This window comes from Pristiophorus japonicus, chromosome 12, assembly GCF_044704955.1.
Source record: "Pristiophorus japonicus isolate sPriJap1 chromosome 12, sPriJap1.hap1, whole genome shotgun sequence".
NCBI lineage: Eukaryota > Metazoa > Chordata > Chondrichthyes > Pristiophoridae > Pristiophorus > Pristiophorus japonicus.
Genome location: NC_091988.1, coordinates 130,879,138 through 130,951,226, shown reverse-complemented (window position 1 = coordinate 130,951,226; position 72,089 = coordinate 130,879,138).

Here is a 72,089-nt window from a genome sequence, read left to right as displayed (position 1 = left end):
ATCAAGTGCAGCATAATCTGATACAGACCCCGGCCATCTTGTACCCTCTCTGAGTCAGACTGCCAACTACCCTACATAAACTTCAGGTCATCCAAAACTCGGCAGCCCAGGTCCTAACTCGCACTTCCCGCTCACCCATCACTCTGTGCTCATTGACCTACATTGGCTCCCGGTTAAGCAACGCCTCGATTTCAAAATTCTCATCCTTGTTTACAAATCCCTGGCCTCACCCCTCCCTATCTCTGTAATCTCCTCCAGCCTCACAACCCCTGGAGATCTCTGCGCTCCTCAAATTCTGCCCTCTTGAGCATCCTTGATTATAATCGCTCCACCATCAGTGGCCGTGCCTTCTGTTGCCTAGACCCCAAGCTCTGAAACTCCTTGCCTAAACCTCTCTGCCTCTCCAGCTCTCTTTCCTCCTTCAAAACGCTCCTTAAAACCTACCTCTTTGACCAAGCTTTTGGTCATCTGCCGTAATTTCCACTTATGTGGTTCAGTGTCAAACTTTTATCGCATAACACTCCTGTGAAGCGCCTTGGGACGTTTCACTACATTAAAGGCGCTATATAAATACTTGTTGTTGTTGTAGTGCGGAATTAAGAAGCAACTTTGTGCTGTGAGCCAATGGAGTACATGGAAAGAGATTGAGATTGCCCAACTCTGTCCACAGGAGGACCCTTACAGCTTGCTGAAATGAGGCACTTTCACCACACCTGCACAGGCTGCATCTGAGCCCAGGTCCCAGAGGTGCGTCCTACATTAACCTCGGGGAGCCCAGCCTCCGGGATTGTCCTGGAGTTAACTTGCTGGGCACTGCTTCCAGCAACAGAAGGTGCGTTAAAAAAAAAGTGAGTATTTTTTTCCATTTACTTTGAACTTTTAAAAAATTAGTTATACAAATATTGGAGGTGGTGCTGGGGGGAAAGGCTGTTCGACAGATAGTTAAAGTCTCATCCAACTGGGTAACACAGTGTCTGTTCACTTTTAAATTGGCTGTGATAGTGGACGTGTCGGGTAACCGATGGTGGGAGCCTGGACAGGGACAGTCAGGGGCGGGAAGGTCATGTGTGCAAACAACAACAACTTTTATTTATATAGCGCCTTTAACGTAGTAAAACGTCCCAAGGAACTTCACAGCAGTGTTATAAGACAAAACAGATAAATTTGACACCGAGTCACATAAGAAGAAATTAGGGCAGATGATCAAAAGGTTGGTTAAAGAGGTAGGTTTTAAGGAGCGCCTTAAAGGAGGAAAGAGAGGTAGAGAGGCGGAGCGGTTTAGGGAGGGAGTTCCAGAGCTTGGGGCCCAGGCCACAGAAAGCACGGCCACCGATGGTTGAGCGATTATAATCAAGGATACTCAAGAGGGCAGAATTTGAGGAGCGCAGATATCTCGGGGGGCTGTGAGGTTGGAGGAGATTACAGAGATAGGGAGGGGTGAGGCCATGGAGCGATTTGTAAACAAGGATGAGAATTTTGCAATCGAGGCGTTGCTTAACTGGGACCCAATGTAGGTCAGCGACATGTTTAAAATATGTCCAACCAATTATGAGGGGCCTAGATACAGTGTATAGTAAGGACCTAGTTCCCCAAGCAGAGAGGTCAATAACCAGGGGGCATAGGTTTAAAGTAATGAGTAGAAGGATCAGAGGGGAGTTGAGGAGAACCTTTTTCACCCAGAGGGTGCTGGGGATCTGGAACTCACAGCAGAAACACTCATCACATTTCAAAAGTACTTGGAAATGTACTTGAAGTGCCGTAGCCTGCAGACCAAGAGCTGCAAAGTGGGATTAGGCTGGATAGGTCTTTTTGGCTGGCAGCGACACGATGGGCTGAATGGCCTCCTTCTGTGCCGTAAATCTCTAGGATTGTTCCAGGCAATGGCCCAATGCTGTTCGGCAGAAGATGGCTAGAAAAGATTAGATGGAATTGGAATGACATCAAAGCACTATCTTCAGTGAATGACGCCTCATGTGCTCAAGGGCTGAGCAAGTCTCCCTCACTATTCGGCAACTTCACAGGCGCCAAGGTACAGATCCATCTTGGCCGCGATGCACGGCCCATCCATCACAAGGCTCGGATGGTTCCGTACATGATGAGGGAGAAAGTCGAGATCGAACTGGACAGACTCCAACGTGAAGGAATCATATCACCAATCGAGTTCAACGAGTGGGCTAGTCCAATTGTTCCAGTGTTGAAAGGCGATGGCACAGTCAGAATCTGCGGGGATTACAAGGTAACAATTAACCGAGTCTCACTACAGGGCCAGTACCCGCTGCCCAAGGCGGATGACCTGTTCGCAACGTTAGCAGAGAGGGAGAAGTCGTTCACCAAGTTGGACCTAACCTCTGCCTACATGACACAAGAGCTGGCTGAATCTTCGAAAAGACTGACATGCATCAACACACACAAAGGGCTGTTTATATACCACAGGCCCTTTCGGGATTCGCTCGGTTGCAGCCATTTTCCAGAGAAACATAGAGAGTTTGCTGAAATCTGTTCCGCGCACCGTTGTGTTTCAAGACGACATCCTGATCACCGGTCGTGACACCATCGAACACCTACACAATCTGGAAGAGGTTCTAAGTCACCTAGACAGAGTGGGACTCGGGCTGAAATGCTCCAAGTTTGTTTTCCTGGCGCCAGAAGTCGAATTTTTGGGGAGAAAGATTGCAGCAGACGACATCAGGCCCACGGACTCAAAGACAGAGGCCATCAAGAATGCACCCAGACCACAGAATGTGACGGAGCTGCGTTCATTCCTGGGACTCCTCAACTATTTCTGAAACTTTCTACCCGGGTTGAGCACGTTGTTAGAGGCTTTGCACATGGTGCTACATAAGGGTGATGACTGGGTTTGGGGCAAATCTCAAAACACAGCCTTTGAGAAGGCCAGGAACCTGCTATGTTCAAATAAGTTATTTGTACACTATGACCATTTAAATGTTTAGTGCTAGCTCGTGACACCTCATCGTATGAGCTCGGCTGTGTGTTACAGCAAGCCAAAGTATCGGGCAACCTTCAACCGGCTGCATACGCGTCTAGAAGTCTGTCTAAGGCTGAAAGAGCTTATTGTAGGGTCGAGAAAGAGGCATTAGCATGTGTATATGGGGTCAATACCTATTTGGACTTCAGTTTGAGCTTGAAACTGACCACAAGCTGCTCATTTCGCTGTTTTCAGAGAACAAAGGTATAAATACCAATGCTTCATCCCGTATACAAAGATGGGCACTAACATTATCCGCTTATGACTATGTTATCCGCCACAGACCAGGCACTGAAAACTGTGCCGATGCTCTCAGCCGGCTACCATTACCCACCACTGGGGTTGAAATGGCGCAGCCCACAGACTTGCTACTGGTCATGGATGCTTTTGAGAGCGGGGGATCACCCGTCACCCAGATCAGGACCTGGACCAGCCAGGATCCTGTGCTATCATAAGTGAAGAGTTGCGTCCTAAATGGGAACAGGTCGGCTGTTCCCGGGGAAATGCAAGATGAAATTAAGCCGTTTCATCACGCAAAGGTGAAATCTCCATCCAATCGGATTGTCTCTTATGGGGTAATCACGTGGTTTTGCCAAAAAAAGGCAGGGAAACGTTTATACACGACCTACACAGTACCCACCCAGGCATTGTCATGATGAAGGCAATTGCCAGATTGCATGTTTGGTGGCTCAGCATTGACTCGGACTTGGAGACATGCGTGCATCAGTGCAACACTTGCTCGCAACTGAGCAATGCACCAAGGGAGGCTCCACTGAGTCTGTGGTCATGGCCCTCCAAACCGTGATCCAGAATCCACGTAGATTTTGCCGGCCCCTTTCCAGGAAAGATGTTTTTAGTAGTTGTGGCCGCTTACTCCAAATGGATTGAATGCGTAATCATGTTATCCAGCACGTCCACAGCCACCATTGAAAGCCTCCGGACCATGTTTGCCACCCATGGCTTGCCCGACGTCCTTGGCAGCGACAATGGACCGTGTTTCACCAGCTCAGAATTCACCGAGTTTATGACCCGCAATGGCATCAAGCATGTCAGGTCTGCTCCGGTTAAGCCCACATCTAACGGTCAAGCGGAGCGAGCAGTCCAAATAATCAAGCAGAGCATGAAACGCATGACGGACGGCTCCCTGCAGACCCGCTTGTCTCGCATTCTGCTCAGTTACCGGACACGACCCCACTCGCTCACCGGGGTTCCCCCAGCCGAATTGTTAATGAAGAGAGCATTCAAAACCAGGCTCTCCCTAGTCCATCCGGATCTTAATGATCACGTGGAAACCCGGCGACATCGGCAGAACATGTACCACGATCGTGCGGCTGTTTCACGTGCCATTGATAATGACCCTGTATTTGTCCTGAATTACGGTCATGGTCCCAAGTGGGATGCTGGCACTGTTTTGGCGAAGGAAGGGAACAGGGTGTTTATAATCAAACTGTTAAATGGCCAAACGTGCAGAAAGCATTTAGATCAGACCAAATTGCGATTTACTGACAACCAGGAACGACTTGAAGAGGACATCACCACCGACGATCCACCAACACAAAGCTAACCAGCGATCAACTTCGCTGTCAATCACGAGGATGAACCCACTGTTCCTGACAATCTGGTCAGACCAGCCGCGGTGCAGTGCAGCAATGGTCCGACCAACTCACACACGCCAGGGTTTGAACTTAGACGATCAACCAGGGAGCGAAGGGCTCCGGATCGCCTCAACTCGTAAATAACTTGTACCGAAGACTTTGGGGGAGGTGGGGGGAGTGATGTTATGTATGTAAATATGTAATACTTGCCACTAGAGGGCGCGACTGTTGGAGTCCTAATGGTCACCTACACACGTGCAGGGCCAGTATAAAAGGTTGGTTGCCATGTTGTTTATGCACTCTGGAGTTGTAATAAAGAAGACTAAGGGGAATAGATAGGCGTTTCTGCGGCCGCAACCGAGACTCCAGGATGGTATGTTGCCTCCCTGGTGCAAGGGTCAAGGATGTCTCGGAGCGGGTGCAGGACATTCTGAAATGGGAGGGAGAACAGCCAGTTGTCGTGGTGCACATTGGTACCAACGACATAGGCAAAAAAAGGGATGAGGTCCTACGAAACGAATTTAAGGAGCTAGGAGCTAAATTAAAAAGTAGGACCTCAAAAGTAGTAATCTCGGGATTGCTACCAGTGCCACGTGATAGTCAGAGTAGGAATCGCAGGATAGCGCAGATGAATACGTGGCTTGAGCAGTGGTGCAGCAGGGAGGGATTCAAATTCCTGGGGCATTGGGACCGGTTCTGGGGGAGATGGGACCAGTACAAACCGGACGGTCTGCACCTGGGCAGGACTGGAACCAATGTCCTAGGGGGAGTGTTTGCTAGTGCTGTTGGGGAGGATTTAAACTAATATGGCAGGGGGATGGGAACCAATGCAGGGAGACAGAGGGAAACAAAAAGGAGACAAAAGCAAAAGACAGAAAGGAGATGAGGAAAAGTGGAGGGCAGAGAAACCCAAGGCAAAAAACAAAAAGGGCCACTGTACAGCAAAATTCTAAAAGGACAAAGGGTGTTAATAAAACAAGCCTGAAGGCTTTGTGTCTTAATGCAAGGAGTATCCGCAATAAGGTGGATGAATTAATTGTGCAAATAGATGTTAACAAATATGATGTGATTGGGATTACGGAGACGTGGCTCCAGGATGATCAGGGCTGGGAACTCAACATTCAGGGGTATTCAACATTCAGGAAGGATAGAATAAAAGGAAAAGGAGGTGGGGTAGCATTGCTGGTTAAAGAGGAGATTAATGCAATAGTTAGGAAAGACATTAGCTTGGATGATGTGGAATCTATATGGGTAGAGCTGCAGAACACCAAAGGGCAAAAAACGTTAGTAGGAGTTGTGTACAGACCTCCAAACAGTAATAGGGATGTTGGGGAGGGCATCAAACAGGAAATTAGGGGTGCATGCAATAAAGGTGTAGCAGTTATAATGGGTGACTTTAATATGCACATAGATTGGGCTAGCCAAACTGGAAGCAATACGGTGGAGGAGGATTTCCTGGAGTGCATAAGGGATGGTTTTCTAGACCAATATGTTGAGGAACCAACTAGGGGGGAGGCCATCTTAGACTGGGTGTTGTGTAATGAGAGAGGATTAATTAGCAATCTCATTGTGCGAGGCCCCTTGGGGAAGAGTGACCATAATATGGTGGAATTCTGCATTAGGATGGAGAATGAAACAGTAATTTCAGAGACCATGGTCCAGAACTTAAAGAAGGGTAACTTTGAAGGTATGAGGCGTGAATTGGCTAGGATAGATTGGCGAATGATACTTAGGGGGTTGACTGTGGATGGGCAATGGCAGACATTTAGAGACCGCATGGATGAAGTACAACAATTGTACATTCCTGTCTGGCGTAAAAATAAAAAGGGGAAGGTGGCTCAACCGTGGCTATCTAGGGAAATCAGGGATAGTATTAAAGCCAAGGAAGTGGCATACAAATTGGCCAGAAATAGCAGCGAACCTGGGGACTGGGAGAAATTTAGAACTCAGCAGAGGAGGACAAAGGGTTTGATTAGGACAGGGAAAATGGAGTACGAGAAGAAGCTTGCAGGGAACATTAAGGCGGATTGCAAAAGTTTCTATAGGTATGTAAAGAGAAAAAGGTTGGTGAAGACAAACGTAGGTCCCCTGCAGTCAGAATCAGGGGAAGTCATAACGGGGAACAAAGAAATGGCGGACCAATTGAACAAGTACTTTGGTTCGGTATTCACTAAGGAGGATACAAACAACCTTCCGGATATAAAAGGGGTCAGAGGGTCTAGTAAGGAGGGGGAACTGAGGGAAATCTTTATTAGTCGGGAAATTGTGTTGGGGAAATTGATGGGATTGAAGGCCGATAAATCCCCAGGGCCTGATGGACTGCATCCCAGAGTACTTAAGGAGGTGGCCTTGGAAATAGCGGATGCATTGACAGTCATTTTCCAACATTCCATTGATTCTGGATCAGTTCCTATGGAGTGGAGGGTAGCCAATGTAACCCCACTTTTTAAAAAAGGAGGGAGAGAGAAAACAGGGAATTATAGACCGGTCAGCCTGACCTCAGTAGTGGGTAAAATGATGGAATCAATTATTAAGGATGTCATAGCAGTGCATCTGGAAAATGGTGACATGATAGGTCCAAGTCAGCATGGATTTGTGAAAGGGAAATCATGCTTGACAAATCTTCTGGAATTTTTTGAGGATGTTTCCAGTAAAGTGGACAAAGGAGAACCAGTTGATGTGGTATATTTGGACTTTCAGAAGGCTTTCGACAAGGTCCCACACAAGAGATTAATGTGCAAAGTTAAAGCACATGGGATTGGGGGTAGTGTGCTGACGTGGATTGAGAACTGGTTGTCAGACAGGAAGCAAAGAGTAGGAGTAAATGGGTACTTTTCAGAATGGCAGGCAGTGACTAGTGGAGTGCCGCAAGGTTCTGTGCTGGGGCCCCAGCTGTTTACATTGTACATTAATGATTTAGACGAGGGGATTAAATGCAGTATTTCCAAATTTGCGGATGATACTAAGTTGGGTGGCAGTGTGAGCTGCGAGGAGGATGCTATTAGGCTGCAGAGTGACTTGGATAGGTTAGGTGAGTGGGCAAATGCATGGCAGATGAAGTATAATGTGGATAAATGTGAGGTTATCCACTTTGGTGGTAAAAACAGAGAGACAGACTATTATCTGAATGGTGACAGATTAGGAAAAGGGAAGGTGCAACGAGACCTGGGTGTCATGGTACATCAGTCATTGAAGGTTGGCATGCAGGTACAGCAGGCGGTTAAGAAAGCAAATGGCATGTTGGCCTTCATAGCGAGGGGATTTGAATACAGGGGCAGGGAGGTGTTGCTACAGTTGTACAGGGCCTTGGTGAGGCCACACCTGGAGTATTGTGTACAGTTTTGGTCTCCTAACTTGAGGAAGGACATTCTTGCTATTGAGGGAGTGCAGCGAAGGTTCACCAGACTAATTCCCGGGATGGCGGGACTGACCTATCAAGAAAGATTGGATCAACTGGGCTTGTATTCACTGGAGTTCAGAAGAATGAGAGGGGACCTCATAGAAACGTTTAAAATTCTGACGGGTTTAGACAGGTTAGATGCAGAAAGAATGTTCCCAATGTTGGGGAAGTCCAGAACCAGGGGTCACAGTCTGAGGATAAGGGGTAAGCCATTTAGGACCGAGATGAGGAGAAACTTCTTCACCCAGAGAGTGGTGAACCTGTGGAATTCTCTACCACAGAAAGTAGTTGAGGCCAATTCACTAAATATATTCAAAAGGGAGTTAGATGAAGTCCTTACTACTCGGGGGATCAAGGGTTATGGCGAGAAAACAGGAAGGGGGTACTGAAGTTTCATGTTCAGCCATGAACTCATTGAATGGCGGTGCAGGCTAGAAGGGCTGAATGGCCTGCTCCTGCACCTATTTTCTATGTTTCTATGTTTCTATTAAGTTTAGATCACAGTACTCAGGCTCATGGAATTCTTCTATACACAACACTATGAAACAGAGTTGGCAGCCCTGCATTCAACCTTTTTATTTTCCTGCTTTAAAGTGATCTGATGGTTTTCTGAGAACAGTGAGGAGAGTGTGTCATTCAGTGCTGCAGTTGTTATACTCAGCATACTGTTCCAACCAGTACACAGGAGACTGAGGTACGGTAAAGGTTTAGTGAAAGAATCGTCCACGCCTCTGCTCCATACAGGAGGACCATGTACAGCAGACACCTCAAGTCGCTGGAGAAATGCCACCAACGATGTCTCCACAAGATCCTGCAAATCCCCTGGGAGGACAGGCTCACCAACATCAGTGTCCTCGCCCAGGCTAACATCCCCAGCATTGAAGCGCTGACCACATTTGACCAGTTTCCCTAGGCAGGCCACATAGTCCGCATGCCAGACACGAGATGCCCTAAACAAATGCTCTATGCAGAGCTCCTTCATGGCAAACGAGCCAAAGGTGGGCAGCGGAAACGTTACAAGGACACCCTCAAAACCTCCTTGGTAAAGTGCGACATCAGCACTGACACCTGGGAGACCCTGGCCAAAGACCGCCCTAGGTGGAGAAAGTGCATCCGGGAGGGAGTTGAGCTCTTCGAATCTGAAAACCGAGAACGTGAAGAGGTCAAGCGCAGACAGCGGAAGGAGTGTGCGGCAAATTAGTCCCACCCAATCCTTCCCTTGGCGAATATCTGTCCCAGCTGTGGCTCTCATAATGGAATGTTCAGCCACCAAAGAACTCACTTCAGGAGTGGAAGCACGTCTTACTCGATTCCGAGGGACTGCCTATGATGATGATGAGTGAAAGAATCAGTCAAAATGGAGCCTGGATGCTATAAAGATAACAAGCGTGCTGGAGACATGCAGCTCCCAGCAATACTACACTGAGAATCTCATCAGGCTCCGGGTTACTGAAGCTTTATCCTGGCATCGGACACAGAAGTAGAATAGGCAAATTCCCAGGGACAACTCTTCAAGGGCCCACCATTTTCCTTGAAGAAACACCAGGAAAGGCTAATGCCAGCAACCAACATTAGCTTTCGGAAATAATACCACTTTGTGCCAGCTGTATAACTGTCAGCTGGCCTGGAACAGCCCGGAATAGCTGTGCCAATCTAAGCTGATGACCCTCACCAGCGGATATGACATGAGGCATCACAAGCAAGATTAAAAATAATTGGCCAAAGAACCAGAGGGGAGAGGTGAGGAGAATCTTTTTAACGCAGTGAGTTCTTATGATCTTGGAATGCGCTGCCTGAAAGGATGGTGGAAGCAGATTCAGTAGTAACTATCAAAAGTGATTTGGGTAAATACTTTTAAATGTTGGTGTTGAGAGAGGTTTGGGTGTGCTTGTGCAAGAAACACAGAAAGCTAGAATTTAGGTACAGCAAGCGATAAGGAAGGCGAATGGCATGTTGTCCTTTATTGAAAGGGGGCTGGAGTATCAGAGTAAGGGGCGGCTGAAGTTCACCCCCGCTGGAAACGAGTTGCACCTACCATTTTCCTTGTGTTTTGGCCGACGCAATGGAGGCGGCGGCCCATCTTGCGAAATTCAGCTCTTTGTCATTTTTTTTCAAGCGCGGCGGAAGTCGGTCACAGTGGGGGCGGAAGTGGGAGCGTGCAGAGTGTCCGGCGCTGTCAGTCATCAGCGTAGCGCTGATGACGTCATCACGGTGCCACGTCACCATGTCTCTCCCGTTCATTTAAAGGGGAGGACCGCTGCGAGCTCTGTGATTATTTTAGTTCAGTCCACTGGGCCACCAGGGAGGGTTTCTGCTGGGCCAGCGGCCTGGCACCCAATAGGGGGTGCCAGGTTGCCTGTTGGCGGCCCGGCTGAACCCGGGGGCATAATTGTCAGGCCGTCCTGGCAGTTGGCCGACAAAAAATATAAATGGTGGCCTCGGCAGTGCGCCCTCCCCTTTTTACACCGCCATTTTACACACATTGCAAACACAGAGCACGCACAGAGAAAACTGTCGGGGGCACCGAGCAGGGGCCGGAAGATTTTCTCCGGTGAATTTTGCTTGTGGGGCAGGACATCGGCAGTGCACGCTTCGATGACGCACTTGGGAGGGTTCAGTAGCAGCAGGGAGGAAGTGGCGACCTCCGGAAAATCACCGGGAGAATTTTGCCAGCAGCAGCCATTCGACTAAAAACCGGCGACCATTCGACACCGCCACTTTCCAGTGGTAACACACCTTATTGGGAGGCTGGATTTCATCCCCTGGATATCTTGCTACAATTGTACAGGGCCCTGGTGAGACCACACCTGGAGCACTGTGCACAGTTTCGGTCTCCTTATCTAAGGAAGGATACACTTGCCTTAGAGGTGGTACAACGGACGTTCACCAGATTGATTCCTGGGATGAGAGGGCTGTCTTATGATGAGAGATTGTGTAGAATGGGCCGATACTCTCTGGAGTTTAGAAGAATGAGAGGTGATCTCATTGAAACATATAAGATTCTGAGGGGGATTGACAGGGTAGATGCTGAGAGGTCGTTTCCCCTGACTGGAGAGTCTAGAATCAGGGGGCATAGTCTCAGGATAAGGGGTATGCAATTTAAGACGGAGAGGAGGAGAAATTTCTTCACTCAGAGGGTTGTGAATTCTCTGCCCCAGACAGCTGTGGATGCTGAGTCTCTGAATATATTCAAGGCTGAGATAGATAGATTTTTGGAGTCTAGGGGAATCAATGGATATAGAGATTGGGCAGGAAAGTGGAGTTGAGGTCAATGATCAGCCATGATCATATTAAATGGTGGAGCAGGCTCGAGGGGCCATAGGGCTTGCTCCTATTTCTTATGTTCTTATGAAAAGGGAAAATGTGCATGTCATGTATTCAACTATCATTGCAACCCATGTATAAGCTGACCTAAGTTGTATACATTGAGAACATTGACCACAAGGGGCGAATTTGTGGGAGACACGCCTAACCTGGACTTTCAGGTATAAAAGGGGAAGCTCCACCCACCTTCATCACTTGAGATCTTGGCAATAAAGGTAACTGGTCACAGAGTGACCTTCTCTCAAGTATGGGCCTTGTGTGCATTTATGCTGTGTAGCAAGGACATATCATTGGCGACGAGGAACTGGGATTTAAACCACGCGAGCATGGCCACTAGCAGCACAGAAGAGAGGTACTGTGTTGGTGATGATTGGGACGACTTTATTGAGAGACTACAGCAAAGTTTTGTCACTAAGGAATGGTTGGGACAGGATTTGGCCGACAAACGCAGGGCTCATCTCCTGACGGTTTGTGGATCCAGGACGTACTCCCTGATGAAGGACCTTCTAGTGCCAGAGAAGCTGGCGGACAAGATGTTCGAAGAGCTCAGTAAGTTGATCGGGGAACACCTTAAACCGGCGAGCAGCATGCACATGGCAAGACACCGGTTTTACACGCACCGGCGGCGAGAAGGGCAAAGCGTTCCAGACTTCGTGGCAGACCTCCGCCGACTGGCGAGCCTATGTAAGTTCCCAGGTGCATGCAGAGCGGAGATGCTGCGAGACTTTTCAATTGAGTGCATTGGGCACGCTGGGATTTTCAGGAAACTGATTGAGACCAAAGACTTGACCTTGGAAGCGGCGGCTCTGATAGCCCAGGCATTTATCTCAGGGGAGGAAGAGACCAGAATGATGTATGACAAAAATCTTGGCTCAAATGCGGCAAACGACCAGGGAGTCAACATTGTTAACGTGGCACACTGTTCTCTAGGCAGACAGGGGCAATCGGACATGCCCCAGCATGTAGTCGAACCCAAAGGGGGAATTCAACAGAGACAATGGCGAGCTGAACGGCGATTCATGCCATCGCAAGGGACAATGCGGCCAGTAATGAGGCCATCAACACCTGCTAATGGTGCACTTAAGGACAGTTACAGAGACAGTCAGAGACAATCGACTGGTAATGAACCTTTTGTTTCCAACAACGGGGCCTTCAGCTCATGCTGGAGGTGTGGAGGCAAACACCCAGCCAGAGCTTGCAGGTATCAGCAATATACCTGCAGAAACTGCAACGTCAGCGGTCACTTGGCGTGTATGTGCAGGAAGCCTGCAGCCAGGTTGATGTACGAAGAGGACGGGCCCGATGTAAGCCCTACGAGGCCAAATGAATACTGGGGGAAATTGCTGGAAGCTGAAGTTCCGCGAGTTCATGTGGAGCAAATATATAGTTCATATACCAGGACACCACCGATAATGATGAAAGTGCTCCTCAGTGGCGTCCCAGTATTAATGGAGCTAGACACGGGGACCATCCAGTCCCTGATGAGTATCAAACAGTTCGAAAGGTTGTGGGTGTCCAAGGCCAGGAGGCCAAAATTATTGCCGATTGACGCACAGCTACGGACATATATAAAGGAGATCATTCCGGTGCTAGACAGCGCCACGGTAGTTGTGACCCACAAGGATTCGGAGAACAGGTTGCCACTCTGGATTGTCCTGGGGGACGGTCCCGCACTACTGGGGAGGAGTTGGCTTGCTGTCATGAACTGGAAATGGGACGATGTCAATGCAATTTCTTCTGTGGAGTGAGTATCATGCTCACAGGTCCTGGACAAATTTGACTCATTATTTTAACCCGGCATCGGCACTTTCATGGGGGCCAAGGTAGTGATTCACATAAATCCAGACACCAGGTCAGTACACCACAAGGCCAGAGCGGTGCCGTACGTGATGCGGGAAAAGATAGAAGGCGAATTGGACCGCTTGCTGATGGAAGGCATCATCTCGCCAGTCAAATTCAGTGACTGGGCGAGCCCAATCATGCCGGTGCTCAAGGCGGATGGGTCGGTCAGGATATGTGGCGATTACAAGGCCACCATCAATCGGGTGTCACTCCAAGACCAGTAGTCGCTACCGAGAGTGGAGGACCTCTTTGCGACACTATCCGGTGGCAAACTTTTTTCAAAATTGGACCAGACCTCAGCTTACATGACCCAGGAGCTGGCGAGTGAGCTGCAGAAGCTGACCACCATCACGACATTCAAGGGGTTGTTTGAGTATAACAGATATCCGTTCAGGATTCGTTCGGCCGCCATGATCTTTCAGCGAAACATGGAAAGCCTCCTCAAGGCGATTCCAAGGACGATGGTTTTTCAAGACGACATCCTCATCACGGGTCGCGATACTGAAGAACACCTCCACAACCTGGAGGAGGTGCTACACAGACTGGACCGGGTAGGGCTGCGACTGAAAAAGGCGAAGTGCGTCTTCTTAGCTCCAGAGGTAGAATTCCTGGGGAGGAGGGTAGCAGCAGACGGGATCAGACCTACTGCGTCCAAAACGGAAGCGATCCAGAGAGCACACAGACCCCATAACACGACGGAGTTCGTTCCTGGGGCTGCTGAACTATTTTGGTAACTTTCTTCCCAAATTGAGCACGCTGTTAGAGCCGCTACACATGCTCCTACGCAAAGGTCGCGATTGGGTCTGGGGGGACAGCCAGGAAAGGTCTTTTGATAGAGCACGCAATTTGTTATGCTCCAATAAACTGTTAACGTTATATGACCCATGTAAGAAACTTGTTTTAACGTGCGATGTGTCGTCCTATGGGGTCGGGTGTGTGTTGCAGCATGTGAATGCCAAGGGTCAGTTACAGCCGGTAGCTTATGCCTCCAGAAGTCTGTCCCAGGCAGAAAGGGGCTATGGGATGGTAGAAAAGGAAGTGCTAGCATGTGTATATGCAGTAAAAAAAAATGCACCAGTACCTGTTTGGCAGGAAATTTGAGCTGGAGACAGATCACAAACCCCTAACGTCCCTTTTGGCTGACGACAAGGCCATAAATGTGAATGCATCAGCCCACATACAGAGGTGGGCACTCACGTTAGCCGCGTATGACTACACAGTTCGGCACAGACCGGGCACTGAAAACTGAGCTGATGCACTCAGCAGGCTCCCACTAGCCACCACTGAGGGGGCAACTGAGCATGATGCTGAGATGGTCATGGCTGTTGAAGCTTTCAAAAGCGAAGGCTCACCTGTGACAGCCCATTAGATTAAAGTCTGGACCAATAAAGACCCGCTACTGTCTTTAGTTAAGAAATGTGTCCTGAATGGGGACTGGGCATCCACGTACGGGGCAAGCCCTGAGGAATTTAAACCGTTTCATAGGCACAAGGATGAACTCTCGATTCAGGCCAATTGCCTACTGTGGGGAAACCGAGTAGTCATGCCCCTGATGGGCAGAGAGGTGTTTATCAGAGAACTTTACACTGAGCACCCGGGCATTGTCAATATGAAGGCAATTGCCAGGTCACAAGTTTGGTGGCCAGGGATAGATGCAGACCTGGAACTTTGTGTTCGCAGGTGCAACACGTGTGCTCAGCTGGGCAACACACCCAGGGAAGCCCCCCTTAGCCCCTGGCCATGGCCCGCCAAGCCTTGGTCACGCATCCATGTGGACTACGCAGGTCCTTTCATGGGAAAAATGTTTTTGGTTGTACTAGACGCCTACTCCAAATGGATCGAGTGTGACATTCTCAATTCAAGCACATCCTCGGCCACGGTAGAAAGTCTACAGGCAATGTTCGCCACCGATGGTCTACCTGACGTCTTAGTCAGTGACAATGGCCCGTGCTTCACAAGCACTGAATTCCAGGACTTCATGGCAGGAAATGGTATCAACCATGTCAGAACGGCACCATTCCAGCCGGCCTCAAACGGCCAGGCGGAACGAGCAGTGAAGATAATCAAACAGTGAATGCTCAGAATCCAAGGGGGTTCCCTACAAAGCCACTTATCACGCCTTCTGTTGCTGTGGGGAAAGAGAAAGTGTGTGGGGCTAATTGGATAGCTCTTTCAAAGAGCTGGCACAGGCACGATGGGCTGAATGGCCTGCTGTATGATCCTACGTATACTGCCTGGTCGGAACATTACCAGACCAATGGTGATAACCCGATGGTGATCTCGGATGGCCGGTCTTTGGGAGCCGGCCTCATGCTATAATGCGAGGCTAAGAATTTCTCAGTGCTGCTGGCATTTTGCGCAGGGAGCAGTAGGAATGCCCAGAGGGCAGAGAGCAGCAGGAATGCCCAGAGGGCAGGGAGTAGCAGGAATGCTCAGAGGGCAGGGAGTAGCAGCTGCCCACCGTTAATTGGGAAATGGAGAGAATGTTTTTTTAAATTGAAAGAAATAAAGTGCCAGGGCAAAGCAATATCATAATGTTGCTATGGAGGTGCTTCTGTGTTTTTGATTTGTTCTTGGATGTGGGCAACATTAGCAGGGCAGTATTTAGTGCCCATCTCGAGCTGGCCCGAGGGCATGCAGACTCAATAACATTGTGTGGGACTGGAGTCACATGCAGGCAGGTTTCCTGCCCTGAAGGACATTAGTAATTGGGGTTTATATTGGGGTCTATATAAATACAGTCTTTCTAAATCTGGTGCCAGCCCAGATTTATTGAATTCAGTTTCCACAACCAGCCACGATAGAATATGAACTCGTGACTTTGGGTTGGTCATCCAGTATCATAACCATTGGGCAACCGACTCCTTTCTGCAGGAGCTGCACTACAGAAAAGTGGATCCTTTTGGAGGCGAGGGCCAGTACTGCCAGCGTAGTCTAGATGGAGATCACAGTAAGAGTTAATTCTGTCTCACCTATGGGCAGAACCTGGGTGCGGGTGAGAAAGAAGGTTCTCGGTCTCTGCAAGACTGTCAAAGTAGGTCTGCTCGCACTGTGCATATTGTGACAGTGTTATCTTACAAGACATCTTAATAGCACCTCACCCACTCCTTCCCTCCCACACTGCAGCACTGTAACCTAACGTACTGCAATCTTTTGACAAGGGATGTCTTACTTTGGCATTCTCAGATATGTTCTTCCCTCTGTTTCTTTAGAATATAAGAACATAAGAAATAGGAGCAGGAGTAGGCCATTTGGCCCCTCGAGCCTGCTCCGGCATTCAATAAGATCATGGCTGATCTGATCTTGGCCTCAACTCCACTTCCCTGCTCGCTCCCCATAACCCTTGACTCCCTTATCCTTCAAAAATCTGTCTTCGATATATTTAATGACTCAGCCTTCATAGCCCTCTGGAGAAGAGAATTCCAAAGATTTATGACCCTCTGAGCGAAGAAATTCCTCCTCATCTCCATTTTAAATGGGCGACCGCTTATTCTGAAACTTAGGAGGCAATTTCTGAGCACAACCGGGAACCTCAGGACAGTCAGCAGCACTCCTGCACCAGAGCCATGGGGTCAGTTAATGGGCACTCCTGCACCAGAGCCATGGGGTCAGTTAATGGGCACTATTGCACCAGAGCCATGGGGTCAGTTAATGGGCACTCCTGCACCAGGGCCATGGGGTCAGTTAATGGGCACTCCTGCACCAGAGCCATGGGGTCAGTTAATGGGCACTCCTGCACCAGAGCCATGGGGTCAGATAATGGGCACTCCTGCACCAGGGCCATGGGGTCAATTAATGGGCACTCCTGCACCAGGGCCATGGGGTCAGTTAATGGGCACTCCTGCACCAGGGCCATGGGGTCAGTTAATGGGCACTCCTGCACCAGAGCCATGAGGTCAGTTAATGGGCACTCCTGCACCAGGGCCATGGGGTCAGTTAATGGGCACTCCTGCACCAGAGCCATGGGTCAGTTAATGGGCACTCCTGCACCAGAGCCATGGGGTCAGTTAATGGGCACTCCTGCACCAGAGCCATGGGGTCAGTTAATGGGCACTCCTGCACCAGAGCCATGGGGTCAGTTAATGGGCACACCTGCACCAGAGCCATGGGGACGCTTACACCAAGGGGTCAGTTAGTGGGCACTCGGCAGAGAACGTGGTACGAGGGAGGCGGAGAAAAGTTCAGATGGAACTAATACCGCATCTGAAAGACAGCACCTGATAGTGCATGCCTCCTTCAATACTGCACTGGAGTGTCAACCTGGATTATATGCACAAGTCTCTAGAGTGTTGCTTGTGCCTATATCCTTCTGACTTAGAAAGTGTGAGTGTGATCACTGAGCCACGGCTGACGCCTGCTTAATATAAGCCAGTTGAGGCTCCTATATATGTTCTATAGATGAAGTGTGTGTGTGTTTGTTTTGAGGGAGCTTTATTAGTCCACTGGCAACAGTAAGTTGCTTCAGAGAGGCACCTGCCTTTAATTTGCAAATTTATTTGCAAACCAGTGGAAATACTTCAGCTGTATTCAAGCTGAAAATTCCTTCCGGTAATGCATTGGGAGGTGTGAGAAAGGGATTATATTTAAAAGGCCATTAACTCATTAAACAAATGTCAAACAAATGCCCATTTTTTCATGTGATGGAGTGCACTGGTCTGTAATCTTCACAAGCTATCAATAGGCTTCCCTCCATCGACTGGATCACGGTCAATTAATTCTCTTAATTACACACTGTAGTTTTGTTTTGCTCACATTTATAATATTGAGACACTGAGGCCAAGCCTAGCACACATACCGCTGCCCTCACTGAGATCAGCTAACTCAGTGCTCCGCAGGGATCAAACCTTGCAACTTCCCATCTGTATTATCCAGCTGCTCGCTGAGCCACGGACAGTCATTTGCATCTGCTTTCGGACGTGCTGTATCGCAACCATCATTTCTGGTTTGGATGTAGGCAGACATCCCAGTCAGCTCTTGGTCCAAGGAACCAAGCATTCGACGCGAACTGATCTTAACCAAACCTACAAAGGGAGCCACAGACTCCTGAGATTCTGGGAAAAAAATCATCTTTTTTTACGTGACCTCTCTTTTCTGCCCCTCTGGCCTTGAAATATTCGTACAGCTTCCATTTTACACCAGCGATTCTCCACTGAGCCACAAGAGAAAAATTGTTGCCCAATCCACTGCCAGAGAGAGAGTCAACAAGAAACCTGGATATGTTGCAATTCTAGAGGAAAGCCGATAGAGCTGTAAACAGGTAGTTGGCCCATTGACATCCGAAAGAAGAAAGTCAAGTTAATGTTCCAGGTCATCATCATCGTAGGCAGTCTCTTGAAATCGAAGAAGACTTGCTTACACTCTAAAAATGAGTTCTTAGGTGACTGTACAGTCCAATATGAGAGCCACAGACTCTGTTACAGGTGGGACAGACAGTGGTTGAGGGAAAAGGTAGGTGGGACTGGTTTGCCGCATGCTCTTTCTGCTGCCTGCGCTTGGTTTCTGCATGCTCTCGGCAATGAGACTCGAGGTGCTCAGCGCCCTCCCGGATTCTGGGGTCAGCCTGGATTATGTACTCACATCTCTGGAGTGGGACTTGAACCCACAACCTTCTCACGCAGTGGCTGAGAGCTCCACCAACAGGGCCACAGCTGACACTCATGGGTTTGACCTGGAACCTGAAAAAGTGCAACATCCCCACTGACACCTGGGAGTCCCTGGTCAAAGACTGCCCTAAGTGGAGGAAGTGCATCCGGGAGGGCGCTGAGCACCTCGAGTCTCATCGCCGAGAGCATGCAGAAATCAAGCGCAGGCAGCGGAAAGAGCGTGCGGCAAACCTGTCCCACCCGCCCTTAACCTCAATGACTATCTGTCCCACCTGTGACAGAGACTGTGGTTCTCGTATTGGACTGTTCAGCCACCTAAGGACTCATTTTTAGAGTGGAAGCAAGTCTTCCTCGATTCCGAGGGACTACCTATGATGGTGATGATGACACTCACTATCTAGGCTTACATGCATGGTGAAAGGCCACTTGGGTGAAGCCATAGAGGGCACCATGCTCCCATGGAACAGTATTTCAGCAAGTGTCAGCACCCGCAGGAGACATATGGGGAAGATCAATTGGCCCACTGCAGGTGTAGCAGCCACTACTGTCACCACGGTGACAGTATAGCATAAGAGCAGCATAGATATTCTTCACCGACCGCTCTCGGCTATCCAAGAACCAAATCTTCTACCTCCCTTCCCCAGAAAGGTCCTAACAATGATCCCAATCTTCTTTAATGATCCCTTTAAAAATAACATTGGATAAAGCAATAATAAAAAAAAACTTGGGTCTTACATAATGAGGAACAGAGTAATTACAGCCCTGAAACCCCCGCGTCCCCTCCCCTGCTCACCTTGCGACCTGATTCTAAGAGCAGAGGTTTGTTGGTCCTGATTTAATTACTGCAATCTCAATAATCTATCAATCATTTAGCAAGTGTCTGAGAGCGTGAACTGCTCTTCGTTATCTGAGCTGATTGTTAACAGAGACGGAGCTGAAGGAATGATGAGAAGAACTGTTAATGGTGTCAGTGAGTGACCTGTCAGCTTCTGTAATGTATTTATTTTGTGGGATCTTTGCTTAAGAATTCATAGCAACACATTTCTATTAAGAACTAGTTGGTTTATTAGCAAAAGGTTCAACAATCACACTACACATTACCAGTTCATCCACCAGGCTCACAACCACCTGCCCCATCGTGGATCCCCCAAACCCAACTGGCTGAGGTTTTTATTGAGTCTTGTGAACATCACATGACTGGCTAAGCCACTCCCAACTCAACAACTCTACCAACCTGTGAGCATACTCTCAGGTGCATGCATTACAGCTTCACTCGCATGATCCCCAAGGCTCCCCCCGGGATTGGGGTGGGCAAAGGGGGGGGGGCTGGTGGTGGGCGGAGGGGGCTAAGGATCTGGTAAAAGTCCAAGCAGCGGGTTGCGCAAGTGCTTGTGACCAAACGCTCCCAATGATCTCTTCGTGGAAGCCTGGAGTCACTTGTGGGGGTTGGGTAAGGAATGAAAGGTTTGATCACAACCGAGCTTGTGAGATGACAATTTGAAGAAAGAGTTGCACTTATACAGCAGCTTTCACTATCCAAAGAGCTTTACAGCCAATGCAGTACTTTTGACATGTCTTCACTGTTGTGATGCAGGAAACCCGGCAGCCAATGTGCGCACAGCAAGCTTCCACAAACAATAGGATAATGACCAGATAATCTGTTTTAGTGATTGTGATATCTTCACAGAGCACAGCACACACAGCTTCTAACATGACAGGCAGCTCTCACGGAAACCTCCGGAATCTGCCTGGTTCTGTTTATTATTAACTATGCACTTGCAGTACACAATACGTCCACATCCACAGTGTGGAGCTACAAACATTACACGCTTACAGACATTACAGTGATGTTGGCTGAGGAATAAGTATTGGCCAGGACACCGGGGATAACTCTCCCGGTCTTCTTTAAATAATGCCATGGGATATTTTACGTCCACTTGCTTCTAAGCACTATCCAGAGGCCACTGCTGGAAAGTGCACGTGTGTAAATATCAGGTGAGAACAGGATGGCCCATGCAGTTGAATAGTCTGCTGACACTCACTATCTAGGCTTACACGCATGATGAAAGGCCTCACCCGAGGTCATAGAGGGCACTGGGCTCCCATGGAACTATATTCCAGTTCCTACAGGCTTTCTCTGCAGTCTCTGTGTTCCATCCCTTCCCCGTTCCATGACATCTGAGTGTTTTGTAATTGTCTCACAGATTGGTTTCGACTGGCCATGATTTATATTGGCTATTTGATTTGGGTCATGAATCCATTTTCACAGTCGATCTCAGTAAAGCTGTATCCAAGTGATGATACTGGGCCTCGGCTGCAAAGGTACCAAAATTCAGAAGCTGTGAACTTGAAGCAGGTCTGAGAGATGGACAAGCCATACTGGCTGGGCAAGAGACTTGAGCAAGTGATATCACTGGTCTGATATGATCTCAGAGGTGTCACATCTTCACTAGTTCCGCCATGTCTCTGAGCCATTCAGGAGGGTGGGTATTACTACAGCCCTGTAGACCATGAGCTTGCATTTAGGGTTAGGGCAGATTTGAGGGCCTGGTCTTCGAACACTCTTTTGCTCAGGCGGCCAAAGGCTGCGTTGGCACACTGGAGACGGTGTTGACTCCCAAAGCAAGCGCTCTACTTGGAACTCCTTCATGGCAAATGAGCCAAATGTGGGCAGAGGAAATGTTACAAGGACACTCTCAAAGCCTCCCTGATAAAGTGCAACTTCCCTACCAACACCTGGGAGTCCCTGGCCAACGACCGCCCTAAGTGGAGGAAGTGCATCCGGGAGGGCGCTGAGCGCCTCGAGTCTCATCGCCGAGTGCTTGCAGAAAACAAGTGCAGGCAGCGGAAAGAGCGTGCGGCAAACCAGTCCCACCCACCCCTTCCCTCAACGACTGTGACAGAGACTGTGGTTCTTGTATTGGACTGTTCAGCCACCTAAGGACTCATTTTAAGAGTGGAAGCAAGTCTTCCTCGATTCCGAGGGACTGCCTATGATGTGGGTGGTGAGTTCCGACATGGGCTTGGGTGCGGAGCCAATCCTCTGTGGACCTCGGCTTGCACGCAGCTCAGCACCAAGGAGTCAGGGAAACATTCCAACTGGAGCAGAAGTGAGAGTACGGATTTGAAAATATCCTCCTGAGCAAAGCAACGGTGACATGATCAACCAAAGGAAGGCCATGACCAGACTCTGGAGGGGACCATTGGGTTGAACAGGTGAGAACGGAGCCCTCATTGCTGGAAGCAGCAAAGTTTGTGAGCGGCAATCCATTCCCAACACACCTCGTACACCCTGAACCTTCAATGCTGTGGGATCAGGAGGAGGCCGTGCAGCCAACATTCTATCGGAACCTGGCTTATCTGTACCTCAATTCCATTTACCAGCCTTGGTTCCATATCACTTAACACCCTTACCGCGCAAAACTGTATCGATCTCAGTCTCAAAAATGTCAATTGACCCAGCATCCACAGCCCTTTGGGAGAGAGGTTCGGATTTAAACTACCCTTTGAGTGAAGGAGTGCTTTCAGATTTCACTCCTAACCATTCTAGCTCTAATTTTAAGATTGTGCCCCTTGTTCTGCATTCCCCTAGCAGAGGAAATAGTTTCTTTCTATCTGCTCTATCAAATCCCTTCATCATGTTAAGCACTCCAATTAGGCCACCCCTCAAGTCGTCTAAAGTCAGGAGAATACAAGCCAAGCTTCACAAACTGGCCTCATAATTTAACCACTTAAGCCCTGGTATAATTCTGGTGAGTCGAGGGAAGGTGGGAAGGATTGTCTCGGAGCAATCAATGAGATTGTAAACCCTCTTTCATTCATGAAATGTTCCTACTTTTAGGTTATCCTGTGTTGTGAAATAAGCAAAGCAATGTCAAAATGGCAGCTGTTGTGTGGATATCAGTCGGTGAAAGGTTCAACCAGGAGGCAACACACTAGAAAGAGAAAGTTAGGAGCGAGGCGGAGCGATTAAATGAGAATTTTGACAAAAATTGTAAAATAAGCAGACACTATAAATGGGATCAAGAGACAATTGGCCATGTTTCTGGAGATGGAAGGTATTGAGGGATGTGGTGAGAAGGTGGATAGATGGGTTTGAGATTAATCAATGGTGGGGCTTGTTGGGCTTAATGGCCTTTTCCTACCCTGAAAGTGCACACTTATTTAGTTTTAATCAGCATGTCTGGTTAAGTTAGATTCATCTTCTCGTGCCCATATGGAATTAGCTCTGCCAGGAAACAGTGCTATCCAACAGGGTCAGAGGCCAAAGCCATGATTGAAAACATATATTAGTACAATTTTTAAATAATTACCAGTTAGAAGGGCTAATTACTGTTGGAATGAATGATCACGCTGTGTGTGTTAAAGTCTATCCACCTTTTCTCTGCAGAGGCTGTGGTTTGAACTGTTTGTATCGACACACTATTTCCCAGATGGGGCTGGTGTGGGCGGGTGTGTCAGTGCAGCGGGGGATTGTGGCATATTTAAAATCTCTCAGATACAATTGCCAAAACCTAAAGAGGGAAATGTTCCTCAGCTGCCCCTAATTGTACGGTTCAGTACTCCTGCGGTTGCTGTGACCTGAACACAGCAATGTGTTTGTGTACCCGTGTGGCCCATGAACACATGTGTACGTGTGGATGTGTGTGCCTATGTGTGTGTGTCTGTCTATGTGTGCCTATGTGTATCTGTCTATGTGTGTGTGTGTGTCTATGTGTGTGTGTGTCTATGTGTGTGTCTGTCTATGCATGTGTGTGTGTGTGCTCATGTGTGTGTGGTGTATGTGTGTATCTGTGCGTGTGTGTCTATGTATGTATGTCTACGTGTATCTGTCAATGTGTGTCTGTCTATGTGTGTATGTGTGCTCATGTGTCTCCATGTCTCTCTCTCTGTCTCTCTCTGTCTCTCTTCCTCTGTCTCTCTCTGTGACTCTCTCTGTCCCTGTATCTCTCTCTCTGTCCCTGTATCTCTCTCTCTCCCTCTTCCCTGTGTCTCTCCTCTGTCTTTCTCACTGTTTCTCTCTCTTCCGTCTCTCTCCCCGTCTCTCTCTCTCCCTGTTTCTTTCCCCTGTCTCTCTCTTGCTCTTCCTCTCTCTCCCTGTGTTGCTTCCCTCTGTCTCTCTCTCTCTTTCTCTCTCTCTCTCTCTCACACTGTTTCTCTCCCCCCACCCCCCCGCCGCCGTCTGTCTCTATCTTCCTCTGTCTCTCTCTCCCTCCCGTTCTCTCTCCCTCTGTTTCTCTCTCACAACCTCTGTTTCTCTCTCTGTCACTCTCTCTCTACCTCTCTCTCACTGTCTCTCTCTCTCTCCCTGTCTGTCTCTATCTATCTATCTACCTTTCTCTCTTCTCTTTAAGTTAACCCTTTCTCTACTACTCTTGTGTCTGTATGCTTTCTCAGATACACAGTAATATGCATGAAAGAAAGAGGTACAGCTATCCGATCACTCCGAACACATTACAAAATAAGTAAGCGCCCAGTAAAATGAGTGAACATAAAATAGCAAGCTGTGCAGGGAGTTAGCCTTCCTATGAAGCTCCTTGCCAGGAGCACCAGAATACGGAATCACCCCAATAGACTGAGACGATCATAACCTCCGCGGGACATGAGATCTCAGGGTGCTGCCGTAGGGCAATGGGGTGGCCAATCAGAGAGTTTAATGTTGTAATATATATAGCTCCACCTGTGGACTCCTGTGGCACTGCAGCCAGTGCTGTTTATAATAAAAGGAACAGGTCACCTGACTCTGGTGAGTTCCAGATTGTTCTGCCATCTTAAGGCTGTGTGCATCTGTGAGTTGTACTGAAAATATAACAATGGCGAGGAAGATGGGTTTATTAGGAAAAAAAGCTGACATTTTTATTGGTGGAGGATTCAGCCAATCGACAGAGAGACTTTGAGAGCTTCTTTATTTTGATTAACAGCTACAAATCCGAGATAAATTACAAGCACACTTATTTGAACTGCCAGAGTGCAGATGGATGCGCATATGGGGGTAATAAGGCATTTGGGGGAGTTTCAACATGACCGTGAAAGTTTCAGAGCATATGTGGAGCGGCTAGCAATGTTTTTCACTGCAAATAATATCATCGAAATCCCCGATGATGAAAACCATAACCGGGTGGTGTTGGAACGGTAAAGGGCTATTTTCTTAACTGAAGTGGGGCCCGAGGTGTATGAAACCTTGAAAAATTTGCTTGTGCCTGTCAAGCCAAAGGACACAACTCTTAAGCAGACAGCACTACAGTCCCGAGCCCCTGGAAATTGCTGAAAGTTATCGTTTCGGAATACGAGATCAGTTAACCGAAGAAAATATCAGTGAGTACATTGTAGCATTAAAAAAGCTATCTATTCACTGTAATTTCGGAAACTTTCAGGATTGAGCATTGCGTGATCATTTTGTTTGTGGGATGAAAAATGATGCGATCAGAAGAAAGTTATTGACAACGCCTAACTTGACTTTTGATTTAACGTGTCAGACAGTTATGTTTGAGTCTCTGGGCCCCAGAGACTCAGAAACTGGCAATGGTAACTGAGTATTGAAGTCCTGCTATCGGTGCTTGGGACAACACATTGTTCAAAGTTGTCCATATGTGAAGGCAGTGTGTTTCATCTGCAGGAAAACTGGGCATCTTGCAAAGGGTAAACCAGCTTTCAAAGCTATGAGTCCAGCGTTCAAAGCTATGAGTAGAAATCCCCAGAGACTACATAGCATGGAAGAACAACAACTGGATGAAGAGATGTCAGAGTTAAACGTCATCAGGTGCATGAGATTAACGGGCAGCGATTCAAAAAGTATCATAATCCACATAGACGTTGCAGGAACCAAGTTACTCATGGAAATCGACACTGGTGCATCCGTGAGTGTAGTATCGGAGTCGCTATACCTCGACAATTTACGTGATTTCCCATTGGAGAAATCCAAGAAAGAGCTGCGAGGCTACTCGGGAGAGAACATTCCTGTGGTAGGTCATATCACCGTACCAGTGAAATACAAGGATCAATTTCAGAACATGCCTCTATTAGTAATGGCAGGAGACAAGCCTGCCTTATGAGGAAGAAATTGGTTGGGATCACTAAAGCTGGATTGGAGTGAGATTTTTTGTGTTGAAATGAGATTTGCATCAAAGGATGATGTCATCAAGAATATCCAAAGGTGTTCTGCGAAACAGGCAGTCCGATCCAAAGCTTCAAGGTGAGTGTCAGGGTACAGAAGGACACTAGATCGGTTTACTGCAAGCCACGTTCCATACCATATGCACTCAAGAAGAAAGTTGAGCAAGAACTCAAAAGACTAGAGACTGAGAACATTATTTCTAAGATAGATCTATGTAATTCGGCTACACCCATTGTTGTTGGACCTAAGTCCGATGGTAAGGTAAGATTGTGTGGTGATTATAAAGTAACCGTCAACCAGGTTCTAGAGGGTAATGTCCCCAATACATTGCCAAATGTAGAAGATTTGTTCACAACACTGACAGGTGGTCAGATCTTCTTAAAGTTGGATTTTACAAATGCCTACTTACAGCTTGAGCTAAATGAGGAGTCCAAGTCATGTTTGACTATAGATACTCATCTAGGCCTATCTCAATTTAATAGGCTACTATTTGGAGTGTCTTCCACCCCTGCCATATTCCAAGCGGTGATGAACCAGATTTTGCAAGGTATTGAAGGTGTAGTATGTTATTTAGATGACATACTAATTTCAGCACCAAATAAGCAAATTCATAATAACTTATGGAATGAAGTCCTTAAATGGCTAGAGAAGCACAGAGTACGAGTGTCTGCTTGCAAGTGTGAGTTATTTCAAAACTCAGTGGAGTACTTCGGGCACAGAGTAGACAAAGATGGTTTAGATCCAACTAAGGGAAAGTTGGATGCAATCAAAAATGCACCCACTCCCAAGAATGTCACTGAACTTCGATTATTTTTGGCTCTTTTGAACTATTATGGGAAGTTCCTACCAAATTTGGCTTCAGTATTACATCCACTGAATGAACTACTGAAAAAAACAGGTCCATTGGAAGTGGTCAGAAGAATGAGATACAGCATTCAAGGAGTGTAAAAGCAAATTGGTAGAGAGCATCATGTTAGTTCACGATGACGTATCTAAGGAGATCAAGCTAGCATGTGATGCCTCTCTGTATGCAGTTGGGGCAGTAATCTCTCATGTATTACGTAGTGGGGAGGTGAGACCAATTGCTTTTGCTTCACGCACTCTCGTGCCAGTGAGCGTAATTATGCACAAATTGAAAGGGAAGCTTTGACATTAATTTTTGAGGTCAAGAAGTTCCACAAATCATCATCATAGGCAGTCCCTCGGAATTGAGGAAGACTTGCTTCCACTCTTAGAATGAGTCCTCGGGTGGCTGAACAGTCCAATGCGAGAGTCACAGTCCCTGCCACAGGTGGCACAGACAGTCGTTGTGGGTATGAGAGGGTCGGGCAGGTTTGCCGCACGTTCCTTCCACAGCCTGCGTTTGCCTTCCGCATTTACTCGCCGACGTGTTTCGAGGCGTTTAACACCCTCCCAGATCCACCTCCTCCACCCAGGCTGGTCTTCAGCCAGGGACTTCCAGGAGTTGGTGGGGTTGCTGCACTTTACCAGGGAGGCTTTGAGGGTGTCCTTGTAACATTTCCTCTGTCCACTTTTGGCTCGTTTGCCATAAAGGAGTTCCGAGTAGATCGCTTGTTTCGGGAGTCTCGTGTCTGGCATGCGGACGATGTGGCCCACCCAGCGGAGCTGAGCAAGTGTGGTCAGTGCTTCAATGCTGGGGATGTTGGCCTGGTCGAGGACGCTAATGTTAGTGCATCTGTCCTCCCAGGGAATTTGTAGGATCTTGCGGAGGAATCATTGGTGGTATTTCTCCAGCGACTTTAGGTGTCTACTATACATGGTCAATGTCTCTGAGCCATACAGGAGGGCGGGTATTACTGCAGGCCTGTAGACCATGAGCTTGGTGGTAAATTTGAGGGCCTCGTTTTCGAACACTCTTTTCCTCAGGCGGTCGAAGGCTGTGCTGGTGCACTGGAGGCGGTGTTGAATCTCCTCATCAATGTCTGTTTGTAATACTTGCATGGTTGTAAGTTTACCATCATTGTATACTTGTATGGTCGTAATTTTACCATCGTTACGGACCATAAGCCCTTGACATCAATCCTCCATCCAAAGTCCCTACTTCCAACATTAGATGCAGCCCGAATGCAGAGATGGGCTTTGATTTTGTCAGCATATACATATAATATTGAATACAGACATTCAGCTGATCACAGTAATGCTGATGCTATGTCTAGATTGCCTTCCCCATCACAAGTTGCACCCGATAGGGAAGAAGTGTTCTATTTTTAATACATTGATGAACTGCCAATCACACCTGTAGAGATTGGTAGAGCAACCAAACGTGACGCAGTTATGTCAAAGGTGTATGATTATATTGCAAATGGCTTTCCAAACCAGGTAACAGACAAAGATATTCATCCATTCTTCATTCGTAGGAATGACTTATCAGTCGATAAAGATTGTATCATGTGGGGTGCAAGAGTGGTTATACCAAATAAATTTAGGGGAAATCACAAGAGACTGCTTTTGAGAAAGCCAGAAATCTGTTATGTTCCAACAAACTACTTGTTCTGTATGACCCATGTAAACATTTAGTGCTAGCCTACGATGTGTCTTTATACGGGGTCGGGTGTGTGTTACAACAAGCAAACGAATCGGGAACATTGCAACCAGTCGCTTATGCATCCAGGAGTTTGTCCAAGGCCGAAAGGGCCTACAGCATGATTGAAAAAGAAGCTCTGGCATGCATTTACTGGGTGAAAAAAATGCACCAGTCTCTGTTTCGGCTTAAGTTCGAGTTAAAAACTGACCATAAGCCGCTGATATCGCTATTCTCAAAGAGCAAAGGTATTAATACCAAGGTCTCTGCTCGCATCTAAAGATGGGCGCTCACGCTGTCTGCATGTAACTATGTAATTCGCCACAGGCCAGGCACAGAGAACTGCGCTGATGCTCTCAGTCGGCTACCATTGCCCACCACCGGGGTGGAAATGGCACAGCCTGCAGACTTACTCTTGGTGATGGATGCTTTTGAAAACGACAAGTCACCCGTTATGGCCCGCCAGATCAGGGCCTGAACCAGCCAGGATTCTTTACTCTCCCTTGTAAAAAACTGTGTCCTCCAAGGGAGCTGGTCTAGCGTCCCAGCGGAGATGTATGAAGAGATCAAGCCGTTCCAGCGGCGCAAAGATGAAATGTCCATACAGGCGGACTGCCTTTTGTGGGGTAATCACGTGGTTTTGCCTAAGAAAGGCAGGGAAACGTTTATACGTGACCTACACAGTACCCACCCAGGCATAGTAATGATGAAAGCTACAGCCAGATCCCATGTGTGGTGGCCCGGCATCGACTCAGATTTGGAGTCTTCTGTGCGCCAATGCAACACTTGCTCTCAACTGAGCAATGCACCTAGGGAGGCACCACTAAGTTTGTGCTCATGGCCCTCCAAAGCGTGGTCTAGGATCATAGAAACATAGAAAATAGGTGCAGGAGTAGGCCATTCGGCTTTTCGAGCCTGCACCGCCATTCAACAAGATCATGGCTGATCACCCACCCCAGCACCTCCCCGCCACGCCCCCTCCACACCGCCCGCCCCCCCCCCCCCCACAGCTGCAAGGACCACATCCAACTTCCTCCCGAACACATCCAATGAACTGGCATCAATAACTCTCCGCGGCAGGGAACCCCACAGGCCAACAACTCCCCGAGTGAAGAAGTCTCTCCCAATCCCAGCCCCAAACAGCCCAGCCCCCATCCCAAGAGTGTGCCACCGCCCACCCCCCCCCCGGCTCCAGACCCACCCAACACCGGGAACACTCCCCCCGCACCCATCCCACCCCGTCCCGTCAGAATCCTTCCCAAATCGAGCCCCCAGCCCCGGCCAACCCGGAGCCACGCCCCTGCGACGCCAACCACACCACATCCACCAACTGCCATCTGCGCAGTCAACCCGTCCACCCCACTCTGAACACTCCCCACACCGAGGCACAGAGCCTCCAAGCCCGCCCCTCCAACACACTTCGCCCCCCCCGCCCCCAGACCTCCCCTGCAATGTGGCCCCTTCTGTCCCCTGCCCTGGGTTTCTCCGCCCCCCCACCTCCACCACTCTCCCCTCCATCCCCCGCCCCCGTCTCCCCTCCACTTCCCTCTGACTCCCCGCACAGGCTCCCATCTTGGGGACGGTAACCTTCTGGGGCCGGGAATTTTAGCCCCCAGTGTGGAAGACCTGCTCCCGTCACAGAATTGGCCTTACCACCCATCAATGGAAAAGGTATGCAATGTCTCACACTCCACTTCCCTTAGGGGCAGTTATCGGGGCATGACTGGATGTTCCTGTGACAGTTTGAACTGGTGCTCTCCACTCTCTGTCCTGCGACAGTTTGAACTGGTGCTCTCCACTCTCCCATCCTGTGACAGTTTGAACTGGTGCTCTTCACTCTCCCATCCTGTGACAGTTTGAACTGGTGCTCTCCACGCTCCCGTCCTGTGACATTTTGAACTGGTGCTCTCCACTCTCTCTGGCCGTGCTTCACCAGCTCTGAATTCAAGGAATTCATGACCCGAAATGGGATCAAGCATGTCACATCTGCCCAGTTCAAACCCGCATCCAACGGCCAGGCAGAACGGGCAGTCCAAACCATCAAGCAAAGCTTGAAACGCGTGTCAGAAGGCTTCCTGCAGACCCGCCTGTCTTGAGTCCTGCTCAGCTACCGTACAAGACCCCACTTGTTCACCGGGGCTCCCCCTGCCGAACTGCTCATGAAAAGGGCACTCAAAACAAGGCTCTCTCTAGTCCACGTTGATCTCCATGATCATGTCGAGGGCAGGAGGCATCAACCAAGCGTGTACCATTGCGTAAACTTGTCACGTGATATTGAAGTCAATGACCCTGTATTTGTACACAACTATGGACATGGTCCCAAATGGCTTGCGTAGCCAAAGAAGGGAGTAGGGTGTTTGAGGTCAAACTTGCAAATGGACTAACTTGCAGAAAGCATTTGGACCAAACCAAACTGCGATTCACAGACAGCCACGAGCAACCTGAAGAGGACACCACCAACTTCGACCCTCCGATACACACACAAGTGGCAACTGACATCACGGTTGACCACGAAGCTGAACCCATCATCCCCAGCAGCCCAGCAAGGCCAGCTGTGCAGCAGCCCAGCGAAGGCCCAACCAACTTACCTGCACGTGTGTTTGTACCAAGACGATCAACTAGGGAGCGGAAAGCCCCAGATCGTCTCACCCTGTAAATAAATGTACTATTGACTTTTGTGGGGGGAGTGATGTTATGTATGCAACACCTTGTAAGCAGCATTCTACCGCCACCAGAGGGCGCATCTGTTGGAGTCCCAAGGGATCCCAGCATCCGTTGGGAGCACGGCATATAAGCAGGCCTCCCATGCTGTGCCAGCACTCTGGAGTCAGAATAAAGAGACTAAGGTCACACTTACTCAAGTCTACAGTACTCAGTCACATTGCTTTAGTTGAGACATAACACTATCTTTTTGTGTTTCATGCACAAGTACCCCAGGTCCTGCTGTACTGTGGCACTTTGCAATCTTTCTTCATTTAAATAATAACTTGCTCTTTGTATTTTTTTCTGCCGAAGTGCATGATCTCACACTTTCCAACATTATACTCCATCTGCCAAATGTTTGCCCACTCACTTAGCCTGGCTATGTCCTTTTGCAGATTTTTTGTGTCCTTCTCACACATTGGTTTTCCTCCCATCTTTGTACGTCAGCAAACTTGGCTACATTACACTCAATCCCTTCTTCCAAGTCGTTAATATAGATTGTAAATAGTTGGGGTCCCAGCACTAATTCCTGAGGCACCCCAATAATTATTGGTTGTCAACCAGAGAATGAACCATTTATCCTGACTCTCATTTTTCTGTTAGTTAGCCAATCCTCTCAAAGAGCAGGCCACCTGACCAGTAGGTCAGGGGTCACCGGAACCTGCAGCCATTTTACAGGCTGTGTGATGTGTGTGCTCTCTAAGATATGACAGGGGTGATAGTCAATTCTGAGGAGGACTGCAACAAATTACAGGAGGACATTAATAAACTTGCAGAATCGGAATATCATTGGCAAATGAAGTTCAACACAGATAAAGGTGTTAAATGAATTACATTTTGGTAGGAAGAATAGGGAGGCCACTTATTACTTGGAGGGTGCGAGCCTGGGTGGGGTAGAGGAACAAAGGGAACTCGGATACAAATACACACATCATTAACAGTTGCGACAAGGCCATAAAAAAAGCAAACCAAGCACTATGATTTATTTTTAGAGATATAGAATTGAAAAGTAGGCAAGTTATGCTAAACCTGTATTGAACCTTGGTTAGACCACACTTGAGTACTGCGTAAGTTCTGGTCGCCATATTATAAAAAGGATATCGAGGCACTGGAGAGGGCACAGAGAAAATTTACAAGGATGAAACCAGAAAGGCGAGGGTATATATATCATGACAGGATAAACACGCTGGGTCTCTTTTCTTTTGATGAAGATGGCTGAGAGGTGACCTAATAGATGCCTTTAAGATTATGAAAGGTTTTGATAGAGTGGCTACAGAGAGAATGTGGGGAAGAGCAAAACTAGAGGCCATCAATATAAGTCACCAACAAATCATATCGGGAATTCAGAAGAAACTCCTTTACTCAAAGAGTGGTGAGCATGTGGAACTCGCTACCACAGGGAGTGGTTGAAGCGAATAGTATAGACACATTTGAGGGGAGGCTGGACAAGCATGAGGGGAGAAGGGAATAGAGGGTTACGCTGAAAGATTTAGATAAGGAAAGATGAGAGGAAGCTCGAGTGGAGCATAAACGCTGGCATGGACTGGTTGGGCTGAATGGCCTGTTTCTGTGCCGTATATCCCGTGTAATCGATCATTATTTACCTCATCATGTTGAGTGAAACAAGGTCTAACCACCTTCTGGAGGATGTGCCCAGGAGATTGAGACAAAAACTGCTGTTGCCCCCCCACCTCCACATATTCCCCCATGCAAGGTCCTCTACCATTTCCTCGTCGTTAGAGAGTTCCTATCTCTATGTTCTCGCCTTCAAGCACAAGAGTAAATGTTCCGCTTATTTAAATTAATGGACCGAAAACTATGATCTGGGGGTGCACAGTTTACCGATGTATGCTCCTGTTATGCACCAATACCTTTCTATTAGTGCGTTATAGAGGGGTCAAAATTCGTTACTGCCATGTTGAGGCGGTGTCACCGCCAGAGTGTTGATTTTAGCGGCGGACATTAGGTGCAGCCTCACAGATGGGAGAGCAGCGCGAAAAAGTGGCGTTGCACACTGATCCTCGGGCAGGAGCTCAGGAGGCCGATTGAATTTCCCCACGGGAGGCTGCCGCGAGCTAGAGAAAGAATAGGAAATAAATATCTGAAACGTCTCCGATCCACACATACACACACACACACACACACGTCCCCACTCTTAAAACTAATGCAAACATGCAGAAATAAATAAAGGGAAAAACTTACCTTCCTTTCTGGGCGATTCCGCCCGTCATCCGCTCTTCGATGACAACTTTTCCCTGGCTGTATGGCCGCCTGTTTGTACAAAGCAAATGTCGCGACAGAGGTGTCAAAGCACGCCGGATGATGTCACCACGTGGGGGGGCGTTAGCCGGCACAGCGTTGCCTCTTGGCGCCTCTGCCAAAGAGCCGAATGAACCTAGGGCGAGGTGTCGGTGCCGCTTACCGTCAAAGGACGGCCTTTTCCTCCCGGTTGCCGCCCCCTGCGTGTGATAACAGGTGGCGTACACAACCCAATTTCAACCCCATAGTTTTCAACAAATAAATAACTTCATAAAACACTGAAAGTTTGTCATATGTCCATCACTAGTTACCACATCATAACCCTTCAATCGATCGGGTGCGCGTCCTTCAAAGTTTACCGGGTGATGTAGAGCATCTGGAATGTGACAGACTCATGCTCGATAAGTACATGCCCTGGAGAGTAGGAGGATCTGCTGTTTTATAACAATGGGGGGGGTGATGAACAAGTGTGATAGGGAAGGTGTTACAGGAAGTAAGTGTGACACTCACAGGAAGTGTATGCCGTGGTAAAACGTTTCATGTTTTACAGCTAGCTGGAGCATCTGGATCCATAGCTAGTGTGTAAGATATTTTTTAAATTATCTTTTCAAAAATTGATTCCTTTTAATTTAGATTTTTGACAACTGACAGACTAGAAATGACTGCAATTAGCAAAAAACACTTTAGCTTCTGAAGCAGAATTGCAAAAATCTGGCTAATCAAACAGCATGGTTTATTTATAATCTTTTTTTTGAAAGCAGGGAGGATCAGACTGTGGAAAACTGTCAGGTACTCAGAAAGCATCTTCGGAGGTGAAATCTGTCATTATCATCATCACAGGCACTCCCTCGCAATGGAGGAAGAGTTGCTTCCACTCTAAAAATAAGTTCTCAGGTGACTGTACAGTCCAATGCAGGAATTACAGTCGCTGTAATTGAAGGAAAGGAAGGGTGGGACTGGTTTGCCGCACGCTCCTTCCGCTGCCTGCGCTTGATTTCTGCATGGTCTCGGCCACAAGACTCAAGGTGCTCAGCGCCCTCCCGAATGCACTTCCTCCACTTAGGCCGGTCTTGGGCCAGAGACTCCCAGGTATCGGTGGGGATGTTGCATTTTATCGGGGAGGCTTTGAGGGTGTCCTTGAAATGTCTCCTCTGCCCACCTGGGGCTCGCCTGCCGTGTAGGAGTTCCGAGTAGAGCGCTTATCAGTATAAGAGGAAGTACATTCTTATCTGATGGTGTTGTACATTGATCCTTAGTTAGCGGATTGCTCAAAACAGGGCAGATAACTTAACAGGAACAGGAGAAGATTATACCACATAATACACAAGAACGTAGGCCGTGGACTGCGTGCGAGAGTGTAAAATGGGCAGTAGTGAATCGCCAGCCTGTTTTACATCGCCTCCAATTTTTGTTGACTTCAATGGCAATGGAAATTGGGCTGCCGACTCACTGTGACCCGTTTTACACTATCACACAAGTCAGCACCCAAGGTATTATTCTGCTGCTGTGTATCACTGTGTGTATCACTTTAAGGTCACAACGTGTCATTGCTATATCTTGCTGGGGCAATTAGAGCTTAATTGTCCTCAGGTAGATACACAGGTCAACTGGAGGTCCGAGTGGATTTCTTTTTTTTTAAGTAATACATCTGACTCCAGAAGTCAAATAGAAAGTATTTTCTGTTAAGTGATTACATTTCTCTCTAGATTGGAAATAACTGGCTCTCTTTTATTTTAAGATGTGCACATTGGTTTGCCAGTGTGACAGTATGACGTGTGAAATGTGCCGGGTGTGTGACAAAACTTTTATATACGAGATCTCCTGTGGCATTGCTCACAGCGTTTTCGAAGAAGCCAAAGCAAAAACACTGCGCATGCTGGAATCGGAAATAAAAGCAGAAAATACTGGAAATCTCAGCGGGTCAGGCAGCATCTGTGGAAAGAAACAGAGTTAATGTTTCAGGTCTGTGACCCTTCATCAGAACTGGAAAAGTTTGAGATGTAACAGATTTTTAAGGAAGTGCAGGGGAAGTGAAAGGGGGAGGGGGGGGGGTGGGGGGGAGAACAAAAGGGAAGGTCTGTGGTAAGGTGGCAGGCAGGAGAGATTAGAGAGACAAAAGGAATGATGGGCAAAAATGAGATGGTAATGGCACAAGTTAGGAAACAAAAGATGAGTCTAGATAGGGTGTGAATGGTGGAATCACCAGCTGCGGTGGGAGAGATAAAAAAAAGGGGGGTTTGTAAAACAAAAGGGAGAAAAGGGAACAAAGATGGGCAGAGGTTCTGGTCTGAAGTTGTTGAACTCGATGTTGAGCCCGGAAGGCTGTAAAGTGCCTAATAGAAAGATGAGGTGCTGTTCCTTGAGCTTGCGTTGAGCGTTGTTGGAACAGTGTCGGAGGCCGAAGACGGAGAGGTCAGAGTGGGAATGGAGCAGAGAATTAAAGTGACAGGCGATCGGAAGCTCAGGGTCATGCTTACGGACTGAACGGAGGTGTTCTGCGAAGCGGTCACCCAATCTGTGTTTGGTCTCCCCAATGTAGAGGAGACCACATCGCGAGCAACGAATACAGTATACTAAATTAAAAGAAGTTCAAGCAAATCGCTGTTTCACCTGGAAGGAGTATTTGAGGCCTTGGACAGTAGGAAGGGAGGAGGTAAAAGGGCAGGTGTTACATCTCCTGCGCTTGCACGGGAAGATGCCGTGGGAAGGAGAGGGGCTGCTGGGGGTGACTGCGGAATGGACCAGGGTGCCTCGGAGGGAGCGGTCCCTTCGGAATGCTGAGTGGGGTGGGGAAGATGGGATTGGTGGTGGGATCACTGTGGAGGTGGCGGAAATTGTGGAGGATGATCCGTTGAACTTGGAGGCTGGTGGGGTGAAAGGTGAGGGCAAGGGCAAGGTTCTGAGAGGGAGGGGAAGGGGTGAGAGTAGAAGTGCAGGAAATAGAATGAGGGCCATGTTAACAATGGCGGAGGGGAATCCTCTGTTGAAGGAAAGGAAGACATGTCAGAGGCACTAGTGTGAAAGGTGGCATTGTCAGAGCAGATATGACGGAGACGGAGAAACTGGGAGAATGGAATGGAGTTCTTACAGGATGCGGGGTGGGAGGAAGTGTAGTCCAAGTGGCTGTGGGAATCAGTGGGCTTATACTGGTCGAATGCCTATCCCCAGAAATGGAGACAGAGAAGTCGAGGAAGGGAAGGGAAGAGTCGAAGATGGATCATGCGAAGGTAAAAAGCGGATGCAAAATGAATGAAATTTTCTAGTTCAGGGTGAGAGCAGGAAACGGCACCGATAGTCATCAATGTACCGTGAAAGGTACCTCACCTTCACACGCTCCACTCCCACTCTGATCTCTCCATCCTCGGCCTCCTACACTGTTCCAATGAAGCTCAACGCAAGCTCGAGGAACAGCACCTCATCTTTTATTTAGACACTTTACAGCCTTCTGGACTCAACATCGAGTTCAACAACTTCAGACCGTAACTTTTGCCCCCATTTCTTTTCCCTTTCCCCCCATTATTTTTACGAACCCCCCCCACTTTTTTTCTCTTTCCCCTGGCAGCTGGTGATGATTCCACCATTCACTCCCCGTATAGACTCATCTTTTGTTTCCTAACTTGTGCTATTACCATCTCATTTTTGCCCCATCATCCCTTTTGTCTCCTAAATCACCCCTGCTTTCCACCCTGTCACAAGCCTACCTCATTGTTCCTTCCTCCCCTCCCCTTTATAAAAAGCATTTTGTTCAAAGTCGTATCACAAGGGGCACTGATGTCGGAGCATTGAGGGTAGCCAATGGAGGAAAATACTGGGATGGAGTCTCAGGGTCCAACAATATTCTGAGGTGAGTTCCTAGGATCTGGGAGTGCTGGGAAGCCAGATCCCAGGGTTTCAGATACAATGGAAATGGAAGTTCTAGGAACTGGGGGGCAAGTGTTGGGATCTGGGAGTGCTGAGAGAGAGAGGTCCTGGGACCTAGGGGCACTGTGGAGGAGTCCTCAAGGTCTGAGAGTAATGGAGGTGGTTATGAATAAACTTGAAATTATATTGTACCTCTCACACCTCAGGACATTCCAAAGCACTTCATAGCCAATAAAATACTTTTTGACGTATAGTCTCTGTTGTAATGTAGGAAACATGGCAGCCAATTTGTGCACAGCAAGCTCCTAGAAACAGCAATGGATAAATGTACAAGCCATATTTTTTGCTGAGGTTGGTTGAGGGCTAAATACTGGCCAGGACAAATAAGGTGAACTCTCTTGCTCTTCAAATAGTGTCTTGGGATCTTTTATAAACACCTGAGATGGTTTTAAAGACGACTTTAAACCAATCCTGCAGGACTTCAGTGTATTATATGTGATTGATAAGGATTGGTGTGGCCTACTTTATGTGCACAGGCCTTGTCCCATGCTGGGCAATGTTTTAATTTGGATGTTGGATAAAAGCAGGATTAGTTTGGCTGTAATGTGTCCCCATTGACAAGAAGGAGCAATTGGGTTTGATACCAAAGACCTGCAACATCTATGGAACTGCTTAGCAACATGAATCAGCACTTTCAGGAGAGGAAGGGGAGAAAAATGGCAGGGTGGGGGCGGCGCATGGAGAAAATAATAGTAATAATTATCATGTATTCAACTATCATTGTAACCCATGTATGAGCTGACCTAAGTTGTACACCTTGAGAACATTGACCACACGGGGCGAACTTGTGGGAGACACTCCTAACCTGGACTTTCCGGTATAAAAGGGGAAGCTCCGCCCACCTTCATCTCTTGAGATCTCGGTAATAAAGGTAACTAGTCACAGAATGACCTTCTTTCAAGTATGGGCCTCGTATGCATTTATACTGTATAGTAAGGACATATCAATAATAATGGGCACACTCTCTCCAGTCCAGACAAGTTAAGGTCAGGTTTTTGAGCCCATGTTTCAATGTGACATCTGTATCCTGTGGTAAAGCTGTGTGAATTAGACATGTATGCATCGTCTCACACCTGCCTTGAAGATCAGTTTTTGGAACGCAGCAGAGAGAGGAAAAAAATAAATCATCAACTACGCATCAAGAAAAACAACATTGTTTTCTGGTCTCTCTTATCTCTGCACTCCAAAATATCCTATTTCTTAAAGCGAAGCCAGCCAGAACCAATAAAAACCTCTTCCTGCTATGGACTGACTTCATTTCCCAGACTTAGCACAATCTCGTCACCTCCAAAAAAAATTCAACAACTCTGACTGGGCATAAGCTTCTTTAACAATATATAGATTAAAAAAAACAGAATGTACTTTTGAGTTAAAATGGCCAGTACAATAAAGGTAAGAGTCACTGGGTTTTATGTGTTTTAAATGTTGAGTTACAAATCATTGCTCTTCGTCAGATGTGTTAAACAGTGAATGAAGTAACTTTTCCACAATGGAAGGTGATCAGTAGATTTCCTTTGTGCTGCCTGTAAAATTGGTTTAAAGTCGCACCCAGGCGAAGCACCTTCAATACTGCAGCACTCCCACAGTACTACACTGGAGTGTCAGTCTGGATTATGTGCTGAAATCTCTGGAATGGGGCTTGAACACAGGTCCGTCTGAATCAGAGGCGTGAGTGCTACCATAAAGCTGTGTCTGACACCTTAGGGTGCACAAGTGAATGCAGACTAGGTGCTTCTGAGCACTGAAAGGTGGCCATAAGATCAAGGGAGTTGAGGAGGAAATCAAAGGACGCAAATCCTGAGGTCCAGCGGGACTCGGGAAAGGGTTTTGGAATATTAGGGATTGCTGGGATCTAGTATATTGAGTGAAGCAAGGTCTAAGCAGTTTCTGGAGGATGAGGGTCCAGGGGAATGAGACACAAACTGCTACTGTCCTCTTTGTGAACCATGAGCCCCCACCCCCATTTATTCCCCCATGTCAGGTACTCCCACAATTTCTTCATCGACAGCCAGATCCTATCATTACTGATACGTTCATAATAAAGGATGAAACTGAATACTGTGTACAATGAGCAAGCGTGACCTTAGCTCCTTTAATAAGACCCCAGAGTGCAGGTACCTCGTGGGTGACCTGCTTTTTTCCGTGCTCCCAAGGGATGCTGGGATCCCTTGAGACTCCAACAGGTAGGTCCTCTGGTGGTAGTGTAATACAGGTTACAAGGGGTTAAATACATAACATCACTTCCCCGTAAAGTCAATAGTACATTTATTTACAAGGTGGGATGATCTGGGGTTTTTGCTCCCTTGTCGATCGTCTCGGTACAAATGTGTGTGTGGGTGGGTTGGTCAGTTCTTCACCGGGCTGCTGGGCAGCCGGCCTTGCCAGGCTGCTGGGGATGGTGAATTCAGCTTTGTGGTCAACCGTGATGTCAGCTACCACTTGTATGTGTGTTGGAGGGTCAAAATTGGTGGTGTCCTCTTCAGGCTGTTGGTGAACCGCAATTTGATTTGGTCCAAATGTTTTCTGTGTGTTTGTCCATTGGTCAACTTGACCTGAAACACTCTGCTCCCCTCTTTGGCTGTGACCGTGCCAGCGAGCCATTTGGGATCCTGTCCATAATTGAGCACAAACACAGGATCATTGATCTCAATATCGCGTGACAAATTTGCACGGTCATGGTACACACTTTGTTAATGCCTCCTGCCCTCCATGTGATCATGGAGATCAGGGTGGACAAGAGAGAGCCTTGTTTGGAGCGCCCTTTTCATGAGCAGCTCTGCTGGGGAAACTCCGGTGAGCGAGTGGGGTCTGTGCTTTGCTGAGCAGCACTCGGGATAGTCGGGTCTGCAGGGAGCCTTCCGACACGTGTTTCAGGCTTTGCTTGATGGTCTGAACTGCCCGTTCTGCCTGGCCATTGGATGCGGACTTGAACGGGGCAGATGTGACATAGAAACATAGAAACATAAAAAATAGGTGCAGGAGTAGGCCATTCGGCCCTTCGAGCCTGCACCGCCATTCAATGAGTTCATGGTTGATCATGCAACTTTAGTACCCCATTCCTGCTTTCTCGCCATACCACTTGATCCCCCTAGTGGTAAGGACTACATCTAACTCCTTTTTGAATATATTTAGTGAATTGGCCTCAACAACTTTCTGTGGTAGAGAATTCCACAGGTTCATCACTCTCTGGGTGAAGAAGTTTCTTGTTTGATCCCATTGTGGTTCATAAATTCCTTGAATTCTGCACTGGTGAAACACGGCCCATTGTCGCTGACTAGGACATCAGGCAGGCCGTGCATGGCAAACATGGCTCGTAGGCTTTCAATAGTGGCTGTGGACGTGCTTACAGATATTATCGCACATTCAATCCATTTTGAGTAAGCGTCCACGACAACCAAAAACATTTTGCCTAGAAATGGGCCCGCATAGTCCACGTGGATCCTCAACCACGATTTGGAGGGCCACGACCACAAACTTAGCGGTGCCTCTCGGTGCATTGCTCAGTTGAGAGCAAGTGTTGCACTGGTGCATGCATGACTCTAAATCTGAGTCGATGCCGGGCCACCACACATGGGATCTGGCTATGGCTTTCATCATTACAATGCCTGGGTGGGTGTTGTGCAGTTCACTAATGAACGTATCTCTGCCTTTCTTGGGCAGGACCACGCAATTGCCCCACAACAGACAGTCCGCACGCAGGGACATTTTGTCTTTGCGCCTGTGGAACGGCTTAATCACCTCCTGCATCTCCGCTGGGACGCTGGACCAGCTCCCATGGAGGACACAGTTTTTTTTTACCAAAGACAGTAAAGGATCCTGGCTGGTCCAGGTCCTGATCTGGCGGGCCGTAACGGGTGACTTTTCGTTTTCGAATGCATCCATTACCATGAGCAAGTTTGCTGGCTTTGCCATTTCCACCCCGATGGTGGGTAATGGCAGCCGACTGAGAGCATCTGCGCAGTACATAGTTGTATGACGATAGCGTGAGCGCCCATCTTTGGATGCTGGCAGAGGCATTGGTGTTAATCCCTTTGCTCTCAGATAACAGCGATATGAACAGCTTGTGGTCAGTTTCAAGCTCAAACTTGAGGCCAAATAAGTACTGGTGCATTTTCTTTACCCCGTGAATGCACACCAGAGCCTCTTTTTCAATCATGCTGTAGGCCCTTTCGGCCTTGGACAAACTCCTGGACGCATAAGCGACCGATTGCAAAATCGCTGATTCGTTAGCCTATTGTAACACACACCCGACCCCGTATGACGATGCATCGCAAGCTAGCACTAATCGTTTACAAGGCTTATACAAGACAAGCAGTTTGTTTGAACACAACAGATTTCTGGCTTTCTTAAAGGCAGCCTCTTGTGAATTCCCCCTAACCTAGTCGTCTCCCGTGCGTAGTAGCGCATGTAGGGGTTCTCGGAGGGTGCTTATCCCAGGTAGGAAATTACCGAAATAGTTAGTCCCAGTTCTGTCACGTTCTGTGGTCTCGGCGCGTTCTTGATGGCCTCCGTCTTGGCGTCGGTGGGTCTGATGCGCTCTTCTGTGATTCTTCTGCCCAAGAACTTGACCTCCTGCGCCAGCAAAAACACACTTTGAGCGTTTCAACCTGAGCCCCACGCGATCCAACTGACTAAGAACCTCTTCCAGATTCTTCCAGTGCTCAATGGTGTCCCGACCTGTAACCTGTATATCGTCCTGGAAAACCACGGTGCGAGGGACCGACTTTAGCAGGTTCTCCATGTTCCGTTGTAAGATTGCCGCGGCCGACCAAATCCCGAACGGGCATCTGTTATAGATAAACAGACCTTTGTGTGTGTTGATGCAGGTGAGGCCTTTCGAAGACTGCTCCAGCTCCTGCGTCATGTAGGCCGAGGTCAGGTCCAGCTTGGTGAACATTTTCCAGCCAGGGTCGCAAATAGGTTGGCTGCGGGTACTGGTCATGTAGCGAAAAACAGTTAATCGTTACTTTTTGTCCCCACACCGTGCCGTCCTCTTTAAGTACCAGGACAATTGGACTGGCCCACTCGTTGAATTCCACCGGCGCGATGATGCCTTCTCGCTGCAGCCTGTCCAGCTCAATTTCCACTTTCTCACGCATCATATATGATACCGCCCATGCCTTGTGTTGGATGGGTCATATATCGGGAACCAAATGGATCTGCACTTTCGCCCCGAGAAGCTTCCAATGCCTGGCTTGAACAACGATGGAAATCTACTCAGAACCTGGGCACATGAGGCGTTGTTGACGGACGAAAGCACTCGGATGTTGTCCCAGTTCCAGCGGATTTTTCCCAGCCAGCTTCTGCCCAACAATGTGGGGACATCCCCTGACACAATCTACAGTGGGAGTTCATGTACTGCTCCATCATAGGAGACTTTGACTTCTGCACTGCCAATTACAGGGATTAGTTCCTTGGTGTAAGTCCTTAGTTTGGTGTGAATGGGGCTGAGCTTGGGCCTGTGTGCCTTTTTGCCCCACAGCCTGTCGAAAGCCTTTTTACTCATTATGGACTGACTCGCACCTGTGCCCAATTCATCGATACTGAAATACCGTTCAGTTCAACTTTCAACATTATTGGTGGACATTTTGTAGTGAATGTGTGTACCCCGTACACTTCTGCCTACTTGGTACGAATCTCCAATTCAGCCTGATTCACAGTGGATCGATCTTCCTCTGCAACGTGGTGGTTTGCAGGTTTTGCAGCTCGCTTGCACATTCGCTGGAGGTGTCCCATTGTTATGCAACCATTGCACGCATAGTGCTTGAAGCGGCATTGATGGGGCCAATGATCACCTCCACAGCACCAACAAGGGGTTAACTGCCTCGCATTAACGATTGATGGCGGACTCTGGGTCATCTGAGGTCGGGCAGCAGCAGCTAGTGTGTACGTTCTGCCATGTATATTCCTGCTCGAAAACGACATTACTTTGTGCACAGTACTGGCCGAAACTTCTTTACTCTGCAAAATCTGTTTGGTGTTGTCACTGGTGGATATAAGTGCCTGGGCTATCATTATGACTTTACTTAGATTTGGAGCTTCAACTGTCAACAGTTTGCGAAGGATTGCCTCATGGCCAATGCCCAGTACAAAAAAATCTCTAAGCATTTGTTCTATGAATCCCTCAAATTCGCAATATCCTGCGAGGCGCCTTAGTTCGGCGACATAGCTCGCCACTTCCTGGCCCTCCGACCGTTGACATGTGTAGAACTGATATCTCGCCATCAAAACGCTTTCTTTAGGATTTAGGTGCTCCCGGATCAGCGTACACAATTCTTCATAGGATTTCTCTGTTGGTTTTACTGGAGCTAGGATATTCTTCCGGAGGCCATAGGTTGTTGCCCCACAGACGTTTGGAGGATCGCCCTTCATTTGGCAGCGTTCTCGTCCCCTTCCAGCTCGTTGGCCACAAAGTATTGATCAAGTCTCTCCATAAAGGCCTCCCAATCGTCCCCTTCTGAGAACTTCTCCAGGATACCAACTGTTCTCTGCATTTTCGCGTGGTTGTTCATTACCTCGTCGCCAATTGATACGTTCATAATAAAGGATGAAACTGAGTACTGTGTACAATGAGCAAGCATGACCTTAGCTCCTTTACTAAGACTCCAGAGTGCAGGTACCTCATGGGTGGTCTGCTTAAATACCATGCTCCCCAGGGATGCTGGGATCCCTTGGGACTCCAACAGGTAGGCCCTTGGTGGTAGTGTAATACAGGTTACAAGGGGTTAAATACATATCATCTACGTTCTTGCCTTCAAGCATTCAAGTTTAGGTTTTGAGCTTATTAAAATGAATGGACAGGAGACTATGGGCAGTAGGTGTGCATCTTCCTCATATACGTTCCTGCCACGTGTCAGGAGCACGGTATTGGTGGGTTTGTAGACTTGAACAGTCTTTAAACAAATAAATCACCTTATATGGGCTTGTCATGAAAAAAGGTTGTACCTAGGATTATTGGAGTTTGGAAGAATGAGAGGTGCTCTTACTGAAACATATAAGATTCTGAGGGGGCTAGACAGGGTAGATGCAGAGAGGATGTTTCCCCTCGTAGGGGAATCTAGAACTAGGGGGCATAGTTTCAGAATAAGGGGTTGCCCATTTAAAATGGAAATGAGGAGGAATTTCTTCTCTCAGAGGGTCGTGAATCTGTGGAATTCTCTACCCCAGAGAGCCGTGGAGGCTGGGTCATTGAATATATTTAAGGTGGAGATGGACAGATTTTTGAGAGATAAGGGAATTAAGGGTTATGGGAAGCGGACAGGGAAGTGGAGTTGAGGCTCTGATAGAATCAGTTATGACCTTATTGAATGGCGGAGCAGACTCGAGGGGCCAAATGGCCTACTCCTGCTCCTATTTCTTATGTCCTTATAAAACACTGAGGGCCAGAATTTGATCACCTTACCGCCCGCTGCTGCCATGAAGACCTATCCAGTGCCACTTTCGGGTGGCCTGGAGCGGGAGGGAAGGGAGAGCCGCTAGGAACCGCCCGCTGACGTCAGCAGACTGAGCTCACGCCCTCCGAGATGTCAGATTGGTGCAGGCGGGAGTCGTCAGGAATCGGCGCCAGAACGGGGGCGGGCCGCTGGCTGGAGCCTGGTCTGTCCCCGACGGGAGGTAGGAAGATCCTGAAATAAAGGTTAGTAAACTTCTTTTATTTATTTTTTTCACAGTAACTTACCTCAATTGTGTCCCCTGAAAGTCTTCCGATGGATTTTTTTTTTCTGATGATTTTAATTTTCAGCTCTTCGACCCTCCGTGGGCCCGACTCCATCCTCGGCGGCAAGTGCCTCTGCCTCCAAGAATGCGACCTCCCGCTCGCTGCCACCCAGATTGGCAGCGTACGTCGCAGATTTGCCACCTGCCGACCTTCGAGGGACCTGGGTGATGAAAACCCCGGCCAAAGAACCGTCAGGGACCCCGGCGATCATCGGCGGCACTTTGGGCGGCACTTGGCCGGGCGGGAGCCTTCACCAAATTGGGGCCCTGAAACTTCATTTATGGCATTTGCAAGTTTTAAATATAAAATGAAATGGTTATGTTTCAAAACTGGTCCAGGGGAGATTTTTTTAAAACTGAAGATAAGCAACCACGGGCAATGATTGACTAAACAAAAATCTCGAGCAACCATCTCTGTTTTCTTTTCTAACTCTCAATGAAAAAACGCAGGAGCAGCTGTTGTTGTTCCGACTGCTGTCTGTCTCATGGTACCAGCTGCTTGTCTTCACATGTTCCTTCAACACAATTGTAATTCATGGATCGAAATGCATCACTTGCCTGAAATGAAAGCTTTGGGCGTTCAACCTCCAGTTTCTTTCAAAGATTTATTTTGTGGAGAAAGTATAGATATTCTCAAATCCTCACAGGATGAGGAGGGCGGGCCCTTTAACCCTTCACCTCCCGTTGATGTGCCGATCGCAGGCTGGAGATTCGGCCAGCGTGCTCAGGAAGCACAGATGTGATTGAAAAACCTCCCTTTAACTGCCGAGAGAATAAGAAGATTCACCTGAGATCCAGGCTTCTGGGACAGGCCGAGTCCAGCAAATAAAAACTTTAATGCTGACAACAACAACTTATATTTATATAATGCCTTTAATGTAGTAAAACATCCCAAGGCGCTTCACAGGAGTATCATGAGATCAAAAATTTGACACCGAGTCACATAAGTAGAAATGATGGCAGACGACCAAAGAGGTAGGTTTTAAGGAGCGTCTTGAAGGAGGAAACAGAGCTGGGGAGGCAGAGAGGATTAGGCAGGGAGTTCCAGACATTAAAAGACACAAAAAAGACATTTCAATTGATAAATATAATCATGTTATTGTGAGATATGCTATTTAGAGTATTCCTGATGGCTTCAGATAACGGGCCCCTAAATATGGGGGTAAATCTTAACCTGGGTGCCTGAATAGGGAGGCTCGAGGTGGGCCTGAATTTGAGCTGTGGGCTTCATTTAATGATTCTGGACAAGCTGCCAGCACCTGTCGGGCCTCCACAGGCTGTTGGCCCTTCAGTGGGACTGGAGTTTGGCCTACTTACCTCAGCAGCTGTAGCCTCAGGTAAGTCCTGGGCAGGCAGAGGGGGAGGATAGAGGCTGGCATGGACACGGTGGAATGGGGAGGAGCAATCTTCTTCCTCCTGGCTCCAAATTAAAGTAAAGGTTAAAAAACCTTAGGTTGGCAGCAAACTCCGGAAAACCTGAGCGGACGGGACAGGACCGACACTTCAACACCTTCCGGATTGTTCTTTGTGTTTTCATTACAGTTCACGCACAATTTCCAATCTAAAGTTAAACTATTTATCATTTACAACTTACTATTGCTCTCTTATTAACCCCCTCCCAATCTCTTTGCCTCTTCTTGCTTCTCGTTGTTTATCTCTGCCGCTCTTTGTTTGACTGAATTTCTTCATTCCAGTTCCGTCACTCAAGTCCAACACCTGTATCCCATTCTTCCAAATTAACCATGGCTGTCCGGGCGCTCAGATCTCACTGCCCATCCTATTAGTAAAATAGTGATGCCGTGTCCCACCTACACAATCAAACAACATTACCTGACAATTACTGTTCTCACATAATGTCAGTAGAGTGTTGGGGTCCGACAACCATATTAGTTTGCTACAAATCCTGTTACTTTCTAACCCTGCTTCACAAATATGGTAAACGATGAAAAGTTCCTGAGCTCTGTGCAATCCACTATCCATGGACACCCAGCTCCCATCCGCCACTGCCCATCCCCCATCCCCCACTGCCCATCCCCCATCCCCCATCCCCCACCCCCACCACCCATCCTCCATCCCCCCATCCCCCATCCCCCACTGCCCATCCCCCATTCCCATTCCCAATCCCCATCCCCCACTGCCCATCCCCCACCCCCCACCCCCCACAGCCCATCCCCCATCCCCCATCCCCCACGCCCCATCCCCCACAGCCCATCCCCTATCCCCCATCCCCCACTGCCCATCCCCCATCCCCATTCCCAATCCCCCATCCCCCATCCCCCACTGCCCATCCCCCATTCCCCATCCCCCACCCCCCATCCCCCACCCCCCACAGCCCATCCCCCATCCCCCACGCCCCATCCCCATCCCCCACTGCCCATCCCCCATCCCCCATCCCCCACACCCCATCCCCCATCCCCCACAGCCCATCCCCCATCCCCCACGCCCCAGCCACCATCCCCCATCCCCCACCGCCCATTGCCCATCCCCCACCCCCTATCGCCCAGCCCCCACCTCCCATCACCCACCCCCCAGCCCCCACCTCCCATCCCCCACCCCCACTGCCCATTCCCCATCCCCATACCCCATCACCCATCCCCCATTCCCCATTCCCCACCCCCATCCCCCACCCCTCATTACTCATCCCTCACTTCCCATCATCTATCACCCACTGCCCACCGCCCTACCATCGCCGAAGCCCTTCAGCGATCTCCCCTCAGCCTTGATGACCGATAGTGAAGTGTTTGGAGGAATTGCGACATGCGGAATGGATTCCTGATAGAGGACCCCACAGTACCACCCGAAGGATCAAATCTTCCTCGCAAACAGTGGACAACCATCAACCGCCTCAGAACCGGCCACAGCAGATGCTGCCACCTTCTCCATAAATCATACCATGGTGCGACTGTGGAGTTCCTAATCAGACCCTGGAGTACACGGTTGAAGGAAGCCTGCAAGATATCCACGCTGCTAGACCAGAAGCTTTGACCTGGATATCGAACTAAGATATTGATATTTAATTAATTTTTTGCTATGAAAGAGGAACAGACCTAAGCCGCACTGCCCATTGCCTGGCCCTCATTGTCTACTCTCTAACCTTTGGTAGCGTAACACTGCAAAAACAATAGGGGTGAAATACGCGTTGTTCGCGACTCCCATTAGTACCCCTGGGGGGCGCTAACGGAGTGTAAACGATTTTTCACTCAGGGGGTGGGTGGCTCCCAGCTCCCGTGAAATTGTGTGGGAGTTAGCAAAGGCGTAAAACGGGCAGCGCCCCGCTACTGATGGTAATGCCCAGGGCCACTGTGCCAGCGGTGATAACGTCATCTCCGTGCGCAGCGCTCCGTCATCGCCCCATGGTGGAAATTAGGCAGCGCTCCATGAGGCCACCACGGGTGATGTCAGCGCCAACCTCATGGGTCGCAAACTGGGCTGCACTCCGCTCGCGGGGCAAAAATTAAAGTGGGGGGTGGGGGGGGTGCGCAGCGCCATTTTCTTTTCCTGGCCAACTTCCCAGTCCGGCTTTCAGTTGTTTATTTCGTGGGGTCTGTGCCGCAATGGTGCAGCCCGGCACTCCGCCTCTGTGCCGGGCTGCTGCCCCTGTTACAGCACCCCGCTCCCCGCTAGTGAAGTGGTGGCCCCTTACCCCACTGCAGGGCTCGTAGCATACTCTCCCCTTTAACAGAAGGGGCGGGCGCTATGATCCCCGAGTCAACGCTACGCGGAGAGGAAGCATAGCGCTGGAAAATGACCGCACTTAGCCCGCTGGCCCCACCCCCGAGAGTAGAAAGGCAGCGCGCGGCATTGCGCTCCACTTCCTCTCAAGGGCGGTACCCCCAGTGTCACGGTCGGGGCGGAACCTCCGTGCCGGATGCAGGAAGCCCCGCCTCACCTCGGTTTCTACCCCAAATGGGGCATAATTTCGGCCCCACAGTATTTATTTCCCTGAAATTCACTGTTGAGGATTGCTGGAGGTCTAGCTCAGTTTCACTAACTGCCCATAGTACATTGGGTTACTTAATACAAAGATGATTGCAAATCTGCTCACACTCCTCTGGATACTTAAAAATTCCCTCTTGGCCTTTTGTTAATCACCTTATTAAGAAAGAAAGATTTGTCTTTATATAGTGCCTTTCAGGACCTCAGGAATCCCAAAGCGCTTTACAAACAATGCAGTACTTTTGAGGTGTAGTCACTGACACCCGGCGGCCAATTTGTACATAGCAAGCTCCCACAAGTTGCAATGTGATATTCAGAACATAAGAAATAGGAGCAGGAGTAGGCCATACGGCCCCTCGAGCCTGCTCCTCCATTTAATACGATCATGGCTGATCCAATCATGGACTCAGCTCCACTTCCCCACCCGCTCCCCATAACCCCTTATCCCCTTATCGTTTAAGAAACTGTCTATTTCTGTCTTAAATTTATTCAATGATCCAGCTTCCACAGCTCTCTGAGGCAGCGAATTCCACAGATTGAAAACCCTCCTCAAGAGAAGAAATTCCTCCTCATCTCAGTTTTAAATGGGCGGCCCCTTATTCTAAGATCATGCCCTCTAGTTCTAGTCTCCTCTATCAGTGGAAACATCTTCTCTGCATCCACCTTGTCAGGCCCCCTCAATCTTATACGTTTCAATAAGATCACCTCTCATTCTTCTGAATTACAATGAGTAGAGGACCAACCTACTCAACCTTTCCTCATAAGTCAACCCCCTCATCCCCGGAATCAACCTAGTGAACCTTCTCTGAACTGCCTCCAAAGCAAATATATCCTTTCATAATTATGGAAATCAAAACTGCACGCAGTATTCCAGGTGTGGCCTCACCAATACCTTATATAGCTGTAGCAAGATTTCCCTGCTTTTATACTCCAACCCCTTTGCAGTAAAGGCCAAGATACCATTGGCCTTCCTGATCACTTGCTGTACCTGCATACCATCTTTTTGTGTTTCATGCACAAGTACCCCCAGATCCTGCTGTACTGCGGCACTTTGCAATCTTTCTCCATTTAAATAATAACTTGCCCTTTGATTTTTTTTCTGCCAAAGTGCATGACCTCACACTTTCCAACATTATACTCCATCTGCTAAATTTTTGCCCACTCACTTAGCCTGTCTATGTCCTTTTGCAGATTTTTTGCATCTTCCTCACACATTGCTTTTCCTCCCATCTTTGTATGGGAGGACAAGCAATGTGGACAAGAAATGGTAAGGACCAGATAATCTGTTTTTAGTGCTTTTGATTGGGACAAATATTGGCGAGGACACCGGGGAGAACTCCCCTGCTCTTCTTCGAAATAATGGCATGGGATCTTCTACATCCACCTGAGAGGGCAGATGGGGCCTCGATTTAACGTTTCATTTGAAAGACGGCACCTCTGACAGTGCAGCGCTCCCTCAGCACTGCCCTGGGGAGTCAGTCTAGATTATGTTCTCATGTCTTTGGATTGGAACTTGAACCCACAATCTTCTGACTCAGAGGCAAGTGTGCTATCATCGAACCACAGTGGATACCTCGTTAGATAATGAATTGGGCCATTTACCGACTAGAGAAATGCACAGTTTGTAAAGGCAGCTTTCTGAAGTGGGATTGAACCCAGAACCTTATTAATCTAATTTCAGACATGCTCCTGGAAGACGCTGGCCATAGTCCTTTACATTTAGCCCTTTTCAATCAGAGCATCTCTACAATGAACTCACTGAACACACAGCTCTGCATAAAATAACCACTATTCCCCAAGCCATCTTTGAAAGAGGAAGCTGCACTTACTCGGATTGCAAGGTCCCAGCCTAAAGTATCTGATCGGCTAACCTGAGCCCTTAATTATCATCAGGGCAGCCAGCTCGAGCGTGCTCCCACGAGCGAATTTGTTCATTTTTATTACAATTTTTTATTACATCGCAAGGACAGCTTTCCTCTAATTAAACTTTGACATAACAACTACATGACACAGAAGGTAATTAAAAGAGCATCAGCAGAACCTGAATAAAGAGAGTTAGAGCAGTTTTGTGAAGCCGGTACCGTATTTACTCGTGCATAAGAGAACACAAAATTGCTACCTAAAAAAAAACATGGCTCTCACATAACGGGAGGGTCAACCGGACGAAACTGTGTTCTATCAGAGTGTTTAAGCTTCATGTTGGTGGACTGCCCCATCCCTCACCAAGCCAAGATTTTCCGCTCCGTGTCTGCAGCCCTGACCCAGGGTGCTCTCCGATGGTTAGGCTAATTTGGATATTTTGTGGACTCTCACTGGCCCTGAAGCTGAGAGGAGAATGGCCAGCAGCAGTTCCCCGGCACCTGCCAGACTCTGAGCCTGGCTAAAACAAATCGCCCTTCAAAAGTCCCGCCTAGACCAAGCTGTCAATTGCCCTGCATATCATTTGCATATTCTTTGAGTATGTTCACCCATTTAAGGGCATTTTGAGTGTCAGCCGTGGCTCAGTGGTAGCACTCTCATCTCTGAGTCAGGCTGGTGTGGCTTTAAGTCCCAGCCCAGAGACTTGGGCACAACATCTAGGCAGACACTCCCAGTGCAGTACAGAGGGAGTGCTGCACTATCAGAGGTGCCATATTCCCATGAAACATTAAACTGATGCCCTGTCTGCTCCTCTCAGGTAAAAGATTCCATGCTGCTATTTCGAAGTCCTGAAGAAATATTTGTCCACCAACCAACATCACACAAAAAAAAACAATGTCCAGGAGATTAATCTTTAATTTACTGCCTGACCCGCTGAGATTTCCAGCATTTTCTGTTTTTATTTCAGATTCCAGCATCCGCAGTATTTTGCTTTTGTAATCTTCAATTTAGTTGGGTTCAAAGACCAAGAAATTGCTTCACTAGGGAAAGTGGACAGGAGGGAGACCTGAGGAGGAATGTGACCCAGGAATGACCACCGCATAGAATCCCGCACCCCCATTTCCTCCCCAAACAAAGGCATGAATTTCAAGCCTGGTACATGAGCGTGTGCAGTAGCGTATGAGCATGGGTGCCGGTAGAGAGAGTGGTAATAAGCCTGCTCTCTAGCTCTACAAACGCAGGCTCATGTCAGCACCATCTGTTGGGTAGCTGGTAGAATGCCCATCTACCAAGAAGGCTGTTGCAAAATAATCTTTGCACTGCCTGGAAGTTTGGATGGCTCCGTACCCAAATTGCGACAAGACTCAGAAGCTTTCATCGCTGCTTGTGTGGGTGTTGGAGTATCCAATGTCTAATGAGACAGTTATAGGTTCAGCCCCCTCACTGTCTGTCTATCCTTTCAGAAACAGTTTCCATCAGATTTTGGACAGAGGCCCAGGTGAATCAGGAAGGCAAATAGGATGTTGGCCTTTATTGCAAGGGGGTTGGAGTATAAAAGTAGAGGAGTCCTGCTCCAACTGTACAGAGTATTGGTGAGACCACACCTGAAGTATTTCGTACAGTTTTGGTCTCCTTATTTAAGGAGGGATATACTTGCATTGGAGGTAGTTCAGAGAACGTTCACGAGGTTGATTCCTGAGATGAAGGGGTTGTCTTATGATGAAAGGTTGAGCAGGTTAGGCCTGTACTCATTGGAGTTTAGAAGAATGAGAGGTGATCTTATTGAAACGTGTAAGATTCTGAGGGGGGTTGACAAGGTAGATGCAGAGAGGATGTTTCCCCTCGTGGGGAAAGGGGCCGCCCAATTAAAACAGAGATGAGGAGGAATTTCTTCTCTCAGAGGGTTGTGAATCTTTGAAATTCTCTACCCCAGAGAGCTGTGGGTCATTGACTATATTTAAGGTGGAGATAGACAGATTTTTGACCGATAAAGGAGTCAAGGGTTATGAGGAGCGGGCGGGGAAGTAGAGTTGAGGCCAAGATCAGATCAGCCATGATCATATTAAATGGCGGAGCAGGCTCGAGGGGCCAAATGGCCAACTCCTGCTCCTATTTCTTATGTTGTTATGTTGAAGTTGGCACATTACTTTGCTGAAGTTCAGTATTTATAACTCAAGGGGCTAACATCCATAGCCTGATGCAAAGTCATTAGTCAGCAGATCCCAGTTGATTTAATGTGCACCAAATTGATTCTCATTAATAAACGACCATGCAAATGAACTGTGTGCTGGTAGAATGGCAGCACAATTGGCCTCATCTCGCCACATCTTACAACAGAGCAGCTTCACCACTCATTTATTCACACAGTTGTTTGGATTTACAAATGGGACATAGCTGAGGTAGGGCTTACCTTCATTTTATCATTAAATACTCATTTAACAAAACACGAACATTGCTTGTCATTGTTCAACTGGAGTCTGGGATCTGGAGCACGATTTGAAAGAAAGAAAGATTTGCATTTATATAGCACTTTTCACAACCTTAGGACTTCCCAAAGTGCTTTACAGCCACAGAAGTCATGTTTTAATGTGGGAAACGTAGCAGCCAATTTGCACACAGTAAGCTCCCACAAACAGCAGTGTGATAATGACCAGATAATCTGTTATAGTGATGTTGGTTGAGGGATAAATATTAGCCTGGACATTGGGGATAACTCCCCTACACTTCTTCAAAATAGTGCCATGGGATCTTTTACTTCCATCAGAGAGAGTAGACGGGACCTCGGTTTAATGTTTCATCTGAAAGCCGGCACCTCCGACAGTGCAGCACTCCCTCAGCACTGCACTGCAATGTCAGTTTAGGTTGCTTTCTTTAAGATTATTTTACATTTGTAACAAAAGTGTTTTGTCTGATGTTTGAATTTGCTGGTGCTCAGAGAACGGGATGGGTGCCGGGTCAGCTGTTAATTATATAATGATTGACGATGGGTCGAGACCCCGCTGTCAACCTGCCTCCACGCTACTTTCCCAGATGCCGGGTCTGGCAACGCTGAACAGACATGACACGCAGCCACAGGGGAGGCAATTTAGGTCATTATGACCTTGTTAAGAGCCTATTGAAAATAATTTTGAGCTGGATTTACCATTTTACCCGGTTGTCCACAAGGTTCACGCTACTCGGGGATCACGTCAGGTAAGGACGTCAGGAGTTGTGTGACCATGAATTCATTTTTTTACTGGCTGCTGCAAATGTGCTATAAAAGCTTCCATCCCTTTCCAAGATCAAAAGCTGCTGCTTACTGCATTTGGAAGGCACATTGAACTGTATACAAGTTGCAAGTGTTTGGAGCAATCTCTCTATCCACTGTCACCTCATTGGAACAACCTCTCTCACCATTGACAGATCGCTTCTGTCATCTCAAGTTCACCTGCCATTGTGAGGTTATCCACTTTGGTGGTAAAAACAGAGGGACAGACTATTATCTGAATGGTGACAGATTAGGAAAAGATAAGGTGCAACTAGACCTGGGTGTCATAGTACTTCAGTCATTGAAGGTTGGCATGCAGATACAGCAGACGGTTAAGAAAGCAAATGGCATGTTGGCCTTCATAGCGAGGGGATTTGAGTACAGGGGTAGGGAGGTATTACTACAATTGTACAGGGCCTTGGTGAGACCACACCTGGAGTATTGTGTACAGTTTTGGTCTCCTAACTTGAGGAAGGACATTCTTGCTATTGAGGGAGTGCAGCGAAGGTTCACCAGACTGATTCCCGGGATGGCAGGACTGACGTATCAAGAAAGACTGGATCAACTGGGCTTGTATTCACTGGAGTTCAGAAGAATGAGAGGGGACCTCATAGAAACGTTTAAAATTCTGATGGGTTTAGACAGGTTAGATGCAGGAAGAATGTTCCCAATGTTGGGGAAGTCTAGAACCAGGGGTCACAGTCTAAGGATAAGGGGTAAGCCATTTAGGACCGAGATGAGGAGAAACTTCTTCACCTAGAGAGTGGTGAACCTGTGGAATTCTCTACCACAGAAAGTTGTTGAGGCTAATTCACTAAATATATTCAAAAAGGAGTTCGATGTAGTCCTTACTACTAGGGGGATCAAGGGGTATGGCGAGAAAGCAGGAAAGAGGTACTGAAGTTGCATGTTCAGCCATGAACTCATTAAATGGTGGTGCAGGCTCGAAGGGCCGAATGGCCTACTCCTGCACCTATTTTCTATGTTTCTATGTTTCTATGTTTCTATTACATTAGCATCTGTGCCCTTGAAACTATCTCACCTTAGTCCTCAGAATCCCATCATGATCATCCCCAACACCAGCAGCACCAACAACAACATCACCCTTCTCCACACTCAACGGAAGCTGGACAGGACACGGGGCATCAGCACCCGAGCTGCCCAGGACACCAGCGATGGCCTCACCATGGCCAGATTTACTTCACTTGACGCTGTACATCCTGGCTGGCACATGATGTGCCAGGTCGGCACCACCTCACACCAGCACCATAAAACATCCGTACAACGCCCAACTCATTCCTTTCACACTCATCACCATTGCGGGGGTTACTGTTATGTCTCACCATTCACTGCAACTCACTAAGCCACTTCCAAAGGTGCACACAGACCTGTCCAAGAATGCAGAGTGTTGAAAATAAAGATTTCAATGTTTGACAGCACAGTAACAGAAACTTTACATGAATATTGGATAAAACACTCAAGTGCCTACCTTGTATGTTGTTAGTTGGTATGATTGGACTAGGATGAGAGTGAGTGTGAGGGGTGCTAATGAGATGGGGATGTGATAATGTAGATAGAGAGGGATGGGTGCATGTGCAAGATAAATTGGTGTAAGAATGTGCAGGAGTAGGGTAGGGAAGGCAGAGTGATGGAGATGTGATGAGTGACACATCAGGATATGGTTGAGTGTGGCTTTGCAGTAACATTTCATGATCCACTGAGATCATTGAAAGATTTGTGCCACTGCAGCCAGCCCTGCTTGTGCCCTCTTGTGCAATGTGCAACCAGGCTGCATTGGTGTCCTGGGAAGGTCTCTTCTCTTCGGAAGGGAAGATGACCTCCCTGCGTGCTGTGACTTTTTCCATAAGCATTTGGAGGGAGTCATGGGAGAGCCTGGATGCAGCCATGTACCATTGTGCAGTGTTCCTCAGTGTTTTCAGCACCTCAATGCTGTAGAACACTGACAGCACAACTGTCAAAATAAATTTGGACATGGTCCCTTTAAGGAAACTGGCCGATGACGCATCATCAAATGACGTCATCAGACCCGCTTCCTTCAATTGGCTGGGAAATGCGCTGGGCGGGCTTAGCTAACCCAATCAGCGTAAATCATTTCTGCACAGTCGGCTGGAGTCGGCAGTGAGGTGAGGATCCGCCATCAACCTAAGCCACATCGGACCCGCCAAGGCTGGTAAAGTCCAGCCCTTGGTGTGGGATGAATGTGCATCAAACACAAACCTTTACTGATATACTCGCAGATCTCCCATGGCATTGCTCATTATAATGCAGCCAATATGTTGTTTGATAATTATAGAAATGTTATACCGTGAATCCTTAATTGTAGTCAACAATTTGTTTGAAAGCCAGTGCTTCTCCCAACCTAAGACTGAAGGGAGTTTCGAACTGATTACTGTGACAGCTGCTTATAATGTCGGCAAGCACTTGCCTTATGGGCAATTTAATCCAAATTCTTGCTGGGAATTTCCTCAGGGTTTCTCCTGCTCCGTAGCCATAATGTGGGCGGGAGTGGGGCAGAAATCCCACATATGTGCAGAAACAAAATATCCGCCAAATTTACAGTGGGAGAGGGCTGATGCTACGAGCAATTAGCCTCTAATTGACCTGAGGAATTTGCTAAGAGAAATTAACCACTTATTAACACAACAATTAAATCTTATGGCTTTAAAGGGACGCACTACATTGTATACAGCTGCATTTTAGCAACAGAATAATACATAGGGAATTTCCTTGTAGGTGGTGCGGGGGGGCAGGGGGGGAGGAGCTGATTGACTACAATAACTGGCGGAAACTACATTTACATGTAAATCTGGTGTTTCTGCCGATCACCTGCCGAAGATATTGTGGCCCATCGGGAGACTCCCGAGGAAATTCCTAGCGAGCATGTTAGATGGTTAAAATGCTCCTGGCTTTATAAACAGTTCCACAGGAGATCTGTTAGCGTATATATAAAAGTCATCACTGTGTTTAATATTTAGTCCCACGACTTTGCCCCAAGAGGTCCGTGCGCTCCTTCTGTCTTTAAGAGTGGTGACATGTCTAGTGACAGGAATATATGCATCAACTTCCCGACCAAGCACATAGATGGCTCAGTGCCAATGACCAATGCTTCCGTCTCACTGGAGCCAATATTGGTCTCTGTCAACAGTTTCACAGGATGTTATGGTTTTCTGACCACAGAACCCTCATCCTACCCAGCGTATTCCAAGAATTACTGCGCTTTGGTCTCAAAGATCCTCCAAACAGCCATTTACCTGGCTGGAAACAATTTGGATCAGCTCCCAAATGTCTGGCAATGCGACAGATAGCCCATTCTGTAGCCACTAAAATGGACGTACAAGGCGGTGTGGAATCCATCTGCGGTTCAGCTCATCATTTCAAGCTCAGTGCAGTGAATGTACAGCGTTGAGAAGAAGTAGAGAAAGAGACAGAAAGTGAGAAAGAGAGAAAGAGAGAAAGAAAGAAAGAAATGAAGGAAAGAAATGAAAGTGTATTTTGAATGTAATGGTCAATGCAAGTGCAACAGCCAATTTGTGCAAGTGAGATCCCTCAAACAGCAATGCGATAATGACCAGATGATCTGTTTTTGTGATGTTGATGTTAGTCAGGACACCAGGGAGAACTCTCTAACTTTTCTTCAACATATTCCCATGGGATCTCCGCCTGAGAGGGCAGATGGGGCCTCGGTTTAATATCTCATCCGAAGGACGATGCCTCCGATAATACAGCACTCCCTTAGCACGGCACCGGAGCGTCGGCCTGGATTCTGTGCTTAAGTCCCTGTTGCGGGACTTGAAACCATAACCAACTGGCAAGAGTGCTACAAAATGAGCCAAGCCTGACACATGTAGAGGGCTGTGGCAGTGGCACTGAGTGACACCACTCCCACCCCAGTACTGCAGACCAGCGCCAGTGAAAGTTCCATGGCCTGATGAGGACAGGCGTTGTCATGTATTCAACTATCATTGTAACCCATGTATAAGCTCTTGGCAATAAAGGTGACCGGTCACAGAGTGACCTTCTCTCAAGTATGGGCCTCGTGTGCATTTATACTGTGTAGTAAGGACATATCAGGCGTGGTAAGCGACTGGCTGCTGTCCCTCCTGTTTCTTAGGTGCTGTGAGCTTCAGCACAGTCTGCCCTCTAATAGTAATAGATGCACAGCTAACCGTTCACACTCTCCTCTGTAACCATTACCTTGGGATCTTGGAGTATGTGTCTCCATCTCTCCAACAATAATTGCTTCCATGCAGGACCATAAAACCCCTTTCACCACGGAAACAGGGTGAAGCCAGGAGATCTAATACAAAAGCAAAATACTGCAGATGCTGGAATCTGAAATAAACACAGAAAATGCTGGAAAACTCAGCAGGTCAGGCAGCGTCTGTGGAGCAAAACAGAGTTAACGTTTCAGGTCGATTAATGGGCTAGATTTTGCATTGGTCCAGATCGCCCAAAAGTGGGCGGTATTTCTGCCGTGAACGATTATATATTTATTTGTGATCGCCGGAATATTGCCCATTTTAAAACTGACTTTTTTATTTGGGCGTTAGCGATTTATTCCGTCGTGCAAGGCCGGCTTCCATAGCAACGGTCTTTTCCTGCGTTTCAGGAGGTTAGGGGTCATCTGAAAATGTGCAGAAGAGAGTAAAAGGGGAGAGAGAGAGATAGAGGAGAAAGCTGGTGGAGAGATTATTGTAGTTTTTGCATTGTTATTGGTAAATTTGTTCAGTTTTTGGAAAAATGGAGAATATTGAAGTCATGGAGGTAGTTGTGAGTGAGGAAGAGGAGGAAGTGGCCGAAGTGGGAGAGATGGGTGGATGAAGGCGCCCAAATCTTCAGTGAGGAGGCCGATGCTGCCCTGGTCTCCGAGCTGGAGAACAGATGAGCCCAATTGACCCGGGGTGGTCGTGGGAAAACCCCTCCCCCAGGGTATATCAACGCATCTGGACTGAGATCACAGACGTAATGTCATCGATGACACATGAGGTGAAAGTGCCCAGCTAGTGCCAAAAACACTGGAACGATCTCGTTGGTTCCGGCAGAGTAAATATTACATTTATTTAATTAATAAATTATAATGATGCAATGATTCATTTAAATACAAATCTGCTGGATTGTAGTTAGGCTGGTAATCTTAGTGTCATGCGTTTAATCCTAACCGCGATCTTATTCAAGTTATTCCCAGATGGTAGATATAACCATGTATTTAATTGCATGCGATGTGTATTAGCATATAACGTTAACGTTGACAATGATTAGCATGACCGATGACTAATTGGGGATTGTCTGTGTGTTGCGTATGTTGTTGTGTGTGTTATGTAATAATAATAACTGATATCTGTCATATCTGTAATAGTACATAGAAACATAGAAAATAGGTGCAGGAGTAGGCCATTCGGCCCTTCTAGCCTGCACCGCCATTCAATGAGTTCATGGCTGAACATTCAACTTCAGTACCCCATTCCTGCTTTCTCGCCATACCCCTTGATCCCACTAGTAGTAAGGACCTCATCTAACTCCTTTTTGAATATATTTAGTGAATTGGCCTCAACAACTTTCTGTGGTAGAGAATTCCACAGGTTCACCACTCTCTGGGTGAAGAAGTTCCTCCGCATCTCGGTCCTAAATGGCTTACCCCTTATCCTTAGACTGTGACCTCTGGTTCTGGACTTCCCCAACATTGGGAACATTCTTCCTGCATCTAACCTGTCTAGCCCCGTCAGAATTTTAAATGTTTCTATGAGGTCCCCTCTCATTCTTCTGAACTCCAGTGAATACAAGCCCAGTTGATCCAGTCTTTCTTGATAGGTCAGTCCCGCCATCCCGGAATCAGTCTGGTGAACCTTCGCTGCACTCCCTCAATAGCAAGAATGTCCTTCCTCAGGTTAGGAGACCAAAACTGTACACAATACTCCAGCTGTGGCCTCACCAATGCCCTGTACAACTGTAGCAACACCTCCCTGCCCCTGTACTCAAATCCCCTTGCTATGAAGGCCAACATGCCATTTGCTTTCTTAACCGCCTGCTGCACCTGCATGCCAACCTTCAATGACTGATGTACCATGACACCCAGGTCTCTTTGCACCTCCCCTTTTCCTAATCTGTCACCATTCAGATAATAGTCTGTCTCTCTGTTTTACCACCAAAGTGGATAACCTCACATTTATCCACATTATACTTCATCTGCCATGCATTTGCCCACTCACCTAACCTATCCAAGTCGCTCTGCAGCCTCACAGCATCCTCCTCGCAGCTCACACTGCCACCCAACTTAGTGTCATCCGCAAATTTGGAGATACTACATTTAATCCCCTCATCTAAATCATTAATGTACAGTGTAAACAGCTGGGGCCCCAGCACAGAACCTTGCAGTACCCCACTAGTCACTGCCTGCCATTCTGAAAAGTACCCATTTACTCCTACTCTTTGCTTCCTGTCTGACAACCAGTTCTCAATCCATGTCAGTACACTACCCCCAATCCCATGTGCTCTAACTTTGCACATCAATCTCTTGTGTGGGACCTTGTCGAACGCCTTCTGAAAGTCCAAATATACCACATCAACTGGTTCTCCCTTATCCACTCTACTGGAAACATCCTCAAAAAATTCCAGAAGATTTGTCAAGCATGATTTCCCTTTCACAAATCCATGCTGACTTGGACCTATCATGTCACCTCTTTCCAAATGCACTGCTATGACATCCTTAATAATTGATTCCATCATTTTACCCACTACCGATGTCAGTCTGACCGGTCTATAATTCCCTGTTTTCTCTCTCCCTCCTTTTTTAAAAAGTGGGGTTACATTGGCTACCCTCCACTCCATAGGAACTGATCCAGAGTCAATGGAATGTTGGAAAATGACTGTCAATGCATCCACTATTTCCAAGGCCACCTCCTTAAGGACTCTGGGATGCAGTCCATCAGGCCCTGGGGATTTATCGGCCTTCAATCCCATCAATTTCCCCAACACAATTTCCCGGCTAATAAGGATTTCCCTCAGTTCCTCCTCCTTACTAGACCCCCCGACCCCTTTTATAACCGGAAGATTGTTCGTGTCCTCCTTCGTGAATACCGAACCAAAGTACTTGTTCAATTGGTCCGCCATTTCTTTGTTCCCCGTTATGACTTCCCCTGATTCTGACTGCAGCGGACCTACGTTTGTCTTTACTAACCTTTTTCTCTTTACAAATCTATAGAAACTTTTGCAATCCGTCTTAATGTTCCCTGCAAGCTTCTTCTCATACTCCATTTTCCCTGCCCTAATCAAACCCTTTGTCCTCCTCTGCTGAATTCTAAATTTCTCCCAGTCCCCAGGTTCGCTGCTATTTCTGGCCAATTTGTATGCCACTTCCTTGGCTTTAATACTATCCCTGATTTCCCTTGATAGCCACGGTTGAGCCACCTTCCCTTTTTTATTTTTATGCCAGACAGGAATGTACAATTGTTGTAGTTCATCCATGCGGTCTCTAAATGTCTGCCATTGCCCATCCACAGTCAACCCCTTAAGTATCATTCGCCAATCCATCCCAGCCAATTCACGCCTCATACCTTCAAAGTTACCCTTCTTTAAGTTCTGGACCATGGTCTCTGAATTAACTGTTTCATTCTCCATCGCAATGCAGAATTCCACCATATTATGGTCACTCTTCCCCAAGGGACCTCGCACAACGAGATTGCTAATTAATCCTCTCTCATTACATAACACCCAGTCTAAGATGGCCTCCCCCCTAGTTGGTTCCTCGACATATTGGTCTAAAAAACCATCCCTTATGCACTCCAGAAAATCCTCCTCCACCGTATTGCTTCCAGTTTGGTTAGCCCAATCTATGTGCATATTAAAGTCACCCATTATAACTGCTGCACCTTTATTGCATGCACCCCTAATTTCATGTTTGATGCCCTCCCCAACATCACTACTACTGTTTGGAGGTCTGTACACAACTCCCACTAACGTTTTTTGCCCTTTGGTGTTCTGCAGCTCTACCCATATAGATTCCACATCATCCAAGCTAATGTCCTTCCTAACTATTGCCTTAATCTCCTCCTTAACCAGCAATGCTACCCCACCTCCTTTTCCTTTTATTCTATCCTTCCTGAATGTTGAATACCCCTGGATGTTGAGTTCCCAGCCCTGATCATCCTGGAGCCACGTCTCCGTAATCCCAATCACATCATATTTGTTAACATCTATTTGCACAGTTAATTCATCCACCTTATTGCGGATACTCCTTGCATTAAGACACAAAGCCTTTAGGCTTGTTTTTTTAACACCCTCTGTCCTTTTAGAATTTTGCTGTACAATGGCCCTTTTTGTTCTTTGCCTTGGGTTTCTCTGCCCTCCACTTTTCCTCATCTCCTTTCTGTCTTTTGTTTTTGCCTCCTTTCTGTTTCCCTCTATCTCCCTGTATTGGTTCCTATCCCCCTGCCATATTAGTTTAACTCCTCCCCAACAGCACTAGCAAACACTCCCCCGAGGACATTGGTTCCGATTCTGCCCAGGTGCAGACCGTCCGGATTGTACTGGTCCCACCTCCCCCAGAACCGGTTCCAATGCCCCAGGAATTTGAATCCCTCCCTGCTGCACCATTGCTCAAGCCACGTATTCATCTGAGCTATCCTGCGATTCCTACTCTGACTAGCACGTGGCACTGGTAGCAATCCCGAGATTACTACTTTTGAGGTCCTACTTTTTCATTTAGCTCCTAGCTCCTTAAATTCATTTCGTAGGAACTCATCCCTTTTTTTACCTATGTCATTGGTACCAACGTGCACCACGACAACTGGCTGTTCTCCCTCCCTTTTTAGAATGTCCTGCACCCGCTCCGAGACATCCTTGACCCTTGCACCAGGGAGGCAACATACCATCCTGGAGTCTCGGTTGCGGCCGCAGAAACGCCTATCTATTCCCCTTACAATTGAATCCCCTATCACTATCGCTCGCCCACTCTTTTTCCTGCCCTCCTGTGCAACAGAGCCAGCCACGGTGCCATGAACTTGGCTGATGCTGCCCGCTCCTGATGAGTCATCCCCCTCAACAGCACTCAAAGCAGTGTATCTGTTTTGCAGTGGGATGACCACAGGGGACCCCTGCACTACCTTCCTTGCACTACTCTTCCTGCTGGTCTTCCATTCCCTCGCTGGCTGTGGACCCTTCTCCTGCGGTAAGACCAACTCGCTACACGTGATACTCACGTCATTCTCAGCATCGTGGATGCTCCAGAGTGAATCCACCTTCAGCTCCAACTCCGCAACGCGGACCGTCAGTAGCCGGAGGTGGACACACTTCCCGCACATGTAGTCGTCAGGGACACTGGTGTTGTCCCAGTGTTCCCACATGGTACAGGAGGAGCATATCACGTGACCGAGCTGTCCTGCCATGACTTAACCCTTAGATACACTTAAATTGCCGACAACAATGTTAAAAGTTACTGACTAATAAAGAAAAAGAAAAACTACTCACCAATCAGCAGCCAATCACTTACCACATTGGCTGTGACGTCACCTTTTGATTTCTTTCTACTTTTTTGACTTCTCTCAGCTGGAGCTGCACCGGTACCCGGACTGCTGAGCCTTTTATAGGCCGCTGCCTCTCTCGACTCCCGCCTCTCTCGACGCTCCCCGGACTGCTGAGCCTTTTATAGGCCGCTGCCTCTCTCGACTCCCGCCTCTCTCGACGCTCCCCGGACTGCTGAGCCTTTTATAGGCCGCTGCCTCTCTCGACTCCCGCCTCTCTCGACGCTCCCCGGACTGCTGAGCCTTTTATAGGCCGCTGCCTCTCTCGACTCCCGCCTCTCTCGACGCTCCCCAGACTGCTGAGCCTTTTATAGGCCGCTGCCTCTCTCGACTCTCGACTCTCCCCGGACTGCTGAGCCTTTTATAGGCCGCTGCCTCTCTCGACTCCCGCCTCTCTCCTAGGCAATGATCTCTTGTCACCTTTGCAGAAGAAGTTTTCGAAGAATCGGGCCGAACAGCGGCACACGGGTGGCGGGCCAGCAGATATAACCCCCTGACCGACCTGGAAGAGCGGGCATTGGCCTTGGTGGAGGTCCACAACCGGTCGGCCACCCGTGGTGGTGCTGAACCCATTCTCGCGTCATGTGAGTAATGTATAAACCATTGGTGATTTAAAGTCATTTAATGCCATTTCAGTATAATATATGATTGATGTAATGTTATGTAATGTTATGTAATGTTATGTAATTAATGATGAGATCATGAAATGTCATTGTAATGCAATGCAGATTCTGAACTATTATGATGTTAATTATATGTGATGTCTGTCAGTGATATTTATAGCAGTAGTGTTGCTCCTCGTGCATATGCCTGTGTAGCGTAAGCATTCTCATGTGAGCCTGGCATCCCCTTCTCTTCTACTAACCTCACTTATGTTTTCTAGGTTACCAGGCCTCACAGGCTCTCATGGTGCCCCAGGTTCATTAGCCTCCGCAGGATCCCCAGGTTCCCGTGTTGTCTCCGGAGGCGAGGAGGCAAGAGCCTCTCCTGTCCTTCTGCAGGTCCTCCTATCCACTGAGAGGATAGTGAGGAGGTGGAGGAGGAGCCTGCAGCCCTTTCGTCCTGTGTTCCTGCGGCCATGTCCTCTTCCACTGAGGAGGTAGCAGGACCAAGCGTCTTACAGCAGGGCACCCCGAGTGGTTCAATGCCTGCGCCGACACAGCGGAGATTGGTTCGGCGAAGTCGATCTGCTCCAAGACCGGCAGATTTGAGTGTGGACATGATGAATCTGTCTCGGACGCGTGTCGACACTGGTCGAGAGTTCCTCCAGGCAAGAGATGTCGCGGATGGTAGCGGTGATGGAGAGGATAGCCGAGTCCAGAGGGCGGCCTGTGGTCCCGGAATACGGCACTGCTCCCCAAGGTGCCGTACCGCCATTGCCACCGACACATGCGGGTCAGGAGGGAGCTCTTGCTTCTGAGGCAGAGGACGTTTCCCTGGAAACAGCCTCTCCATCTCCAGCCCCATCTATGAATTTTCCGTCACCCCCCACACAGCAGCAGCGTTCGAGGGGCCCTGCTCCAAGGCAGCTTGGAGTTGTTGGTAAGGGAAGGGGAAGAGGTGGGGTTCAGATGAGGAGGGGGGTAAAGGAAAGGAGAGGCGTGGCCGCAGGTAGAGAGGGTGGGCATTATTCTAAAATTGTTGCTGTTGTTGCTGTTGTTAAAAAAACGTGTTGAATGTTTTGTGTGGGTGTTTATATATTTATAATGATTTTTTAAATTATGTTATTGTTGCTGTGGTTTTTATTGTTATTTGTTCTTTCTAAAATGTTCACTGTGGGGGTGGGGGGTACATGGATATTAACTTTTAATAGCGTTTGTTTAAAAAATTTTTTTTTTAACATTTTCATAACATTAACATTTTTTTAATTTAATTTAACATTTTTGTGCAGTGTCTTCAAATAGCAGAAACGTTAAGCATATACAAAGTTTGCAAACACTAGTGAGGCCAGGACAGGAAAGGCAAAGATGAAACATAACATGACACAACTGTAACTGTTACTGTCACCAACGTAACGCAAAGCGTTCATTTATGAGCTGCGGACACAACAGTCTTGCAGCTGCGTAACCACCACAAGACTTTTCCTGCGGTCTAGAGGGGAGTGGGGGCATGGTTTTCAACACCAACCTATTTGTCCTCCCCAAGATCATCATCTACCTCTTCCACCTCTCCTCTCTCCTGAGGTGGACCGGCGGTCCTATCTGGCATTTCTTGTCCCCTCCTGATAGCTAGGTTATTCAACATGCATCACACCACAATGAACTGAGCGACCTGCTCAGGGTGGTATTGTAAGTCGCCTCCTGAGTGGTCCAGGCATCTGAAGCGTTGCTTAAGCACTCTGATGGTCTTTTCGATGATATTGCATGTGGCTTTCATTGTAGCGCTTCTTGGCTTCCATCTGGGTCTTACGCAGTGGGGGGTCATGAGCCAGCTGGCATGGCCATGGGCTAGAACCTCCACTTTTGTGCTTATCACCAAAAAATGGGCATTATTTCCGGTGTGGGCGTTAAAAAAGGCTTCTAGCCCATTCTCAAAACACCTAGTTTACATTTTTGAAAATGGGCGTTACCGCGAGCGATATTAAATGGGTGGTAACGTTAAATTTTTTTGACCTATTGCTGTAAAGTGTGGCTGTCCTTAGCAACAGCATGGCAACGCTCAATTCCCTGATTCAGGAGGTCAAGGGTCATCATGACATGCGCAGAAGAGGAGACAGAGAGAGAGGGAGCTCAGAGGCACTGAAAAAGTATGTGGCTGTGGTGTGTGCTTGTCTGGCTGTTGTGGGAGGCATGAGGGAGATTCACCAGTAGCAAAAAACCTACTAAGCATCAAGAACATAGTTGGCTCCGCGTTTTTGTCCAACAAATAAGATATAACATGGAAGGGATGGAGGAGGCCTTGGAGTTGGTAGCCAGGAACACTGGTGCAGAGGGCTCCCAGTGGTCCCAGAGCACGGCACTCCACCCCGAGGTTCCGCACCACCACTGTGAACGACAGATGAGAGCAAGGAACAAGATCTTGCTTCTGCATCAGAGAATGTTGCCCCCTCAGCATCCCCCGCTCTTGTACCCATGCAATGACCGCATCTGCCTTCATCCCCCCCAATGAGGCAACGCCTGAGGAGCTCCTCGGCCAGGCGCCGTGGAGCGAGGAGGGGAAGGGGTAGAGGTGGGGAGAAGAAGGGGAGGGGGGTAGGAAGTTGAGCAGCATGTCCGCAGGTGATGGCTGTGTTATATCTCCATCTGGGTGTATGCAATTTGTTGCAATGTATGGGGGCTGGGGACCACGCTCCTGCTTTGCCTTTGTATTCTGTGTTGCTGGACATGTTGAACATGTGATTTATGTCAATGGTGGAAAAAGTGGGGTGTGGGCGGGGGTTGGGTGTTATTGGCTGTGATACTTATAATTTCAGACCAATGTTGGTATTAAACTTTTGTTATTGAACATAACCTTGTCGCACATTGTCTCAGATAGCTGCACCATCACACACTGGTGATTCCTTACCATGAAAGGGTTAAATACAACTTAACATCAATCAACGTAAACATTAACTGGCACCAAGGTGATGGGCACCATTGATGACTGAGCTGCACACACACAGCAATGTGTCAGCATTGTCACTCACATCAGTGCTCTTTCAGGCAAATCTTTCCGATATCAGCTCCTCACGCAAGAGTGGGATTTAACAAATGCCAGCCACACTACTGGCGTCCGTCCTGGTTAGTTCCACTTTTTGTGGGCGTTTTTTTGAGCGAGCGATATTGTGGGCGATATGTGTGTGAGGTGGTGAAATTGCCAATAGGCAATCTCCATGTCCGCTAGCTTGGGTAAATATGCTCTTTACGACAAAAAACAGTGGGCGGGCGTTCATATTTAATTCCGTGCAGAAAGTATTATGGGCGTTGATTTCGCACATTCTGCTGATTCCGCCCCAAAATAGTGGGTGGGTGGTAATTTTTTTCTTGGCGTTAAGCACATTGGGAAAATAACGCTGGGCGGTAAGTCCCCTAAAAAAGCCTGTCGGTTTCCATTTTGTGCCAAAATGGGTGATATATGGGCATTATATGTCATTTCAGCAGTAAAATGAGCATTGAGTGGGTGTTAAGCATATAAAAATAGTGGAGGTTCTAGCCCCATATCCTTTATCCCCCAGCATCCAACCATGACCTTGTGGCTCTTAAACAGGTCAGAGAGAGTGCTCTCACGCAAGATGTGCACATCATGGCTGCTCCTCGGAAAATTAGCATTTACTGCCATGATTATTTGCTTGTGGTCGACAACGAGTTGCACATTCAGGGAGTGGAATCCCTTTCGGTTCTGAAACACCTCTGCATCCTGAAAATGTGCCCGCATGGCGATATGTGTACAATATATTGCTCACTGCACCTTGGGGAAGTTTGCTATTCACGAGAAAACTAAAGCCCTCTCAGTCTGTGCCTCCCTGGTCACAGGGAAGCTGATAAAGTGCGTAAAGGGCTTCAGTCACCTATTGAATGCAGCAATGTGTGGCGTGCTGAGATATACTGCAAATGTCATCAGCTGAGGCCTGAAAGGAGCCTGAAGCATAGAAGGAAAGTGCCGCAGTAACCTTGACTTCAACGGGCTGTGCTGGTAGGCTGCAGATCTCCCTTAATGAGCTGGCATATCTCACTGATGACCTCCTTTCAGAAGCACAGCCTTCCAACGCACATGTAATCGGACAAGTCCAGGAATGATCGCTTATCCCTGTAAGTGCATCGGGTGTAAGGTCTCCTCCTCCTCAGCAGTCTGCCACCTCTTTGATTACGTGAAGGGCACGTAATGCTCTTCAATGAACCTTCTCCCATCTCTAGTCTGCAGCATGTGAGTAGTCATCAATACTGGCTGAGAAATTACAGGCCCCATTACTATTACTAAATGCCGTATTTATATGTACTCAAAATGATTAAATTATCCTTTAAAAGCTCATTACAAAATGCAAATTCGCCACCATATGATAGACGGTTGTCAGGAGATTTTAAAACCACCTTAAAATCACTCACAAATCACTTAAAAGCTCCCATGAACTTGAGGCAACCTTTTATGAAAAGTCCGAATTCCAAAATGGCGTCCATACCACAGGGTTAAGGTCAGGTGAGTGCAGCTTTCTTTGAGCGATTTTTTGGGCGAGCGTTCTTTTGGGCGATATATGGGCGAGATGCCAAAAGTAACGCTCGGCGATAATCTGGGCGGTTTCTGGGCGTTAGTTTCCATTATAAACTGTCTTCTGGGCGGTGGCATCATAATTTAAAAAAAAAATATGGGCGGGCGGTTCAGCTAATTCTCAGCGTTAACTTTATGTCAAAACTAACACTGGCAATAAATGGCCGATAATTGGGCGTTAGTTTCCATTTTTATTGAAATATGGGCGTTAGACTAAATCTTAGTGGTTAAATGGGCGGTAACTGGGCAGTAGCGGGGTGAACCCGATTGAAAGTCTAGCCCAATGACCCTTCGTCAGAACTGACAAAAGTTCAAAACTAACAGATTCTTAAAGAGCACTGAAAGAGGGAGGGGAGGAAAGAATTAAAGGGAAGGTCTGTGATTGGGTGGAAGACAGGAGAGATTAGAGAGACAAAAAGGATGATGGGCAAACTTGAGATGGTAATGGCACAAGTTAGAAAAAGATGAATCTAGATAGGATGTGAATGGCGAAATAATTACCAGCTGCCATGGGAAACAGAGAGAAAAATACATAAGATTGGGGGGATTGTAAAAATGATCTAATATACCAGCTGTCCAATGCCACCTAGGAGACTGCCTTCAAACACTAACCATTACTTAATAACCTGAATCTCATTACAGGAGAACATTGTGGGCAATCCTTGAGAGTTAGTGGATCGAAGGGGGGATTCCTCTCATCGGAGAGCTGATCCCTCCCATGAGGATCAGCCCATAGAGCAGCTGTGGGGAGGGGTGTGCGGTGAAAGCACTCTGGTCTAGCCGTGGGAGAAGGTCAGGTCAATGGGACAGTACAGGCAGGAGCTTTGTAGGTGCCGCTGTGTTAAGGTCAGGTGAATGCAGCCTTTTTTGAGCCTTACCACATGATTTTTGCTCCATTTTCTGGCACTATCCCACCCATACCTATAGTGGGATAGTAGTGGAAAATCCAGCCCATAATTTTCATTGTCCTTGAGCAATGCCATGAGCAATGAAATCAATTCTATTATAAAAGCTGTGTGTTACATTTTAAATAACATACTCACCAACTCGCCATATTCAAAAGCAAAAGAGAAAGAAATCCAATCTAATCAGGCTGACTTGAGCCAAAGATTTACAGGCATGTTTCAACTTGCAAATGTCGTTCACCAATTGCAGTTAACCTCTGACCTTAGGTTTATGCTTATTGACAGCACTGATCCCTCATGGCCTTAAAGGAACTGGCCAGTGTAATCGTCGCTCCAACTTGGCAGCAGAATAATACACGTTACATGTTATAATGTTCCTGCTGTTATGAATATAATGGCCTGGAAATTCCAGCTTCCCCAGTCCGTATGGAGTGTGTACGGACCCGGGAAGGCATCGCAAAAGCCGGTTTTCAGCGCACAATGCACATGCGCTGGAGCTTGACAGATCCAACACGTATCGGGAGCAATGCCAGCAGAGGTCGACTAATATACCCGTAGTGATTTACTGCGGGGTGTTCGATGTTATGCTTCAACTTATTTTCCAGACGTAACCCCTGAATGACACAGAGTGAACTAGAACATGCACAAGTGCATCATCCCTATTTAAGTGGAAGTGAATCTTTTATAAAGAGGATGAATGTCATGTAGACCTCCTTAACATAAAGAGCGAGTGAGGAGAGCTATTGTCAACGGACAGAATTACTGAAGCCTCAGCAATCTTTAGATGAGATAACTCTGGAGGTAATAACAACATCAGCACTAAGACAGTGCTCAGCATTTGTGAAATGCTAACACACAGTTCTTACAGTCACCACACATTTTTCAACCGACTTGACAAGATACTAAATTATTTTATCAATATTTGTGTTGGAATATTAAGTTTTAACAATTTATGATGATATATTGGAAACAGTTCTAGGTAGTATTAAATTTTGCATAGCTGAGATGCTGCCAGAGTGCATTGTGCAGACTGCCCCTTGATTTCAGGCTGTGCTGTACAGGACAGCATTTAATTTCAGATCTGTCATCTGTACAATTTTGGACTGCATGGCCCACTTTTTTGGGTGGACAGTCTACATCTCTTACAAAGGTGGCAGATATAACAAAGGAGTGATTTTGAGAGGTTCTCTTAAAAAAAAGAAAGACTTGGATTTATATAGCGCCTTTCACGACAGCCAGACATCTCAAAGTGCTTTACAGCCAATGAAGTACTATTGGAGTGTAGTCGCTGTTGTAATGTAGGAAATGCGACTGCCAATTTGCGCACAGCAAGCTCCCACAAACAGTAATGTGATCATGACCAGATAATCTGTTTTAGTGATGTTGATTGAGGGATAAATATTGGCCAGGACACCGGGGATAACTCCCCTGCTCTTCTTCAAACTAGTAACATGGGATCTTTTACGTCCACCTGAGAAGGAAGACGGGGCCTCAGTTTAATGTCGACAGCACCTCCGACAGTACATCACTCCCTCAGTACTGCAGGAGTGTCAGCCTAGGTTTTTGTGCTCAAGTTCCTGGAACTACCCCACAAAACCCTGCTCTAAAAAAAGTCAATTTTTCTGCCAATTCCTTCATTTTCCTTCATGTTCAACAAAATAAATATCACAACGTAAACAATATTCCTATCACCCTGCCCTTCACCTATTCTGCTCCACCACCTGCAATCAGGTTCTGGTCAAGGCCCAAAATGGCAACTCTGGCCTTAGTGTGTTCCTGAGGGCATGTTTCTTTAGTCTTCATTCTCAATCAGGGCAGGGATAACGGATTTCCACCACGACCATTGATGGAAGACCCTGCTGGAGCGTGTCAACAGGGTTTCCATCAAAGCCACCGCAGACAGTCAAAGAGAAACCCAGAGGAAAGTCACCCCCCGCAGGCGGCACTGTTGGGGCAGTTCAGTTATAAGTCCAAAATGAGACATCTATAAAAAGATATACCTGTGATAAATCCACAGAAGCACACACTGCACATAAGTCTTTAAAATGGCAGATTTTCCAGAACAGTCTGTGGAAGCTTGTGGAACTTCTGCTTCTTGTCAAGTGACCTATCTTTTATTAAACCCTCTAGTTGCAGTAACACCATACATCCACAGTGTGGCGCTACAGACATTACACTTCTCCCTCCTTAATGAAGAAGTAATTATAACAAACAATCATCATACATAACTTGCATGGTTACACATAACAAAGGATATGAACATATTTTGCCATATTTACAAATTAAGCTTAACCATTTGTTTTCTGTTTCGAAGAGGATACCTTCGCTCTCGAACAGAAACTTCCACACATGGTGTTGAATTTAAACTCAATCGAGACTGATCCTGAGGAAAGTTTTTCTCAAAGGGATGCCCTTGATT